The sequence below is a fragment of the Thalassophryne amazonica genome, chromosome 14, assembly GCF_902500255.1.
Source record: "Thalassophryne amazonica chromosome 14, fThaAma1.1, whole genome shotgun sequence".
Classification (NCBI taxonomy): Eukaryota; Metazoa; Chordata; class Actinopteri; order Batrachoidiformes; family Batrachoididae; genus Thalassophryne; species Thalassophryne amazonica.
The window spans coordinates 6612697-6684785 of NC_047116.1; the positions used below are offsets into that span (position 1 = coordinate 6612697).

At 41.8% G+C, this 72089-nt stretch overlaps 2 protein-coding genes across 2 annotated transcripts; both read left to right on the forward strand.

Moving 5' to 3' along the window:
• The first annotated feature begins 4577 nt into the window (after positions 1 to 4577).
• trappc10 (trafficking protein particle complex 10) lies at positions 4578 to 42574 on the forward strand. Its single transcript, XM_034186331.1, has 23 exons — positions 4578 to 4757; positions 7268 to 7349; positions 7796 to 7931; positions 14852 to 15051; positions 16478 to 16673; positions 17581 to 17692; positions 20227 to 20474; positions 21920 to 22066; positions 24875 to 24989; positions 25355 to 25431; positions 25517 to 25608; positions 25820 to 25960; positions 28996 to 29105; positions 30544 to 31070; positions 31153 to 31294; positions 31415 to 31573; positions 34134 to 34363; positions 35650 to 35750; positions 36439 to 36562; positions 36791 to 36955; positions 37042 to 37222; positions 37924 to 38118; positions 40475 to 42574. The coding sequence occupies exons 1-23, from the start codon at positions 4697 to 4699 to the stop codon at positions 40723 to 40725; spliced, it is 3792 nt and encodes a 1263-aa protein (XP_034042222.1). The 5' UTR covers positions 4578 to 4696; the 3' UTR covers positions 40726 to 42574.
• Positions 42575 to 43399: 825 nt separating this feature from the next.
• On the forward strand, positions 43400 to 47749 carry gdf3 (growth differentiation factor 3). The gene is made up of 2 exons (XM_034186332.1): positions 43400 to 43709; positions 46851 to 47749. The coding sequence occupies exons 1-2, from the start codon at positions 43436 to 43438 to the stop codon at positions 47690 to 47692; spliced, it is 1116 nt and encodes a 371-aa protein (XP_034042223.1). The 5' UTR covers positions 43400 to 43435; the 3' UTR covers positions 47693 to 47749.
• Positions 47750 to 72089: the final 24340 nt, after the last annotated feature.

Genomic DNA, 72089 nt, shown 5'->3' on the forward strand with positions numbered 1-72089 from the left:
AACTAGGAACTAATTTGACTAATCTACAAAGCGGGAAACTAGGAGATCAAAAATAAATGAAACTGGAACAGAACTCACACTCTCACGAGCGCCACTAGCTTAGCTTATGACAAGCTAAAAGTTATGGCCGAACAACTTTCCACAGTTTCTGGGGATTCTGTGTTAGTACGCGCCCACGGCTGATTTGCTTGATGAATTCCTGTGCAAAAAGTAGTTTCCAGATAATTGTGATATATTCCTGTGAAATAATGAGTATATCTCATCTAAATCAATTCTAAACTTTACCAGTAATAAAATTATAAAGATAACTGAAGTTTTAAGAGTGGCCATAATAAATATTTAAGAAACTTAAAGTTTATGAGCATTGTAAACACTGACACGATGGAGTTTGATGTGGAAGAGTTCAGAACGATACGATTGGAATGTTCTGATGACCATTTACAGTTGGCGATGAAAAACTTGGGTGTTAACTTGGTGTTAAAGTCAGAACAAGATCCTGCACTGGAAGAGATCAATCTGGGAAGAGATACATTCTGGGTGTTGTCGCTCCAACGAGAGCAGCACGCTGAGCAGGGTGGACAGAACTGACACTGAATAAAGTAGAAAAATAAATCCAAGAAGACGATACAAAATAACTAATAAACAGAAAATACAATAAATCACAAACAGAACACAATCAGATGTGAAACACAGAAGATAAATAATAAGCGAAACCTGTGACTAAAGCATAATGCAAAGAACGTGAAAAACTAAACTAAGACTGAACACAAAATGAATTGTAACAAAATAAAACTCATAACTACCAGAACATAACTAGAATAAAAAGGCAGAGAAGAAAAATAAGAAGCAAGACCAGAGAATGCATAACAATTGAAGTTAACCAACACATACATGACAAATCAAATAAAAGATAACCAAGAATGAAACTAGTGACTCAAACATACAGAAAGAAAAGCAATGAATGACTGAACCAAAAATATAATATCTTGTCTTTGTGGTGTATTCAATTGAATATAAGTTGAAGAGGATTTGAAAATAATTGTATTCTGTTTTTATTTACATTTTGCGCAACATCCCAACTTCACTGGAATTGGGGTTGTATTAAAAAACTGATTTATTCAATATTAAGAATAAATGCAGTGTTTAAAGTAGTAACTAGATTCTATTTATCAATAAATATTTTCTTTTTTTCAAATTGACAAGAACAAGTTAAAAGGACAAATATCAAATGAAATTTCAGTTTTTGTTAAAACAATAATCCAAGTGTGTATAAAATTTATATCAAATTTAAAATATTAGACTTTGGCTTATTTTAGGTCACATCCATTATTTGACTGCCGACACTGATATCCTAAAAATGATACTTGTTTTCTCATCAGAATCAAATATGGTTGTTGTTGTTATGTTGGAGGTCTCACCTGGTCCAGACTTGGTTTCCCATAACGTCAGGCGTGAACATTGTTCCCTGAGAGTGGCCCTGTCGTTTATTAATTTATCACTCCTCCTTACACTTCCTGTTTTAAAACACATTTATTGTTTATCAGGACAGTTTGACAGCTTCACACAGTGAATTCTGGGAGTATGTGCTTGTACTTTATTGTTTTATCCAGTCACAATGTTGTATCATTTTATTAGAACCTGACCGTTATCAGCATTTCACAAACATGTAGGTATTGGTGTTATTTTTGCTGATATGAAAACTTTTATTTAACTAATTAAACAATGCAGAAAAACCCCACTTTGGCTGTTGTAAAAGGTGTCATTATTTAGTTTGGCAGCATCGTTTACGATGCTATCAAGCATGGCTTGCACCCCCATCACCACTTGATCACATGAGCTGCAAAAGATAGAGGCAAAGCGACCAACTGCCCTTCGTTTTCAATCAGAGTGAGTGTTTTACAGCAACAAAGTACAAGTGGTCAGTAAACCGCCAACTCGGTGGTGTCAAAATAGACAAGAGGTCTAATTCATACAAATGTTGAGCGATATGATACTTTTCAGTATCATGTCGCTCTTATGTGATACTTTTATATGCCGATTATCGGCAAACTGTTTTAAGTCTGTGGTTAAGTATCACCTTTTTAATGAACTTATACATAAAGAATCAAATATTTTTATGTATGTACTTTTAATCTATTTTATCCTGATCTAGTTTTATTTTGTTATTCTCTAAAAGCTTTAGATACCTGTGACTTTTGTATGTATTTTATCTCTGGTATTTATTTACTTATTGCATTTGTAATTATAGGTTTATCTTATTGTTTTCCTAAGGATCATATGAGTGCTTTTATTCACTTCATGTATTATTCTAGGTTTTTAATGTTACTGTATATACATGTTTTGTGTGGATAATTCACAGAATAAACAACAGCCAAAAAAAAAATTGGGTTGTTTATATTTAATGGCCCAGCGATTCCTAAACAAAGGGAACAAAGTAAAAAAAAAATAAAAATCACAATTTGTTGCTCTTCATTAAGTGCCGTGTGACTGGGCCATAAAGTGATTTATGATGAAGTGTGCGTTTAAACTGTAAAACATCAAAGCTTACATTACATTTCTTTGTCATAAAGATTTGAATGTGAAATGTTCTGAATTACTGGCATTTTTTTACCAGTGTAAACACACACACACACACACACACACACACACACACACACACACACACACACACACACACACACACACACACATATACAGTAGTGTTCAGAATAATAGTAGTGCTATGTGACTAAAAAGATTAATCCAGGTTTTGAGTATATTTCTTATTGTTACATGGGAAACAAGGTACCAGTAGATTCAGTAGATTCTCACAAATCCAACAAGACCAAGTATTCATGATATGCACACTCTGAAGGCTATGAAATCGGGCTATTAGTAAAAAAAAAAGTAGAAAAGGGGGTGTTCACAATAATAGTAGTGTGGCATTCAGTCAGTGAGTTTGTCAGTTTTGTGGAACAAACAGGTGTGAATCAGGTGTCCCCTATTTAAGGATGAAGTCAGCACCTGGTGAACATGCTTTTCTCTTTGAAAGCCTGAGGAAAATGGGACGTTCAAGACATTGTTCAGAAGAACAGCGTAGTTTGATTACAAAGTTGATTGGAGAGGGGAAAACTTATACGCAGGTGCAAAAAATTATAGGTTGTTCATCTACAATGATCTCCAATGCTTTAAATGGACAAAAAAAAAAACAGAGACGCGTGGAAGAAAATGGAAAACAACGATCAAAATGGATAGAAGCATAACCAGAATGGCAAAGGCTCACCCATTGATCAGCTCCAGGATGATCAAAGACAGTCTGGAGTTACCTGTAAGTGCTGTGACAGTTAGAAGACGCCTGTGTGAAGCTAATTTATTTGCAAGAATCCCACGCAAAGTCCCTCTGTTAAATAAAAGACGTGCAGAAGAGGTTACAATTTGCCAAAGAACACATTGACTGGCCTAAAGAGAAATGGAGGAATATTTTGTGGACTAATGAGAGTAAAATTGTTCTTTTTGGGTCCAAGGGCCGCAGACAGTTTGCGAGACGACCCCCAAACGCTGAATTCAAGCCACAGTTCACAGTGAAGACAGTGAAGCATGGTGGTGCAAGCATCATGATATGGGCATGTTTCTCCTACTATGGTGGTGGGTCTATATATCACATACCAGGTATCATGGATCAGTTTGGATATGTCAAAATACTTGAAGAGGTCATGTTGCCTTATGCTGAAGAGGACATGCCCTTGAAATGGGTGTTTCAACAAGACAATGACCCCAAGCACACTAGTAAACCAGCAAAATCTTGGTTCCAAACCAACAAAATTAATGTTTTGGAGTGGCCTGCCCAATCCCCGGACCTAAATCCAATTGAGAACTTGTGGGGTGACACCAAAAAAGCTGTTTCTGAAGCAAAACCCTGAAATGTGAATGAATTGTGAAATGTTGTTAAAGAATTGAGTCTTAGAGGAATCTTAGAGTGGAATAACAGCTGAAAGGTGCCAGAAGTTGGTTGACTCCATGCCTCGCAGATGTGAAGAAATCATGAAAAACTGTGGTTATACAACTAAATACTAGTTTAGTGATTCACAGGATTGCTAAAAAAGCAGTTTGAACATAATAGTTTTGAGTTTGTAGCATCAACAGCAGATGCTACTATTATTGTGAACACCCCCTTTTCTACTTTTTTTTTTTTTTTTTACTAATAGCCTAATTTCATAGCCTTAAGAGTGTGCATATCATGAATACTTGGTCTTGTTGGATTTGTGTGAATCTACTGAATCTACTGGTACCTTGTTTCCCATGTAACAATAAGAAATATACTCAAAACCTGGATTAATCTTTTTAGTCACATAGCACTACTATTATTCTGAACACCACACTCCTGTACTCCTGATCAAAATATTAATAGTACATAGATGTCTTGACTATCTTAAATACAACTAGAGAATAAAAACTCTGACCTGTTTCTTTCTTACTCAGACTCTCTCATGGAAAACGGATATGACATCAGTATCGGCGCTTCGATTTACACAGCAGTCTTTCAAAATAAAATCCTCTCGGAAGTAGAACGCGGCTGGCCCTTTAATAACGCACAGCTGACGCACTTCCCGGAAGCGCAGTGGGGACACAGGCCCCGTCGCCGGAGTGGTGCAGAGTTACTAAGAATAAAGGTGTGTTTGTGTGTCACGTTCATGGGGCTGTTGAGACGTTGACACACATGGAGCGTCAGGAAGAGAAGCCCATCATCTACACCATGGAGAACAAGCCCATTGTCACCTGTGAGTGTCTGCCGCGCGCGGCGCTACCTTTCTTAGCTAGCTGCTAGCTGCGGCTGCTAGCTCCGCCGAACCTTCTCCCAACCTCGGATTAAATCTCGCAGCGCTGCTCGTTCGGTGCGGTCCTGCTGGAGGGTGTGTGTTTTTATGGGTCGTTAGTCACACCGGAACCACCTGTTGTCTGTCCGTTTTCGGGTCAGATCCACCTGTGCGCGCGCGTCTGTTTTTGGACTCATCTCCCTCCGGTTCGGCGGCTCAGTTCACCTTTCAGGAACCCCTGAAAGTCTGAATTTAGGGCTAATTTTAAGGAGTGACCCTGGCAGGCGGTTCCATTTTTAGCCCTGATGCACCGGATCAGTATCAGAGACCTCACTGGGTTTATTTCTGGGATTACTCCGGATCTGGATTAGGTGTGACGGCTCAGTGCTCCTGATTTCACATTCAGCGTGGTGACATTTAGACTGATGAGCTCGAACCTCAGCCAAGACTAATTGGATCCTGGATCCACGTCAACTTAGAACCAACTGCAACGATTCATCTATGATTAACTACTAAAATTGCTGCCAACTATTTTCATAATCGACTAGTGTAAAAAATTTTAAAATTGGCAAACATGTTTGATTTTAGCTTCTCAAATTTGAATGTTTTTGTGGTTACTTTTTTGAATATCTTTAAAGACGTCGTCTTGGGTTTTGAGAGACGCTGATTGGCAATATTCACCATTTCCTGGTGTTTTAAGGATCAAAGAATGAATCAAGAAAATAAGACAGATTAATCAAATACAGAAATAATCATTAGTTTCAACCACACTGTAAATGATATTTTATAGCTGTGACTAATCCTACAGTTTATGGATGATCCGTGCAGAGTGGGAATTTTGGACCAAATCCGACTTTTTGTGTCCTTCCGGTGTTGGATGCCACGTGGAAATGGCACTGTGTGCTTCTGAACTTAGAAGCCAGGGTTCACCAACCCTGCTCCTGTAGATTTCTTGCCCACCTCAACCAGGCTCCACCCACTTCCAATTAACTCAGCCCATCAAGAGCTTGGAAACACCACTTACTGATCAGCTGTGGTTACGACTGCAGAAAACATGTAGGGCAGGTGACCTCCAGGAACGAGCCTCAAGTCTGAAAAACACTACAAGCATCATGTGCACATCACATCAGACACGTGCATCACCGCGCAGCAGACGTCTGCGCGTGCTTGTGTGTGTGTGCGCGTGTGTACTTACAGCGGGCTGCAGTTTGTCGCTGTTAAATCTTTCCCTGTTGTTTGTCTTTGGTAACTTTTATTCTGCTTACTGTTTTTCGACAAGATTTTTACAGTGAGCATTCAGTTTGCGCTTTTGTATGCGTGTTTTTTTTTTTTAACTACCTTGTTTTCGGGTGCAGCTGTGGCCCGACAGCCTCTACCTAAAAGTGCACATCATCACGGATGGTTTATAATATATAAACTTAAAAGTAATAAATATATAAATACACATAAGCCTTGTTTCCACTGCACGTCTGGGTCGCTACGGTTTGGAGCGGTTAAGCTTAGCTTGCATTTCCACTGCCAGCAGTACCCTTAGTTTGGTAGGTAGCGCATGGTGGTCGTGCACATCATGGAGATGGGCAGCATGATGTCATATCTTTGTCCCTCTGCAGTGATCACCAGGAAAGTCTGCACGTCTATGTTTAATCAAGCTTGGCTGCGTTTTGCTGATATTCTTCGTTGTGTGGATCTTTAAAATGCAGCGTATACCTTCATCAGGATTCTGTATAGCGGGTAAGGTGTCTCAGGGTGATGACGTGTTTCTGTGAGCCAATCAGTGAACAGCAGTGGGTTGTCTCCTCCCTCTTGTGACAGTTTCATTATTTCCACCGCTCAGTGGAAATGAGACTATCAGTGTCTTATTTGTTTGATTTATTTTTATAATCCAGATTTTGTAAGTCACAGAGCTCCACGTAGGTTTAGTTGGAGAAGCATTTGGGAAAAGTGAAGAGCAGAAAGTGACTTTTTGTAATCGGACAGTAATCATGTGACTTTTCAATCACTGGATTGTTTTTATGAAATTGTCTTTCTATTTTTCATGTTCAAGTTTGTTCTGAGTCATAGAAAGTCTCGTTAAAGGTGTTAGTTACTTAATCTTGTTATGATGTCAAAATGACTGGAGAGATCATTTTTCAGTCTATTTTAGCTGCTCGCGGCACGCATGGGGGGAAAAAAATTGGCGCGGGTCTGTTCATTGGAGGGGTGTAGTACTCGAAACGCAGCAGACATGTGGGACGTGTCTCTGTTAACACAGCTAAACGAAAACTGACGTGCAATGCAGCTGTGATGCCTGCACGACTCTGGTGGTGTGTTTCAGGCCTCAGTGACACCTGCTGGATGTCAGGATCAAATCACCTCATTTGTCATGATTTTTTTTTTGTTTGTGTTTTTTTTTTTTTTTTTTTTTTTTTGGAGCTTCCCAAATAAGCAATGTTGCTGTCCTGTTTGATTTTTTTTTTTCCCCACTTTGATCACAGGTGCCGGTGATCAGGGCTTGTTTACATCTCTTTACACATCACTGGCCCAACAACTTCCCCGGGAGCCAATGGAATGGAGGAGGTGTGTGATATATGTGTGTGTGTGTATATATATATATATATATATATATAAATATAAATTTTTATGATCAAAGTAGGCTATGCGTTTTAATTTTGAATTTTTTTTTTTTGTGACGCGGTTGCAGGATGTGCACTGACCACATCTGGTCTCTTCACAGTTCCTTTGTGTCTCTCTCTCTGTTGAACTATTAAACAAACTGTAAAATGGGCCATTTTAAAAAAAGAATGCCCACAACTCCCATCTTTGTCGTAGAAGTTCTTGCCTGTACAACATGTAATGATTTCTGTTCTCAGCCAAAAACAAGTTTTGTCACAGTTTTTTGTGGATGGGACTTCTGCTTCAGTATTTCACAGTTGAAGTATTAAAATAAATAAATAGATGTTGATGATTAATCACTTTCTGAGCAGCATCTGCTAGCTTCTCTGTGTGCTCTGTTTTCCCTGTAGGACGTATGGAAGAGCACCAAAAATGATCCACCTTGAAGCTAATTTTGTCCAGTTTAAAGAGGAGCTTCTCCCTAAGGAGGGTAACAAGGCTCTGCTCACCTTCCCCTTCCTGCACATCTACTGGACTGACTGCTGTGTGAGTAACTTCAATCATTCAGCTCGCCCATGAGGCTGAGGATGATGAAGGTCACATTTTCAAAGTGGGCTTGTTTACGAGAAGATGAAAATTGGTGTCTCCTCCCCTCTTACGTGGGGGAATAAGGAGGAGTCAGTAGCTTCTTGGTCAGTGAAGAATGAACCTAACACATGGTGTTTGATGATGGGAGGGAACCAGTGCAAGCACAGGAAGAACAGGCAGTGAGGAACTGCACTGAGGTGGAAGGGAAACCTGTGACCTTCTTGCTGTGAGCCAAGAGTGCAAAGCAGTGCTGGGCTGTCATTATTTTCATAGGCGTCACTTCCTGCTGGATGGAATCTCATAAGAAAACAAAGGCGTGTTACTTCCAACAGGAGAGTAAAAAAATAATGAATGTACGAATGCACTAAATCCGACCACCACCAAAAAACTGCTGCTGTAGTATCTCGTACACCTCCCACCCACCTACTGGACTTGATAGGAATGTTTCAGGAAATAATCCTGGAATGTGGATGTTGAAAATTAGGAGCAGGTGTGGTTGAAGTGGTATGTATCTTGTAGTGAGCTTGTCAGGTTCTTTCACTTCCAAACCATCAGTCTGATGGCCTGTTCATAAACCTCTAAAGTGGAATAAAAGTTGTTTATCACAGCTGTAATTTGTGCTTGTCAGGAGTAATTCCATCCTTCCAGCAGACTTTCATATTTTAAAACTCAAACTTTTTTCCTGAATTTTTTTGTTTCAAGTAGGAAATTTACCAGAAGCCCTGAAATATTTACATCACCCGCTAGATGGCAACAAAAGGCGCTCAAATGTGCAGCAAGGTTTCGACTGTTTATTAATTTGAGACTAACTTTTTGGCGACAGTAAGATGGGCTCACAGCCAAAAATCAACTTACAGTTGTGTCCCTCACGCTTACTTGTTAGCCGATGTTTTTTAAAATGTTGTCTACGACGCAAAACCAGGAGGTTTGTATTAATATTTGTCATCCTGCTGATCGTCTGGAGTTCATCCAACCACATTAACTCCTGCTACGCTTTGTAGGTGTGATGCTTTCAGATGAGTCTATAAATTGAAACATTTTTTGGATTATGTATGAGACTCATGGGTAATGGAGTTATTTTGAATTTTAAAATACAGTGCATCTGGAAAGTATTCACAGTGCTTCACTTTTTCAACATTTTATGTTAAAGCCTTATTCCAAAATGGATGTAATTAATTTTTTTCCTCAATTCTACACACAATACCCATAATGACAATGTGAAAAAGATTTTTGCAAATTGATTAAAAAAAAAAAACGCCAACTAAGAAATCAGTTACATAAGTATTCACAGCCTTTGTCATGAAGCTCAAAGTTGAGCTCAGCTCATCCCGTTTCCACTGATCATCCTTGACATGTTTCTGCAGCTTAATTGGAGTCCACCTGGGGTAAATTCAGTTGATTGGACATAATTTGGAAAGACACACACCTGTCTACATATAAGGTCCCACAGTTGAGAGTCAGAGCACAAACCAAACATGAAGTCAAAAGAATTATCTGTAGACCTCTGAGACAGGATTGTCTTGAGGCACAAATCTGGGGAAGGTACAGAAACATTTCTGCTGCTTTAACGCCCCAGTGAGCACAGTGGTCTCCATCATCTGTAAATGGAAGAAGTTCAGATCCACCAGGACTCTTCCTGGAGCTGGCCGCCCATCTAAACTGAGCGATCGTGGGAGAAGAGCCTTAGTCAGGGAGGTGACCAAGAACCTGATGGCCACTCTGTCAGAGCTCCAGCATTCCTCTGTGGAGAGAGGAGAACCTTCCAGAAGGACAACCATCTCTGCAGCAATCCACCAATCAGGCCTGTATGGTAGAGTGACCAGACAGAAGCCACTCCTTAGTAAAAGGCACATGGCAGCCCACCTGTAGTTTGCCACATGGCACCTGAAGGACTCTCACTAGGAGAAACAAAATTCTTTAGTCTGAGACAAAGATTAAACTCTTTGGCATCATGTTTGGAGGAAACCAGGCACCATCCCTACAGTGAAGCGTGGTGGCAGCATCATGCTGTGGGGATGTTTTTCAGCAGTAGGAACTGGGAGACTAGTCAGGATTGAGGGAAAGATGAATGCAGCAATGTGCAGAGACATCCTGGATGAAAACCTGCTCCAGAGTGCTCTTGACCTCACCCTGGGACGACAGTTCATCTTTCAGCAGCACAATAAGCACACAGCCAAGATATCAAAGGAGTGGCTTCAGGACAACTCTGTGAATGTCTTTGAGTGACCCAGCCAGAGCCCAAACCTGAATCCGACTGAACATCTCTAGAGAGATCTGAAAATGGCTGTGCACCGACGCTCCCCATCCAACCTGATGGAGCTTGAGAGATGCTGTAAAGAGGAATGGACCAAACTGGCCAAAAATAGGTGCACCAAGCTTGTGGCATCATATTCAAGAAGACTTGAGGCTGTAATTGCTGCCAAAGGTGCATCAACAAAGTATTAAGCAAAGGCTGTGAATACGTATGGACACGTCATTGCTTAAGGTTTTTTGTTTTTGTTTTTTATAAATTTGCAAAAACGACAAACATTTTTCATGTTGTCATTATGGGGTGTTGAGTAGATTTTTGAGGGGAAAAAAATGAATTTACTCCATCTTGAAATAAGGCTGAAGTGGTGGTCAGTGTGCTTGGTTTCAGGTTCCCGGTTCAAACCCCATCCCTGCCACATCTTTCCATGTAATGTGGAGGTGCATCAGAAATGGCATCCGGCGTAAAACTTGTGCCATTTCAACATGCAAATCCACCTCGGATTTACTGTGAAAACTAGAGGCTGAAGGGACTTGGCTTTTTTTTTTTTTTTTTTTTTGAATAAGGCTGTAACATGACAAAATGTGGAAAAAGTGAAGCACTGTGAATATTTTTTGGATGCACTACATTTTTGCTTCAAATGTTTCCAAACCACTGGGGGGGCATGTTGTTGGTCCCTAACCTGTGTTCAGTTTCTGAACAGGAAACCTGGTTCAGTGTGGATGGAATAGGAGAAAGGAATGGATGTGGAAAGGTTGTGGATGTTTTTTTGTTTGTTTTTCTTGTGCTTGTGGGAGTCAACACACAATCTGGAGGCAGAATAATAAAAGAAGCAGGAACTCTGAGCTGCTGACGGAGCAGCAGCAGAGCAACAGAATTGCTGTCACCAGTTACTGACTCATGACATTTTCTACCAACGTGATCCCCTCTGTGTGTGCAGACAGGAGCGCGGTAAAGAAACGGTTATTACGTACCTTCATCATGATCAGTAAACCAGATCTGATGGTGTGGTTTGGAAAACAAATACACGTGATCTATTTTGGCTCCTCGTATGTATGAATAGAGAAAAGGTTTTATTCAGCTTAAATTTCATGCAGTTTGTTTATTTTTACAGTAGCAGAAACTTTCATATAAACCTCAAACTTGCTGCATAATTCACTTTTCCAGAGTCTGCCCGAGCTTGTGCCATGTTCCAAATAAAGTTTTTGAGAATATGATGAAATGTGGCCGTGCACATTGCTCTGTTTAACACGTGTGTTTGTGTTTTTTTTTTTGTGGAAGGCCTGTGGGTAGATGGGACAATCCTAAAATTCAAGCATCTGTAGAAGGCTCACTGTATTGAGGACTAAACTTCTTAACAGTTTAGCTTTTAGAAGTTCAAATTTCTCAGTGAACCAATGACAGCCAAGCTTCATTTTGATTGGTGTCAATCTGGGATGGGAGGAGTTCCATAAAATTAGAAAATATTGGCAGGCAGAAGTGACAGTTCTGAGATATTACTGGAAACCCCCCCCCCCCAACCAAAAAAGACATTCCAAAGTAGTTTATGCATGATATGATTCCATGAGAAAGTCCATTATTGTACTACTTGAAATTAATGTGGGACAGTGAAGACGCCCTCAACTGTCCACTGAAATTTAGCAATTTTTCTTGGAACATCTTCCATCAAAGAAACTCCAATCAATGTGTAACTGGGCAGACATTGGCTCGTTGAAGTTGTTAAACTTCACAACATTTTGCTTATTTTTAAGAAGCCTAATTTTTGGCCCTCAAGAATGAACCTTTTTATGCCCTGGGGGCTGTTTTGGGGACCCAGAAGTCTAAGATTTTCTGCCTGCCCATAAATCTTTCATTTAAGGGGAAAAGTAAAGAAAATTCAGGCAAATGTGAGACTGTTGTGTGTGTGTGTGTATGTATGTATACATTCATTCATTCATCTTCTACCGCTTAGTCCAATTAAGGGTCGCGGGGGGCTGGAGCCTATCCCAGCAGTCATAGGGCACAAGGCGTCCGTAGGTGTGTGTCTGTGTTTGTTTGTGGCCCTGCGACAGACTGGCATCCTGTCCTGGGTGTATGTATACATATAATGTAAAAACTCAATGCCCAATTCTTAAAATAAATTTAAAAAATTGTTTCTTAGCTAGAACCAATAGCTGTAACTATCAACAGAGCAGGTTGCTCAGTGGGATAGGAATTAGGCTTCTAATGTCTAGATCTGGGTTCAGTTCCGGGTGACACTACTGATTTGTGGGTTGTTCCAGTGCACCGTGCTATGAGTGAGTACCAGCCTTGGCTGGGGAGTAACCTGTGTAGGACTTTGGTCTCATCAAGGGGTTCATTGTGGACTTTCGTTCACTTGTCCCCCTGCAGAATCCAACAATAAGCAGCAGCGGGCATCAGGGCCTGTGTAGGACTTTCTGCTGCTTCTTCTCTTCACCTGACATTAATTCTGAGTTAGAGCAGCATTGTGCTCACCAGGAGTGTTATTAACATGGTAATTATGCAGGTGCAGACCAGAGGATTTTGCTGCAGGAGCGCTTTGAAGTTTTATTCACTTTGGAACTGGATATGTGGTCTTTTCTTCCTGTAGAGTTCAAACTGGGCAAAAACCCTCAGTGCAGCGTCAGTGAAATCTGTTTTAAAAAAGTTTATGCAGAATTTATTTGCAAGATTGTTTGCCTTTTTTATAATTATTGTTTTGAAGATAATCAGTTTGTCATTTGTGGTATGAATGTTTGTGTTTATTCACAAGTAATCAGTTATCAGTGTAAATTACTGAGACTGTGAATTACTTGAGTTATTAATTGTGCCACTGAGCAAAGTAAATGGGCTGTTGGTTTCAGTTGACTTTTAGACTCTTGTTTAACAGAACAGGATCTCAGAGCTTTTCTCTGGCTGTGATCAGTCTTGCATAATAACTGACTCATGGTTTATGATCCGCCTCCACTGAACCCCAGCGAGTTTGAAACCAATGCTGATCTGAAGCAAGGCAGCAGTGTTTTACAGCATCTCAATAAACTCAAACATGTTCAACTGTCAGGAAATACCCATTTAGCTCATCATCCTTTTTTCTCTCTCTCTCTACACTGAAATTTAGTTTTTGTGCTGCTTTTCAGATCCTGAATAATCCAAATTCAGTCATAATTCAGAACCCCACTGTTTGTCTTTTTGGAGATCTTGTCTCCAGTGGTTGAGTTACTATGAATGAAAACATGCTTCCCTCAGAGGTTATAGAGAATATATTTCTGAAAGGATTTGTTTAGATGCTGAAGCTCTGTTCACGGTGGAGTGTTGGCCAGACACCCCTCCTTAATTTAGCCATTGTTAAAGTCAAAGATCAGTTTATTTTTGTGCTGGAGACTCAAGCAGCTGTTTTCTCTTTGGTTTTCTGTTAAAGTTTGACTGTTTTGAAGAAATTCCCACAAATGGTTCCTTTTTAGGGTTGGTTGGTTTCTGTGCTGGTGACATTGGGTGATGCGAAGTGGTTTTGGTTCTTGTACCAAATTTCACTTTTTTTTTTAAATATATAAATATGGTGGTTGTTTGAACTAAACATTTTTGATTCCTATTGGGTTTGGGTCCATCTGTTTCTCACACTATGAAATCTCAGGATCCGCACCGGTACAACTGGGCCTCAGGCTCTATATCAGACTGACTTCTACCTCATCTTATAGATTAAACAATCAAAAAAGTAATGGAGGAGAATGACGTGGATATTATGGACCAATAATCATATCTCTGTATTTTTAGGCTGAAGGGTGATGATGGCCTGCTCAATATTTTCTATCAAATGGACTAAATGCTCACGTGCACAAGTCATGACCACTTTTATTAAAACAGATTGTAATGAAAATTCAAAGACAAGTTTCCTTCCACGTTTGAAAATATACAAAACTGGCAGAACAAGAAGAACGTCCTTGTTTTAGAGCTTATATATAATCTCCACATTTGTTAATTTCAACTATGTTGGCATAAGATTAATCATTTTGAGTTTGGATAAAAAAAAATTTGAATTCAGCATATTTTTAAATATGAATATTTTCTGGTTTATTTTATGAGCTTATTTATTTTTGTCATCTGGCAGTAAACTGAATCTGTGGGCTGTGGACAAAACAAGATATTTAAAGGCATCATCATGGGCTTTCGATAATATTGATTTTCACTTTTCTTTTTTTTTTTTTTTTACATTTTTATAGACCTACCAAATCTAATAATTGATTATGAGATTGTTGGTTGCAGCCAAGATGGGGCTGGTGTTATGCCTATTAAAAGGACAGCAGTGGAGTGGTTTGGGAAACTGCATGAAGCAGCATGAAAATTCAGTAAGGTATATCTTATATATTCCAGTTCTAAGGTGGAACTGTGCCAGTATACAAAGGTATATCTAAAAAGGAAGAGTAAAATAGGAGAGTAGAAAAGAGTAGAGTAGAGCCACTTAGGTGCCTGGTCTTGAGAAGGGTTCATGGCGACAAGATGCCAGATGTTTGCCGTTGGAAGAGTCGGTTGTGCGACAGAACGTCCAGTAGTGTCTGTGACTGTTTTCGCCTCATTGTAGATACAGTTTGAAAATCTCGATCGTATGGCTCTGGGCTTTTGTGAGTAGTAATTTTTGTATGTGTTTGTGTTGTAGGATACAGAGACGTACAAAAGCTCTGTGAAAGAGGACATGATTCGCTGGCAGAACAGCCTCCGGGCTCACGGCTCGGCCGACTGGGTCATTATTGTTGTGGAGACCAATGACACCAAGAAGAAGAACAAGACTAACATTCTGCCTCGGTCATCCATTGTAGACAAGATCCGCAGTGATTTCTGCAACAAGCAGAATGACAGGTGATTCTCTCTGATTCAGAGTCTAGACTCCTACACTCCTCGTTTGCAAGAGATCTGTAGCTTTGTAGTCATTAGCATCCTCTTAAGTTGTGCTTCTTAATTTTTTTTTTTTCTTCATTCTATCAGCACCACAACTGTGAGATTAAAGTTACTGATTTCTTCTCAGTTTTGTAACTTATATTTGAAAAGCAGCAGCAAAGTTTGGCGGGGCTAAAAATGGGCCAGATTGGTCCAAGAGGCCGGTCTCCAGTTGCTAACATGGTGCCTTGCTGGCCGCATTATTGGTACAAAAAACCTGACACCCAATTGTGGCCTGACATCTAGTCTAAGTGGTGGTAAAATTAGAACACTGAGCAATCAGGAAATTGTTGCTGTCTGGATACATCGTGGTCCAAAATTGTGAAAAGCCTAATATGGTTTGTTTGACGGGGGGTGAAATTAGGTGAATGTGGGCAATATACAGTAATCAGGACCTCCCTCCTTCTAATTCTTCTCAGCAACATGAATCCCATGAAAATGGCCTTCAAGAGAAGACCGTTTTGAGATGGAGATGAATACACTTAGTTTTAGTGGAAAAGTGTGGGCAATAATATGGTAGTGATGTGCACAAACTCTTTTACGTACGCAATCATGACTTGTTTGTAAGTAGACATATAATGTTAGGAAATGAGATTTATTTATTTATTCATGTTTTCCTGTTTTAATAAATCTGGTCTAAAATGTCCCGTAACATGCTATTATTTATATATGCACGCACCCCAGAGACTGTTGGGGATAATGTATTGCTGGCTGATATTGTTTCAGTTCTGTAGTTCAAACAGCACAAGTGCCCCCCCCCCCAACCCAAAAAACATAATTTGCACCATATGCTTATTGAGATAAAGGTCAGCTCTGTGTTTTTAATAAAACTGAAAGCTTGTCACATATTGCAGTGGATTTTGTCCCTCAGTAAACTTCACACATTGTTTTCTGCAAAATGGTTAATTAATTTTTGAGAAATGCAGCTGATGAAAATGTGATCTCTCGCAGAGGCTTAAAAAAAATTATTTACAGTCATTGTAATGAGTACAAGAAAATGTAAAAATGTATTTGTGAGGGGAAAAATTTGCTCATTATCAGAAAAGGAAAAGTTTTGACATTATGGCTTAAACACCAACTGCCATGAGAAGCTGTGACTTTGACTTAAAGTTGCTGATGATATTTGCTAACTTTAACTGACAAACCGATATGCACCATAACTAATGACAACACCAGGCTTAAAACTATAAACACCGTCTACCATGGAGATGAGTTCAGGCCTTTTCTCTCTTCACTGGATGGCTCCATTAACATGTTGCTCTCTCACAGTCTAAAGGTCACAGGCCGTGCATGGTGTAAAACCCGAGTCCTCAACCAGCTAATTAAAGGTTAACGTTTGGTTATTCAGGTGTGTGGTCCTGTTGGATCCTCTGAAGGATTCTTCTAGATCTCAGGAATCCTGGAACTCCTTACTGCTCAAGCTTCGAACTCTCCTCCTCATGTCCTTCACCAAGAACTTGGGCCGCTTCGAGGATGACATGCGCACGCTGCGAGAAAAACGCACTCAGCCTGGCTGGAGCTTCTGCGAATACTTCATGGTCCAAGTACGTGGAAAAATTAATAACAGCCAATTTGTGGTTCGATTATACCTGTGGAGGAAAGGAGATGCTTGTCACAACTAAAACATTATCCAACACAAATAGTGACTTTCATTCAGAGGGGAGACATTGAGAATACAGTCAGGTACACAAGTATTTGGACAGTAATGTAATTTTTGTAGTTTTACCACAGTGGGTTTGAAGTGAGGCTCAAATAGAAATATCAAGAGACATTTAGGAATTACAGCCATTTGCACAGTCGGAGGCCAAACTAACTGGACAGATTAAAGTAGTATGACTGAGTACTTGGGTGAAAATCCTTTGCAGTCAGTCACCGCCTAAATTCTGGAACCCATGAAGCCGTTTCCTCTCTGGAGAAGCGTTGCTCGGCCTTTCTGCAGCCTCCTTCAGGTTCTGCTTGTTTCTGGGTCTTTGTGCCCTCTGTCTGGTCTTTAGGAAGTAAACATATTGTTTCTTTGCCTTCAGAAGCTCTTGGGTTGCTTTGACAGGCTGTTTTGGTTCATTTTCCACTTCAGAATTCACGGTACTTCCATCAGTAGTCACACGGTCGTTCTGTTCCACCGAGGGAACAGGCTGCTCGAGTCAAGTCTGTGAGCATGCACGGGTGTGCGCCATGTGCCGCCACATCCACGGAACTAGCTTGCATGTGTACAGACTGTATATCAAAATGGCTGCAAATCCTAAATGGTTAAGGGATATTTTTTCTAAACTCCTGAATTAAACCTGAAAATCTACATGACATGCATGTTTTGTTTCAGTTCAACTCCATTGTTGTGGTGGACAGAGACAAAATTACAACAACAATGAAAAAACTGACCAAATACTTATGGACCCAAGTGCAAACTGAACTACTTTGTAGTTTTCTTTACAGTGTTTGTGCTTGTTTGTGCAGGAGGAGCTGGCCTTTGTTTTTGAGATGCTGCAGCAGTTTGAAGATGCTTTGGTCCAGTATGACGAACTCGATGCTCTTTTCACTCAGTACGTCCTGAACTTTGGAGCTGGAGGTGCGTGTCTGAGTGCCCTGAAAGTGCTCAGGAACACTGCTGAAGGGTGTCTGAGTGTCAAATTGATGGCTGTTGTTTGTACCACTGGTTAATAGTCTGTTAGAGCTGAAAAAAATATTAAAGGTGATAGAAAGAGGTTGAATGGGGCATTAATCCTTGTTCTGTGATGTGATATGTAGCCCCAAAAAAATTGGTTGGGTCTGTAATGGCTCAGAACCTTACTAAAAGGCTCTCTGAAACAGCTATGTTACTATGGTGGGTTTAGAATGCGTCGTTTGCCTTTAATGGCATCGTTTCGGAGCTTATTTGGCAACCTCATTATGAAATGCAAGTAGGTGGCGCTGATTGGCTGCCCTTGCTGAAAAGAAAGCATTATTTATTTTCATTGCTTTTATATTTTCTGTTTCTATTCAGGTTTTTTTTGCCTCTTTCTCTAAAATTGTATATAATAATCAATAGATTATTAATATATAAACAAAAATAAATTTAAGAAATATTACAATTTGAAAACAAATGCACCCGAACGTTATGAGAGCTGCAATGCTAACTTTTAACATTGAAAATGCCATAGACATGCTAACGTGTTAGCATCGCTCCCATTTTTAAGTTATAAAATACATCTATCAACTGTTTCAGAAGACCATAACAGGTCGGTTTAACATAGAAAAGGTAAATAATACTCACAGTCGTATGCTCTTTAGGGTTTTAGCAGGAGAAAATTAAGCAAAAGAAAGAATAATCGAAGCATTGCTTCAATCTGCGAAACACTGCTTCGATTGGTTCAAGGTTCAAAGCAAAGCCGCGCTGCAGAAAAGTTGTTTACGGACCCGCTGCAGGGTCTGTAATGAATACAGAAATGATCAGTTTCCTGACAAACACCCCCCAAAACAACGGCCACTCTGAAGGGCCGACAACATAATCGTTAAGCACAAAGCTTATTGATGTCGGTGGATCGAGTCATTTCTTAACGATACCCAAAAGGATCCGGTTCTCGATACACATCCCTAGCTGCTAAGGGGTTAGCTCATTCCCTTTAGAGGAACAAACCAGAGCTAACGTGCCATTCTAACGTGCAATTCTTACAACAGGAATATGGCGCAACACAAATTTAAAACAAAAGAAAATGTGATACTTACAGGCTGTACTGATTGCTGGGGTTGATTTTGTCGCGGAGTCGGAACTGACCCTTTACTGAGTATTAAATGCCGACTGAAGCCAGCTCGAAATTGTGCAAGGTTTGTGAAACAGTCCTCCGTGAAATGCACAGAGCAAAGAAATAGTCAGCGGTTGTATGTACTGGGGATGCGGTTAAAAATGAATAAAAGCCAGTGATCGCGTATATTGCTTTCCGTAGGAAGATCGTAGTCCGCTAAAACAGCCTGGGAAAGCACACCTGGAGCTCGACATTGCTTCTCTTCGAGTGTTACGAATGGGTGGGCACAACCTTATGAATAATTAATTTCGAAGGGGCGTGTGTGTGTGTGTGTGTGTGTGTGTGTGTGTGTGTGTGTGTGTGTGTGTGTGTTGGGGGGGGGGGGGTATTGGTGAAAAAGTGATGTAAGTTTTCTCTCAAAAACGGATTGGCCTGTTTTCTAGGGGCAATTCAAAAAAGGAGAAATACTTGAAACAGAGGTTCTGAAACTTGCTGGCACTTCGTGTGTTTTCCCCACAGCGGGGAGACTCTGAACTAACACCAAAAACATGAAACATTCTCTATCCCCTTTAAACTGTGTGTGTCAAGGGAACAAACAGCTGCTTTGGTGTGTTAACCAAACCGTATCAAAAACTGTTAAACAAAACCACATTTATAGTATCAGGTGATTAAAAATTCATAAACAGTCAGTTTGTGTGCATCCGAAGCGGCAGCTGGCGGGTATTATCTTCACTGGTGCGTGATGGATTTTTTTTTTTTCTTTTTGTATATCCTAACAATCAGCGAAATATGTATTTGATTGGTATGTATGATTTCATGATGAAGTCCTACATGTTTAAATGTGCCATGATGAACAGAACTTATTTTCCAGAGTGTCAGTTCTGACTTTTTACTAGTTTGGGAGGCCCTGTGACTTATTTACTGAAAAATCACACATTTGTTATTAATAAAAAATAATTACAATTTTTTTTTATGGGACTTTCACAGGAATTAAAACACAAAACAAAATAAACTCCAATAATAACAGAATAAATTGTCAAAATAAAAAACTATGGTTCAATAATGCACAAAAATACCAAATTAAGAAGCTGATAATACAAAAAAAGGGTGATGTGCTCTGGAAAATATGGTAATATATTGACTTGTACACTTTTTGTGTGTATGAGATGAGCAGGGTTTATGTATCAGCTGTCTCATTTTATTTATTATGATTATTTGTAATTACACATTTATTTCATAAATACCAAATGCAAAAAAAAAAAAAAAGTTTAAAGCACAGCATTCTTCAGATCTCTTCTTGAGCTGGGTTCTAAACCCAAAGACTTTCAGCTGTATTTGCAGAGTTGGAACGTGAGTCTGATCAGCTCGTTTCCTGCCACAGATACCGCCAACTGGCTGGGTTCCTTCTGCGCTCCAGTGCGCAGCTGGAGCGGTTTGCTGCTCCGGCGACCTATCGACATGGAGAAGAGGGACGGGATCCAGCGTGGTGAGGCCAGCCTGCTGGATCTGAGGAGCTACCTGTTCTCCCGTCAGTGTACGCTGCTCATCTTCCTCCAGAGGCCTTGGGAGGTGACGCAGAGAGCCCTGGAGCTGCTCCACAACTGTGTCCAGGAGCTGCGCCTGCTGGAGGTACCCAGACTCTCACCGACTGAGAGGACTTCCACTCTGGTTACGTTGGATGAATTTAGAAGTTGTTGCCAAAAGACTCTGCCTCGTAATGTTGAGCTCCAAACTTCAGAGGAGCAGAGCGACTCAAATGACTCAACTCTAATGTGTGACTTGATGAGATGTTTTTTTTTTTTTTTTTTTTTAATAAACCTGCCTCGCTGAAGGCAGAGCAGGTCAAGGAAGTGCTGAATGCGAGGTCAAAGTCTACGGGATATCTTGACACAGTGAAAGTTGGCACAAAAGTCGATGGCACAGTCACTTCTGTCTGCCGTTTTATTGTTGCACATTTTGCCCTCCGGGTTACAGGTCCAATGCTGTTTGTTTGCTTTTTTAATGGATTAAATTACATGTTTTCGGCACGGGTGCACAAAAAAGCAGTCTGCTCTGAAAAAAAGACACAATGCAGCTTTTTATCTGGAGGCGGCTGCACGCGGCCTCCAGATGAAATGCCTCTATTTTTTTTTGTTGTTGTATCTATGTTCTGCAGCACTTCTGCCCAATAAAAAACTTCCCTGCAGGGACCTTTGACGAATACAAACTTGGGTTTATTTATGTCCTAATTTTGCCGGCAGTAGTTTTGTGTTTACCTGATAACACCACAAGGTCTTCATGGTTTGTGATGAACCTTGCCACTGTAGATTATATCTTGCTAAGACCTTGTACAAGTTGAAGGATGGGCTTGTTGATTAAGGTCGCTGCTCCCTTGTTTTGTGCAGATAACACAATTGACCATAAGTGATACTGTTGCGATCACTGTCTGCTTTGGACAGGATGATTAACAACTGTAAAAGGCAGCAAAAGCATTGTTGGCTTCTTGACATTATAATTCGATTGCCCACGAGAGGTTGGTTTCCTGCATCCGGTGGGATTGAGACCTTTGACAATCGACTTATAATGTCTCAGTGGAGACCGCCTCTGCTGAATGTACAGGAAGCTAAGATAATGTTACTTTATGCTCACATTTACCTCTGTAGGGGTTGTTCATGCTGGCAGATGCATCTAATGGCATTTTCTCCTGCTCAGTGGGGACAAGAAGGACTTTACTATGTTTTTAGGTCGACCCATGCACTTTCTTTATGTAGCAGTTTAGTCCAGGACGGTGTTTGGGCTCAAAATCAGTATATTGTGCAGTTCGACTGCATGTCTTCTGTTCCCTGGTTAGATTAGCCAACATGACACAACATCTCTGGAGTTCTGAACTTTATAAAAAATGAAAAACTCAGCAACTAAACACGAATACCCATCGGGTCAGGCAGACGTGTATTCTCCTGACACATCGAACACCAAATTCATAAATCAGAATTCTTACCAGATCAGCATTATTTCTTGTTTGGGTCTCCCATGTGATGCTGGCTTAATTGATGACCCCTGATCCCTAAGATGATGTCTTTGCTGCTGCTGTTCAGGTGTCTGTCCTTGAGGGGGCGCTGGACTGCTGGGTGTTCCTCAGCTGCTTGGAGGTTCTCCACAGAATCGAGGGCTGCTGTGATCAGGCTCAGCTGGCTGCAAACTGCTCTCATACTGTCGGTCTGTGGGCCTACGCCACTGACAAGGTAAGAACCCTGACCCAGGACACACTAGGAACCACTTATAACCTGCAGTCCAGTCAAGGATGAGCTAGGATTTTGTCTCTCAGCCTGGTCACTCACAGTTGCACTGAGGAATCCAGAATTTTAAAGTAATTATTAATAAAAAAAAAGTTTAACAATTTTAATATTTCCAGAATTTTTTTTTATTTTTTTTTTTATGAGATGTAAAGTACACCATTTTTCATGACATGCCTTGTTTTACCTATGACCTATTTTACCTGACTGAAGCATCCGGTGCACACAGTCAGGAATTTTAAAATTCCAACATTAATTTCTACTGTAGGAGTTTCAAGCTGTGATGGTGTAATTTTTACTGATTGTTTAAAACATACCTTTCAGTACTGCCAGTGGGTTGTTGGGTTTAGAGTTTACAGCGTCATAACTCACAACCAAACTAAAACAGGACTTCATGGGGCATCCAGCGTACAAAAACCATGTCAGAATTTCACAGGAAATGAACAGAAGAGAATTAATACCATGTGAACTGCTGTATTCAACATGAATGTGACGGACCCTAATACGATCCTGATCCTGTTGCGAAAGCAAACGGGATCAGAGATCCTGCCTCCAGAGTAAACTGTGGGCCGGCCGACCGTCCGTTGGGTCGCCTGTTTAAACTGTGGGTCGGGCGGCCAGCCGTTTGCTGGACCCAACAGGATCATTTTATGGTGAAAGATCTCGGAGAGTCTGGCTCACATTCCATTTCTGAGGATTACACACAGGTTTTACTCTCCCCTCGTCCCAGAAGCGTGTCCTTGTCTCACCACCTGTCTGTCTGTCGCTCCACCTCATGTCTGTGGTGAAGGTTTGCTGAGTTACTACAACCCCTGGCAAAAATTATGGAATCACCGGCCTCGGAGGATGTTCATTCAGTTGTTTAATTTTGTAGAAAAAAAGCAGATCACAGACATGACACAAAACTAAGGTCATTTCAAATGGCAACTTTCTGGCTTTAAGAAACACTATAAGAAATCAGGGAAAAAAATTGTGGCAGTCAGTAACGGTTACTTTTTTAGACCAAGCAGAGGGAAAAAATATGGACTCACTCAATTCTGAGGAATAAATTATGGAATCACCCTGTAAATTTTCATCCCCAAAACTAACACCTGCATCAATTCAGATCTGCTCGTTAGTCTGCATCTAAAAAGGAGTGATCACACCTTGGAGAGCTGTTGCACCAAGTGGACTGACATGAATCATGGCTCCAACACGAGAGATGTCAGTTGAAACAAAGGAGAGGATTATCAAACTCTTAAAAGAGGGTAAATCATCACGCAATGTTGCAAAAGCTGTTTGTCAGCTGTGTCTAAACTCTGGACCAAATACAAACAACATGGGAAGGTTGTTAAAGGCAAACATACTGGTAGACCAAGGAAGACATCAAAGCGTCAAGACAGAAAACTTAAAGCAATATGTCTCAAAAATCAAAAATGCACAACAAAACAAATGAGGAACGAATGGGAGGAAACTGGAGTCAACGTCTGTGACCGAACTGTAAGAAACCGCCTAAAGGAAATGGGATTTACATACAGAAAAGCTAAACGAAAGCCATCATTAACACCTAAACAGAAAAAAACAAGGTTACAATGGGCTAAGGAAAAGCAATCATGGACTGTGGATGACTGGATGAAAGTCATATTCGGTGATGAATCTCGAATCTGCATTGGGCAAGGTGATGATGCTGGAACTTTTGTTTGGTGCCGTTCCAATGAGACTTATAAAGATGACTGCCTGAAGAGAACATGTAAATTTCCACAGTCATTGATGATATGGAGCTGCATGTCAGGTAAAGGCACTGGGGAGGTGACTGTCATTACATCATCAATAAATGCACAAGTTTACGTTGATATTTTGGACACTTTTCTTATCCCATCAATTGAAAGGATGTTTGGGGATGATGAAATCATTTTTCAAGATGATAATGCATCTTGCCATAGAGCAAAAACTGTAAAAACATTCCTTGCAAAAAGACATGTAGGGTCAATGTCATGGCCTGCAAATAGTCCGGATCTTAATCCAATTGAAAATCTTTGGTGGAAGTTGAAGAAAATGGTCCATGACAAGGCTCCAACCTGCAAAGCTGATCTGGCAACAGCAATCAGAGAAAGTTGGAGCCAGATTGATGAAGAGTACTGTTTGTCACTCATTAAGTCCATGCCTCAGAGACTGCAAGCTGTTATAAAAGCCAGAGGTGGTGCAACAAAATACTAGTGATGTGTTGGAGCGTTCTTTTGTTTTTCATGATTCCATAATTTTTTCCTCAGAATTGAGTGATTCCATATTTTTTTTTTTCCCCCCTCTGCTTGGTCTAAAAAAGTAACCGTTACTGACTGCCACAATTTTTTTTTTCCTGATTTCTTATAGTGTTTCTTAAAGCCAGAAAGTTGCCATTTGAAATGACTTTAGTTTTGTGTCATGTCTGTGATCTGCGTTTTTTTCTACAAAATTAAACAACTGAATAATGTTTTGCCAGGGGTTGTAGGTTATCTCTAAAGGGTACATGGACGTCCTGCTAATCAGCTCTTCGGATGAATTTGACCTCGCTATGACCTTTATAACCTTGTCCAAGCAGTCATTCAGTCACTGAACAGTGTTTTTAGAAAGTGCTGCTGTAGTCGTGTGCAAGAAGAGAAACTCATTCATTGTTCACTTCACCTCCTAAAACCTCGAACCTGAACAGGAAGCAGTTTTGGAAAAACATGATGTTTGTGTATCGAGCTGAAAATATTTAATAAATTGCTTTTGTCTCCTCCTTCCTGTCTGACGTCACAGCTGAAGTCTCTGGGGGACCTCTGTGGCCTTGTCTCAGAAAAAGGACCAACATCTGAGGACCTGAACAGGACAGTGGATCTGTTAGCTGGGTTGGGGGATGAGAGACCAGAGACTGGTAGGTTTTCTCTGATTCCTGTGCAATGAAGGATTTTATTTTCCTCAAATGTGAGGAAACAAGAACGGATTAAACGCAACACAAGTTTAATGTGAAGTGACTGCTTTTAGTTCAAAAGCAGTTTGACCACCAGAGTGCGCTGTGGTCACATCTTACTCAGCCCCCCCCACCTGTGAACTTATTTTTCTTTTTTGGCCTGAAAAGATGTTTTGTACCGTGTCAGTTTTCTTTTTTGTCTTGCTGATTGAATCGATGCACAAATGTTTGTATTCCAGACTGATGGACTTTGCTTGTTTATCCTTAATTTTGGAACGTTCTCTTTGTGATGTCATGATGTAACGCCTCCTGTTTGTCTTCTGTCACAGTCAACAGTTTGCAGAGTCCTTACAAGAAGCTAAAGGAAGCTCTGTCGTCTGTGGAGGCCTTCGAGCGCCACTATCTTGTACGTGATGGATTCAGCTCCCCCCAAGTCTTTTACTGGTTTGTCTTCTCTCTGGTCCTCGTTCATTGGCTCTTTCTTATCACAGGAGCTGTGTCACGCTGCCATGGAGATGTACAGAGCCATCGGCCGGCTCAGGTCTGCCAGACTGGTTGGGAAAAGCTTGGCTGAGTTCTACATGTAAGAAAACGTGAACTTGCAGTCTGCGGCTCTGAAGGTCCTTTGAGGACTTGAAAACTGATGCAGCGGCGTTTCCAATCTGCACACGCTCCTGTCCAGCGTGGTGCAAAAGTTTTACGCACCCTACAACATTTATTTAAAAACTTTTCTTAAATTTATTTTTGCAGTTACCTTTTGAGAATGTAAGTTGATGTATTTGTGTGTGTATCAGGAGGAAGGGTGAGCCTGAGAGGGCAGAATCCTTCCTGCAAGAAGCTCTGAAGTCATATGTATCGGAGGGGTGGAGCCTGCCTGTCACTCACACCAGGAAACAGATCGCAGAGTGCCAGAAACTGTTGGGCCGGACTGAAGAGTATCCTTCAAAATAAAACGCTGAAAGTAGACTCAGTTTCATGTGGAAACACTCAAACACCAAATATGTTAAATTTCTGCTAATGCCAAGAGAGGTGTCTGAGAGGAAATAACTCATTTAAAGTCACCTCCTCCCAGTTTGGTGACTGCTGATGCATTGCACACTTTCAGATGTAAGGAATACCTTCTTTTCCAGAATATATTTCACACTGGTGCATGAGTTGCATCGCTCCAAAAATGCTTCATAAAGAGAAGGGGGGGGGGGGGGGGGGGGGTGAAATGTGTCACTTTTATTTTCAAAATGTGCCGCTGTTTCATGCAACAAAAACAGTGAATTTAATCAGTGGTTTATTTTTAACACAAACACTGAATTGGCAAGCAGAAGCTAACAGGCTCATTAATGTTGTTGTATGAGGCACAAAGAACCTGAGTAAACTGCTTCGTGTTGCCACAGAACAAATGAAAATATCTTTTCAGAGATAAATGTGTGCACATTTCTCATTGTGTTAAAATGACAATACTTTTTTTAACAGGATAGTTAGCCTTACCTTAGCCTAATTGTCATCCAAGTTGCTGTGCTAGCTATCTCAAAGTTCAACCAAGTGGAGTTTTGAGTACTAAGGTTATTCCCTGTCTTTATTAAAGTGTGGTCTTTGAGTTTGAAAACATGAGTTATTGATTTCTCTTGCTTTGAGACCCAGTATTTATTCCTCATTCAGAGCTTGTTTTTCAGCAGTCGGTATCCAGGTTAATGCTGCATTAGCGCTGCCTTCTGCTCCGGAGTGTGAATCACAGTACCTCTTTCAGATCAGTGTACAAGAGCAACTTGGCATGCGTGTAGATGATAATGTTAATGTTTTTTAATGTATGTTGTCTCAAAAATATGTGACAGGAGCAGCAAAACAAGTGTAACTAACAAACAAAAAACCCAAACATGATTTATAGTTTGGAAAATACAGGAATGTGATTTGTCTGTATGTACAGGGTTGGTTTGGCTATGAATTACTGTATTTGCATGAACAGCTTTACACCTACTCTGCCAGTTTTTTTTTTTTTTTGTTTTTTTTTTGCTGTTTGTCTCTTCAGACAGGTGAAAAGTTTTGTTGTACCTTTGAGACTATCGATGATGGAATTTTGTGAGCACATAACAAAAATCAACTCAGCAGTCCATTTTTTTTTTTTTTTTTTAGACCCCAGTAACAAACTAATGCAGACTGTCTGAATAATCAGCTTCACTTTATTTACACCCAATAAAAACATGGAAAGTGGATTCCATATTTCTCTTTACAACCAAGAAATATAAGAATAAACGATAATAACATAAAAACACGCACTGCGTTTGGTACAAATATAACTGCATCACAATGATCTTGAGAAATAAAATCACAAAAGTTGACAGCAGGCCACGGAGCAGGTTATTAGAGACCCTACAAGGCTTATGATGAATGTGGGTGTGGAATCAATTGACTTAAGCCTGGTTCACATGGCAGGATTTTAAAATTGTCTGTAGGCTTCCAAAACCTGAGAGACCACACGTGGAGATTAAAAAAAAAAAAAAAAAAAAATCATAGCTCTAACAGGTTTGGTCGTACAGTGTGTGGTGTTCAGCCACACAGTAAGGACACCACCACCACACACACGAACATTCCCAGGTCAGACAGGAAATTTTGCAAAATCTTTCGAGATTAAACGTGACTTCGGAGTAAACAGAGATACTTTGTGGACTATTTACAACAGAGGGGAAAAAACAATACCAAAAGAAAAGGCGTTCTTTAAAAGGAGTGGAGACAGCACGACCACCAGACTTCTGATAAGTCAGAACAGCTGTTTTGATTCTATTTTCTCCTCTGTGTGTCCGTCACCTTGCTTTCTGATTGGCTGCACGTCACATTCAGCAGGATTTGTGATCGGAGGATGCCACATATGCTGCGATATCGGGCCAAGACAATCCAACATGTTAAATATCCCAGATTTACGATCGGAGCGCCCCTGACATCTCCTGATGTCCTTCCGTGCAGATCTAATTGTTGATCATCACTGAGATATGATTGGGTTACCTGGCTTAAACCTACAGCTGTCCTCCCCTTAAATGAGGCCTACCCACCGGTGTACACATTTAGTCACGTCCCTCGTGATGTGAAGCAAGGCGGGGGTGTTGCTCTTATTTATAAATCTCGCTTCAGTTTATTAGCTGTTGGGGGTCACAAATATAATTCGTTTGAACTTCTGATTCTCTGCTCTGCCCACGATGCTACATATTGCCGAAGTCAGAAGAATAAAAATCAGCCGTATTACTTTGTCACTGTATATAGGTCTCCTGGCCCATCCTCTGAATTCTTAGATGAATTTGGTGAGTTTATCTTTAACTTGTCAACAAGTGCAGGTAACATTCTGATTATTGGTGACTTCAGCATTCATATAAATAAGCCTTCTGATCCCCTCTGCAAATCATTTATGGAAATTATTCATGTATTAGGATTCCAGCAATACGTTCATGATTCGATGCACATTAGTGGGAGAACCGATTTTGGTTCTCGCATGTGGTATTGCTGTCACAAATACTGACATCATGCCTCTTACATCAGTGGTCTCTGATCACTCACTCATTAGGTTCACAGTTTCACTGCCGTGTTTAGTGGAACAGCAACCTTATTTATCACTACGGCGATGCATCAACTCCTCAACTACGACTGAACTTGAAGCTGGACTGCCTGATATCTTAGTACATGCTTGGCAAATACCCAGTCAGTAGACAGTCTTGTGGACAGTTTAAACTCAGCACTCAAAACTACACTTGACATGATTGCGCCACCTTTATTAAAACCACGATATCTACAATCCTTATTCAAACACACGCACGATGCCTCCATGGCTGTTCCCACACTGAACGGCAAACCTGACTCAGACTCAGTCAGCCTACTTACCTCGTTTGCTGAGCTGTGATCCAGGTCTGGTGGATCCTGGACACAGCCTAGTTCTGAGTGCTGCTCAAAATCTTTCTGTGCCCTCTTTGGTTTCCTTTACTCTGAACCACAGTTACCTGCAGACCAGTGCCTTGTTGGCTGGTGACATGAATCTGACCACAGATGACAGGAAACACTTTTGTCAAGAAATCCTCGTTTTTGCCGGCAAGTCGGTCGACAACAGTGAGTACACCTCAACGCCCTGTTTGTTTTTTGTTTTGTTTTTTTTGGGGGGGGGTGGGTGATGGTCTAGTGTTTAAGCGTTGGGCTTGAGACATTAGGATCCTCTGTTCAAATTCCAGCTTGACTGGAAAATCACTAAGGGCCCCTGTTCAAGGTCCTTAATCCCCTACTTGCTCTCAGTGTGTAGTGGGCACCTTGTATGGCAGCAGCCTGATATCAGGGTGAATATGAGGCATTGATGTGTAAAGCACTTTGAGCATCTGATGCAGATGGAGAAGTGCCATATAAATGCAGTCCATTTATTTCCCCTGTAAGTTCCACCGATCACTAAAGGGACCTCTGCTGTTCTGAAACGAATCAAGATCACTGTCCTTCAGATCAGAGGTGTCCTGGGAAAAAAAGAGAGACCATTTAATTCTCAAAAGGTTCCTATGGTCCATGGCACTCTGGATACAGTACCCAACCTTCCAGTACACAAGAAAGTGGCCGGTGAGTGCATGTCCATGTATAAATATACAACAAAAAGAAGCTTGTAATATAACATTAAACAATTCTAGCAAAGACGGAAGATTATATACCACATGAACAGTATTGTGAAAAAGTTCAATGGTATTTCAAAAGTAAAAATGTTATATATTCTACACCAGTGGTGGGCGCAGCTAACCAAAGAGATAGCTTTGATAACCGTTAATCAGATAACTGAAAAGTTATCTTTAATGACAAACCGATAAACTGCTAAAAAAAATTATCTTTATTACACATAACTGTTAGTATTGATTCAGACGCGGCCACATCAGATTACACTGTCAGCTTCTGATAAACCAGTTTCACTTTAAGCACTGCAGGGGCTGCTGGGTAAATTCAAAGATCACACGAAAAATTAATAAATAAAATAAAACCCCAAACACTGTCATCATCTTTCAAAATCAGTAAAACACAGTATTAGAAGTCAGTTTCTCGGTATTAGCTACACTGTCATTTACGAACTAAAAGCTGATGCTTTTTTCACACACTTTGAACCCTGCGGTTTAAACAACCGAAATACGTCCATTAATGCATTGATTGGCAGAGTAAAGTGCATGTAGTAAATATAAATTCTTACCTGTAATTTCAGTGGGATTTGTCGGAATAAATATTCCACTTTATTTAACTCTTTCACAATATTGACTTCCTTTTTTTTTTTTTGATGCGCTTGTTATATTGAATATTCAGCAGCATGACTGAGATCTAAACGTACGTTCAGACTCATCCTGAGTCATCTTGCTTACAGTTTTTTTGTGAACGCAGGCAGCGGTGATCATTGTCCTTTTTTCTCACTCTGAAAACATGATTTACGTCTTTGTGGAACTTTAAAAGCATTTTGAAGGTAAAACTTTGTCAGAGCATTTCTGCCTCTCTTCTTTGTTGCCCTGTTTAATTTCATGTTCCTCTTCTCCAGACCAGAAGGTGACTCTGAGCATGGCGGTTTTTGCTCACCTGACACGCCTGCGGTTCCATCCACCCACAGCCTCCGTGCACTCTGGCGCCGCCCTCCAGGTGGACCTCACTCTGCGATGTTTGATGCCTGTGGCTGTGCACATCCAGCAGCTAGCTGCTAGCATACACTTTGACCAGGAGCAGACAGGGACTCTTGGAAGGTCAAAGATCACTCAGAGACATCCTGGGACGATAGACTTCAGCCAGGTCAACTCGTTAGCGGGTTCTTTCTCCTCCTCGGCTTCTGGTCCTGCTTTAGACCTGGATGAGATTCTGGACAGGAGTCCTTCGGACAATTCTCTCAACTCTGCAGGAGTCGTGTGCAGAAACACTCACCTGTTCGTGCTTCGCCAGAGCAACGTCTCGCCGCCAGACACCCCCAACTGCTTGATTCCTCCCGCCATCGTCATGAAGGAAGGACCGCGGATGCTGAAGGTGCACGACGTGACGTTAGAGCCCGGGAATAACAGCGTCACCTTTACGGCACCCGTAAGAGCCGCGTTCTTTGCCAGAACACACATAAGCCGCATAGCTGTGGTTTTCTTCCTCTGAACATTGATCTCCGTTGCAGAGTGCTGATCCAGGAACTTACACGCTGCGCCAGCTGTGCGCCACAGTGGGTCAAGTGCAGTTTGTGCTGCCGCACATCTACCCCTTGGTGCACTACGAAGTCTACTCTCAGGAGCCCCAGCTGAGTGTGGAACCTCTCTCAGGTCTGACGTCATCCTCAGACATCCTGTCCAGAATCTGGAGTTGTTGTACCCATTTAATTTATTTTAATCTTTAATCAGTAGAGCTGCTTTGAGAAGTTTGTGGTTGTTTTGTGCCCACAGAGCCGCTGCTGGCTGGTTTGCCGCAGGTGGTGAAGTTCACTCTGCTGACGGGACGCTACGTCATGAAGAAGGGGGACGCCCTGCAGCTCAGCAACACAGACACCATGCCCATCCTGCCTTCCGCCAGCTGCATGGCCTGCATCCGCAACCCTGCTGCTGGTCCGTGCAAACACACAGCACCGTCAGGACCACAAGTATTTGGACACAGACACTCTGGAGCTAAAATCAGTTCAGCGTGAGCGTGTAGAGCAAGCACCAGTTTGAGGGGTTTTATTTCTAAATTGTGTGAAAGTCCAGTTCTTCAGAAACCAAAAGCTCAGACCCCCCCCCCCCCCCCCCCCCCCCCACCGAATAGTCCTGGTCAGAATTATTGGCACCCTTATATTTTAATTACAGATTTAAATTGTGTCCAGAAATAAATGCAAAATAACTTTTTTGCAGAATGAGGATGTTTTAAAAAATGTTCAGACAAAACAAAAAGTGTGTAGCCCAATTCCAATGACGTTAAGACGTTGTGTGAAATGTAAATAAAGACAGAATACAATGATTTTCAAATCCTCTTCAACCTATATTCAATTGAATACACCACAAACACAAGAAATTTAATGTTTAAACTGATAAATTTTAGTGATTTTGTGCAAATATTTGCTCATTTTTAAATGGATGCCTGCAACATGTTTCAAAAAAGCTGGGACAGTGGTATGTTTACCACTGTGTAACAACACTCAATAAGTGTTTGGGAACTGAGGACACTAATTGTTGAAGCTTTGTAGGTGGAATTCTTTCCCATTCTTGCTTGATGTACAACTTCAGTTGTTCAACAGTCCGGGGTCTCCGTTGTCATATTTTACGCTTCATAATGCGCCACACATTTTCAATGGGCGACAGGTCTGGACTGCAGGCCAGTCTAGTACCCGCACTCTTTTACTACGAAGCCACACTGTTGTAACATGTGCAGAATGTGTCTTTTCATTGTCTTGCTGAAATAAACAGGGACGTCCCTGAAAAAGACATTGCTTGGATGGCAGCATGTGTTGCTCCAAAACCTGGATGTACCTTTCAGCATTGATGGTGCCATCACAGATGTGTAAGTTGTCTATGCCATGGGCACTAACACACCCCCCATACCATCACAAATGCTGGCTTTTGAAATTTGCGCTGGTAACAATCTGGATGGTCTTTTTCCTCTTTTGTCCAGAGGACACGATGTCCATGATTTCCAAAAACAATATGAAATGTGGTCTCATCAGACCACAGCACGCTTTTCCGCTTTGTGTCTGTCCATTTCAAATGAGCTCAGGCCCAGAGAAGGCGGCGGAGTTTCTGGATGTTGTTGTTGTATGGCTTTCACTTTGCATTGTAGCGTTTTAACTTGCACTTGTAGATGTAGTGACGAACTGTAACTGACAATGGTTTTCTGAAGTGTTCCTGAGCCCATGTGGTATGATCCTTTACACAATGTCAGTTTTTAATGCCGTGCCACCTGAGGGATTGAAGGTCACGGGCATTCAATGTTGGTTTTCAGTCTTGCCGCTTACGTGTAGAAAGTTCTCCAGATTCTCTGAATCTTCTCATTATGGACTGTAGATGATGGAATCCCTAAATTCCTTGCAATTGAACGTTGAGAAACACTGTTCTTAAACTGTTGGACTATTTTTTTATTTTTTCACTCAGTTGTTCACAAAGTGGTGATCCTTGCCCCATCTCTGCTTGTGAACGGCTGAGCCTTTTGGGGATGCTCCTTTTATATCCAATCATGACACTCACCTGTTTCCAATTAACCTGTTCACCTGTGGAATGTTCCAAACAGGTGTTCTTTGAACATTCATCAACTTAGAAGGAAAGGTGATGTAACACAGTGGTAAACATACCACTGTCCCAGCTTTTTTGAAACATGTTGCAGGCATCCATTTCAAAATGAGCAAATATTTGCACAAAAACAAAGTTTATCAGTTTGAACATTAAATAGCTTGTCTTTGTGGTGTATTCAATTGAATATAGGTTGAAGAGGATTTGCAAATCATTGTATTCTGTTTTTATTTACATTTTACACTGTCCCAACTTCATTGGAATTGGGGTTGTAAATTAGAGGTGAACTGTTTGATATATTTTGGTCACCTATGTACAGGGACTTGAAAAAAATGTATCCCAAGGTGGTAGCTGCAGCCAGGTAGGGGTCAATGAAGGATTTCAAAAGAGATCAAAAACATTCTCCAATCACATTGAAAATTATGATCATAAAGCTCATATAGTTTGGACTATCTGTGACTGAATGTTATGGAGTAAAAACATCAAAAATGGTGACAATTTACCTTTGTACCAAGGTCAAAGGTTAATTTGCTCCAGTTTTGGTAAAACACATTTTCTTAGACTTGATTTCTATCAGTTATTAATACAAATGGTACAGCTTCTGTAGAGAGAGACTCTGCCAAGTGTGACTTTAACCTGAATGAAATCTTTGCTTTACTTTGCTTTACCTTGTCTTCTAGCAAACCTCTAACATATTCCTTAGTTTGCCAGATCAAGAACCCCCCTAAGTTTTCATCAGTACAAATACAGAGTTAAACATTTGTATTTAGAGTCTGTACACTTTTGGAAAAACATCCCCTGACCTGGTTAGACCAGAATGAGAGAGGTTTGAGTCTGGGACAGTTTGAAGCTGGGGTTTTAGTTATTTTGGATCTCATGTGAGTGGTGCGGTGGTTCTGTTTGTCTCCAGAGGTGGTGGGGGAAAGTCTTCTGTCCATCCAGTCATCTGAGAAAGTGACCAGCATCAGTCTGCCTGCCACCCCTCCCTACCACACCTTAGAGTTCCACCTGGAGGTTCTCTGCATCATCCCGTCCGGACCTGACAGACCCGTCAGTGAGCGGTTAACTAACGGGGAAGTCCGCCACCGACCACGTAGCTACAGTCACCCAAACACCCCCATGACCGCCATGGACCAGAGGGTGAGGAGCCAAAAAAACCACTGACTGCTTTTCTGGCACAAATAATGATCCACACCAACAGAAATGTCCACATTTCTTGAATTTAACCAATCAGCAGCTTCTTGAAACACCACACTTTGACAGTCACAATCCTTGTTGCAACCTGTTCATAGCTCAGCATGCAGGTGTGTTTGTGCTCATTTTTAGACATGCCCATGTCCTGTAGGGGGCGCTGTTTCATCAATGTATAAGCTATTAAAAGGAAAAAAAAAAATCTAATCTGTTCCTCATTGGCCTAAAAATAATTAAAATCTGTTGATGTCTGCCTTAGATAAATTCCTGTTAAACACACTGAGTTTAAAGTGCAGGACGTTCAGAGAGATGTTTTCTGACAACACTCAGACGTGGAACTCGAATCAGCTTTTCCCTCCAGTGAAGGACGACATCTCGTCTGCCTGTGGGTCCATCATAGATAGTTTAAGATGTGAATTCTAACTTTAGACTTGAACATCATCCGTCACTCAGCTTTTGTCACTGTCTCTGGAGCAGCACACAAATTACCTGGTTAAGAACTGTGTGGTCCAATTTCGGAACATCTCTAAGCTCCGTAAGATGGTGACTTTAAAAGCGCTTGAGATGATTGTTCATGCGTTCGTCTCATCGCATTTGGATTATTGTAACAGTCTCTTCACCTATCTGAATAAGGAGGAGTTGGCCCGCCTGCAGGTTGTGCAAAATTCTGCTGCGCGCCTGCTTACCCGCACCTGCAGGAGGGACCATATTACTCCTATTCTTAATACTTTGCATTGGCTGTCTGTCTCCTACAGGATTCATTACAAAATCCTGGTATTGACTTTTAGAGCTCTGCATGGACAGGCACCGGAGTACATCAGGGACCTGATCCAGCCTTATGCTTCCTCCAGGAGCCTCAGGTCGTCCAATCAGAACCTGTTGATGGTTCCTCGTACCCGTTTTAAAACTCGCTGGGACAGATCTTTTAAAGTGGTGGCACCTAGCCTCTGGAATGAGCTTCCCTGTGCCCTTCGTTCTCTGGATTGTATAGATACTTTTAGAAGGCAACTAAAGACGCATTTCTTTAAGTTAGCTTTTTAGCCTAATATTGTATTTTATTGTTTTCGTATGTTATTTTTAGAGTATTTTTGTACGCCATGTGTAGCGCTTTGTGACCCTGGTCTGTGAAAGGCGCTTTATAAATAAAGCTTACTTACTTACTTTACTACAACACAGATAATCTTACCCATGATGCTTTGAGAGATTGGACAGTTAAATCTCTGGTTTTTCTGCAGATGTCCATTGACTGTCCGTGGTCCATCTATTCCACGCTGCTGACGCTCACCTTCTACATCCCCTTCAAGACCAAACACTCACTGCTTTCTGCTGGCAACAGGTGAGACTCCACCCACCTGAGAGTGGCTGGGTTCCTATTAGCTTTTGAAGGTTCCTAATGGAAGGAAATGACCCGGAAATGTCTCATTGGCACCCAAGAAATAAACATGTCACCATAACAATCTGGAAAGACTCTTCAGCAACATACTGCCTCAAAGACCAGAGGCCAGAGATCTTTGTTTCCTGATTCCACGTACCGAAAATGTACCAAACTGGTTTTTGTGCATCATCCCACCTCTTTTTAGGTTAGGTTGCAGGAGTTCCCAAACTAGTACAACAATCCGCACCTTTTAGTCGGGGGAAATACGGTGTTTCGTTGACTAACTTGAATTTGTATCGATGAATACGAGTGGATGGAAGGGTGTGCGGGAACAATCAACTGGTTTCACTTTTGTACTAACTGATATTCCATGTTTTTTTTGTTTAGTTTTTAAAGCACATTCTGTAGTCTTTCAAAAAGTTAGAGTTTGACACAAGTGGACTAACGTCAGCAACAGTCGCTGTCCAGTTATCACCGTACCGTAGAACCGAAATTTTCTTTTCCTAAGTCCTCATGAAGTCTCATCATGTCAAGGAAGCGTGATTAGAGAAGGACACAGGAGGTATAGTCCAAACGCAGCTGATCTTTAGACGTGTCACCAACATTGACTGGGCATTTCCATTATTTGACCTTTGACCTGACCCTGTAGGAAGTACATCCAGGTGTGTGTGCAGAATGTGTCTGACATCAGCTTCACGTTAGCGGACATACAGCTGACAGAGAAACGACAGGCTTTGCTGCAGCTCCAGTCTCTCAACACGAAGACGCAGCAGGTGAGTAAATAAATATATGAAGGAAGATGATGTCAGAGGCAAAAAACCTGACACCTCACAAAACAGTGGATTAGAAAATATCTTAAGTTTTTCTGTTCTCAGAGAGCCTGAGCTGGTTTTCATCACAGCTGTGGTGGATGTTGATGTTAAGTCAGACTTTGGTGACTTTCCCGTGAAAGCTGAGTGTGTGTTTGTGTTGTTGTTGTTGTTTTTTTTTTTTTTTTGTAGCCATTGTGCAGTAAGCACAGTGTGTTTTGCCTGTGGGAGGTGAGGTGGGAGGAGGAGCTCCCCTCCTCTCTCCACTGCGTCTTCTCTGCTCACTTCTCTCCCACCAACCAGGACATCTCGGCCTTGAAACCTTTTCACTACCAGTTCCAGCTGGACCGAGTTGCTGTAAGTCCACCTCGTGTCCGCTCCGGTTCTGTTTGGACTTGTTGCTTCTGATTTTCATGTGCGTAAATGTGCCTGTTTGTGATCAGACGCTGTACAGCGTGAGAGCAGAGATCCTGCCTCCTGCTGGGGAGCAGCACTGTCGCTCTGGCTCCCTCTGCAGGCTGGAGGTGTGCATTACACGGCTGACGGAGGCTACAGAGGGAGAGATCGGGGAGGAGAGCCGAACTGAGAGCGACGGTCTCAGAACCACCAAGCTCATGTATGAAGGTACGTTTGCTGGATATAATCAAGAGGAAATGCTGAACTTTCTCTTCTCCAACCCTCTCACGTACGACAATATGCTGCTGTTCTCTGGTCTGTAAAAAGATCGATTCTTCCATGTCAGTCTCATTCTTTCATAAGTGCAGAGTGATAACAGAGGCTGTACAGGTGCGTAGCCAGAGAGGTGAGGGGTTGAAAGACCCCCTCACCCTGTTAGTTTTAGGGGTTATGGTGACTTTCCTCACTTGACTTTTTTGACCATCCTTCAGTTCTGCCCTACTCTTCTAAACTTGATTATTGAATCCCCCCCCCCCCCCCCCCCCCCCCTCAACTCGGTCACCACAGAAATTCCAAGGTGGATCTGCATGTTGATTTGGCACAAGTTTTACTCCAGATTCCCTTCCAACTCCACATTACATGGAGAAATGTGTCAGGAATGGGGTTTGAACCGGGAACCTTCTGCACTGAAACAAAGCGCGCTAGCCATTTGGCCACCACCCCTGCTCTAAACTTAATGATTGGCTTAACTCAAAGCGATATTTAGTGACTTATTTGTTTTTTAATCTCTTGGCTAAATTGTATCAAAGGCTGCACATTCCATTATTTTGTTTATGATTTTTTTTTTTTTTGTCAGGCCCGTTATTTACGCCGGTGTCCACTCTGAGCTGTATCACGACTGACCTTTAAAGGCTGTGTGTTCTCTGCAGTGGCTGACAGCAGCAGTAACTGGGCAGTGTGCGGGAAGAGTTCGGGAATGGTGTCCATGCCGCTAACCACCAGCGCCACTCACAAGCTGCAGATCGAGGTCATGCCTCTGTTCGCCGGCCATCTGCCCTTCCCCAAAATCAAAGTGCTGAAGTACCTGCCTCACAGCACAACGCTGCCCCTGCAGCCCGACCCTGGTAAGACCTCACCAGGTTTGTCCTTCAGCATTTTACTGAGTTAATATCCGTCCAGAAAAGGTGCATCCACACTGACCACACTGGACTCTTCACCTGTTTGCATCAGTTTGTGACTGCAAATAAAATGTTCATCCATTTTCAATATCTGCTTACTCCATTTAAGGGTCTCAGGGGGCTGGAGCCTATCCCAGCAGTCATAGGGTGTGAGGTGGTGTTCACCCTGGACAGGACACCAGTCTGTCACAGAGACACATATAGACAGACACACACACTCACACCTACGGACAATTTAAAGTTTCCAGTCCACCTAACCTGCATGCCTTTGGATGTGGGAGGAAGCCGGGAAGGACACACAAACTCCAGACAGAAAGGCCACAGTTGGGAATTGATCCCATGATCTTCTTGCTGTGAGGCAACAGTGCTAACCACTAAGCTACTGTGCTGCCCTGGAAATAAAATGTAAGCTTTGGATCTTTCATATGAATTCTAAACGAATGTGTACAAAAAGAGGCTGCTGAGGGAAGCCACCAAGATGCCTGACTAAGCTAAAGAAGCTTCAGTGGCTGGGACCAAAGCAGCTGTTCTGCTTCGTCATGGACGCTCACACGCCAGCAGCTCATAAGGCGCTTTGAGCTTCTGCATCAGATGGAAAAACATGATACAAATACAGTACAGTCTTATTACTGAACTTGGATCATGTTTGCTTTGCGCTTGTACAGTAGTGTTCAGAATAATAGTAGTGCTATGTGACTACAAAAGATTCATCCAGGTTTTGAGTATATTTCTTATTGTTACATGGGAAACAAGGTACCAGTAGATTCAGTAGATTCTCACAAATCCAACAAGACCAAGTATTCATGATATGCACACTCTTAAGGCTATGAAATCGGGCTATTAGTAAAAAAAAAAGTAGAAAAGGGGGTGTTCACAATAATAGTAGTGTGGCATTCAGTCAGTGAGTTTGTCAGTTTTGTGGAACAAACAGGTGTGAATCAGGTGTCCCCTATTTAAGGATGAAGCCAGCACCTGAACATGCTTTTCTCTTTGAAAGCCTGAGGAAAATGGGACGTTCAAGACATTGTTCAGAAGAACAGTGTAGTTTGATTAAAAAGTTGATTGGAGAGGGGAAAACTTATACGCAGGTGCAAAAAATTATAGGCTGTTCATCTACAATGATCTCCAATGCTTTAAAATGGACAAAAAACCAGAGACGTGTGGAAGAAAACAGAAAACAACCATCAAAATGGATAGAAGAATAACCAGAATGGCAAAGGCTCACCCTTTGATCAGCTCCAGGATGATCAAAGACAGTCTGGAGCTACCTGTAAATGGTGTGACAGTTAGACGCCTGTGTGAAGCTAATTTATTTGCAAGAATCCCCCACAAAGTCCCTCTGTTAAATAAGACATGTGCAGAAGACCCCAAGCACACTAGTAAATGAGCAAAATCTTGGTTCCAAACCAACAAAATTAATGCCTCGCAGACGTGAAGAAATCATGAAAAACTGTGGTTATACAACTAAATACTAGTTTAGTGATTCACAGGATTGCTAAAAAAGCAGTTTGAACATAATAGTTTTGAGTTTGTAGCGTCAACAGCAGATGCTACTATTATTGTGAACACCCCCTTTACTACTTTTTTTTAACTAATAGCCCAATTTCATAGCCTTAAGAGTGTGCATATCATGAATGCTTGGTCTTGTTGGATTTGTGAGAATCTACTAAATCTACTGGTACCTTGTTTCCCATGTAACAATAAGAAATATACTTAAAACCTGGATTAATCTTTTTAGTCACATAGCACTACTATTATACTGAACACTACTATACTCTGGATCAAAGGCATGATCCACCTCTTGATCCCAACTTATTTTTTATCTTGATTACAGAATCAAACTGACGTAGGCAAAGAACAGCAATGAAGACGACCTCTGTGGTGAGGTTCAGGGAACAGGATCAAAGATCAGGGTGAAAAGAATTGGAATCAAACATCAGGGTCAAAGCAATCCTGATCAAAGATTGGGCACCATAGTCAAAGTCTTCAGGATCAAAATTCAAGCGTCAGGTCCAAAGTAATCTGGGTCAAGGGTCACCATCATAAGGGATCTTAGTATGTTTGATAAGAGATCAAAGGAAGCTGTCAGCAGAGCTGTGAAGAGCACGGGTGGACCTCGGTGGAGATTATGGTCTCTCCTAGTTGGAACTTGCTGTGTGATGTCAAGATTTGATTTGATCTCAGATTATTGCCGTAACTATGAGATGAAATGTTTTGGGGTTTTTTGGGGGGGGTCTCCTCTTGGTGTCAGTGATCATGTTGCGTTCACTGTGGCCACACTCTCATGTGTCTCTCCTTGCAGACAGCTGTGTGGAGAATGACAGCTTGTCCCTGCTGGACAAGAACCTGGACGAGCAGGTGGACACGGCCAGCATCGGCAGCCGGAGCAGCGCCCACTCTGCCAGCAGTGGCGAACACCTGCAGCACAAAGTTCTCGCCATGCCGCGACTGGAACCCTTCAGCCCCGGCCAGGTTTTTAACCACACCCACGCCCGGCAGGTCTTAGTGCTGCCCACCACGGACGACCACATCATGGAGGTCAACGCCACATGACCCCTGTGGTTAAAGCGCTCGCCACCGCTTCGTGGACACCAGCAACGCCAAAGTCCTCCCGTACACCTGCACCCAGATCCCGGACGGACTCTGCTGGACTTTGGCTCCGTGGATCATTGGGTTTTCAGGTTTGTGTCAAAGGCCTCGGCGGGATGCCGGCGTGGACTCTGTCATCACTTCCCCTCGACACATGAACCATCACGGAAGAGACAATGAAGAGCCGACGATGTCCGCTGATGAGTTAAGATTTCCTCGCCATAATTTGTACAAAGCTCCGTGAAGGGATTTATAGTGAAATATGATTCTATCTGTCCAGACTCCCGAGTGTCCAGCTGTGCACCAAAGTCCTGCACATGCCCACATCTGTGCCTCTGTCACCTCATTCTGACCTCGGAGACCTTTGACCTGCTTCAGTGTCGGGTTTGTTGTTGGTCTGAACAACGCGTTTATTTCTTTCTGCTTTTGCATCTTGATGACTTTTAATTAACACTGAAATAAAGCTGCTGTTTTTGCCAAAAGTCGAAGAGCAGCAACATTTGGGGAAAACCCGTCTGGACGTCACAAACACAGTCCCGCAACCCCCCCCCCCCCCCCACCCTGCTGCTTTAAAAAAAAAAAAAAAAAAAACTTTTTGAATAATGTTCAAAGTTTTTGTGACGGTGGGTTCAATTAGATTAGGAACAGACTAAAACTCTACACTGAAATCAAGATTTTAAAAAAAGTTGTGGGGGGGGACATGAATCTCAAGATTTAAAAAAAAAAAAAAAAAAGCTATAATGTGCAGAATTTCTTCAAGGTGCTTCTTTGAAAACAAACAATTAAATTTTGTGTGGGTGGGTTAGGTTTGAAACAGACAAAAACTCTACACTGAAATAAAGAAAGCATTAAAAAAGACCAAATTGACAGTTTATAGAATTAAAACTCTACTTTTTGTTATTGTTGCTGCCACTAGGGGGCAGACACAAGGAAAGATTGCATTTCAATTCAATTTCAGTTGAATTAAAATGCATTTCTCAATGTGAGTGCTTTAAATGTCCGTAATCTTATTTTTGGTAATGAATGAGTGAACTACGTTAATCAGCCGAGCAGCACTCGTAGGTCCACCCACAACTTATAGTTACGTGAAAACCCTGATTGATTCTGATGATGAGTCTGATAAGGTGATTAAAAATGTTCCAACCCCGACCCAGCTTTGGAAATCTGATTACATCCTGACCACCCGGGAGCCGAAGCCAAACCACTCTGGAGCGAAAGTGAACCAAAACGCAACTTACGAAGCTGCTTTTTCTGGCTGTCTTTCTAAAATGTGACCTTATAGAATGTGGAGTTCACAAACGGCTGCGTCTTTAAAATTCTGTGTTTCAAATAATCACTGACACTCTGCCTCGGGCCATTCTGTCAACAACTCTGATTTTGTTGTTGTAACATCAAAGTCACACTGTGGCTCTTAAATGATATTTAACTTCTTGATGACATCAGAAAGAAAACTTTAATTTCCCATTGTCATTAAAAGAAAAAGTTGGTCTTTGAGGTGAAGGTGACGAGAGGCACAAACGGCCGTGCGCATACTGTGCATGTGAGTGTACTTTGGTGAGTCTGGTGTCTTGCATATCAGTGTACTGTGTGTTTATTTATTCTGAGTGTCTGTGTGCGTTGACAAATCTGCGTCTGAGCTATGCACACATACGCTTTGAGTAGCTGAATGAAAACACTCGTTGAATTTGAAAGAATGACTCTACACTGTAATTACAGCCTCCTGCTCCTCTTTGAACACTGTACATACCTATATGTAAATAATGATTCAAAGCAAAGTCATTGATTGCCAACTATATAAAAAAAAATCAACTGATTTCATGTTGCTGTGATTATTAGATATAACAATCTGAAGATTCTACGTTCAGAATTTGATATGGATGCACACTCCTGAACTGTCCAGCAGATGGCAGACAAGGCTTGTATTTTTACAGAAGCAACATAAAGTTGCTTCTGTTTATTTATTTAATTGATCTGATGAGTCAGCGTTAACCTCAGCGTACCACTGTCGTCGTCATTATGTGCTCCTCTACATTTTCTGCTTTTGGTCCTTTGAAAAGCTGCCTCCAAATATACAGCACAGACAAAAGTATCTAAGAAAGAGGACTACTTAAAGTTCACCTTTTTGGGGTGGACTACCAAACCTTTACTTTTTTTACTTTAGTTGGCAATGTTTTACTCATATTCATGACCAACCTTAAAAAAATTTTTTTTTTTTTTTTTTTTTTATGCAGAGGTGCCTGGGGATTGTCACATAGCATCATGGGTAATGATAAAACATCCAATTGAGTGTACTTATACAAAATCTGAAGTTTGAAACTGTTAACATTCACACCAAGTCATTTGTTCCAAATCCACTCAAAAATTTAGGATTCAACACATTTTGGATCTGCCCAGGGTGTGACCCCGCCTCACGCTCTGTGACGCCTGGGATAGGCTCCAGCCCCACGTGACCCTTAATTGGACTAAGCTGTTGAAGGTGAGTGAGTGAGAGCTGGAGTCCAAAACTGTGGCACCTGCGACACAGAACCACCCTCAGGAGTGTTTTTTTTAAAATAAATTAAGCCGTATCTCTAACCCTGGTCTCCCCCCCAGTAGCAGCTGGTTTGGCCCCGCCCCTTCGTTAAGGTTCACAACGTGACCTCCGCGGCGCGCGCAGGAGCGCCTTTGATCAAACATGACTCCTCTACTCCTCGTCGCCTCCTTTCTAGCCGCCTGGCCTCCGGCCTTCCCGGAGCACGTGAGGAGTCAGGAGCAGCTCCTGCTCAGCTCCCTGGGTTTGTCCGGGAGGCCCCGGTTCGCGGGGGGTTCCCGGAACCGGCACCGGGTCCCGCCTGCGCTCTGGAGGATGTTCCGGAGGTCCGAGGACCGTCCGGACGGAGACCGAGACTCCTGTTTGGTGTCGGAGTTCGGAGTCCGCGGCAACATCATCCGATACGTGCAGGACCAGGGTAAGTACCGGTACCAGAACCGGAACTTACCGTTATGACTTCATTTTACGCAGTTGTTTGGGGGGGAAAAGACAAATTATTTGACAAAATAAATGTGATGTTTGAGACGTTAAACTTTCAAATTTTTTTTTCGATTTTTTTTTTTTTTTCTTTTTGTAGCGTCATAAAGGATATGATGCACTATAAGGTCCAAAGTTTTGACTGTGTGAATAATGCACCTCTGACTAAATTAGTGTGTTTATAATACACAATACATTTTTGTTGTTTGTATTACAAAATTCGTTTTTGTAATATTAAACAGGAGAAATACGTTTTGTGTCAGTTTTTATATCTACGTCCAAAATCGCTTCTAAGACACGCCCACTATGAAAACGACTGATGTGGCAAAAAGACTTTTTTTTTTTTTTTTTTCTTTTTCTCTCTGAGAACATCGTAGATCTTTGGGTCATCAAACAACATAAATGGGTTTTTCTTTTTACAAGCACATCTTTAAAAAATGTTTTTAAAAAAAGCAACTTTTTGACATGAACTAAAAATCCTGTCTAGGCACTATAGTGTCATATCTGACAACTTTTATATCACACAAATGATTCATTGAAGATAATAAAATTTTACAAAACAGCAAAAAGTATTTATATAAAAAACACAATTATCACTATAATCCCATTGGTCTTCCTGATACCACCAAAAAACAAAATAATCCAAACTTTAAAAAATTAATCTTCCAGCATATGCAAATTAGACAGGAATGCATCATAATTGAGCAACTTTTAGAGACATTTCGGAGAGACAATAGCGACTGCTGCTGAGATATTTAGCAACATAGAGAGGGATACTAAGGTTCCGCGGTTAGCGTCCAGCCTGCTAACATCACGCTCAAAACATGAGCGTCTCCAGGAAGTTTGGATCTTGTTAAAGTGGGCGGTGTTTTTGTTTGGGAAGGTGGCCCAAATTGTTTTTGTTCTTCCAATGCTGGTGGCTACCTCTGCAATAACGCTGTGCGCTTCAGGAAGCGGAACGAGCTAAAGTCTTTGTACTGCACTGTTTTTGAATTATCAATATGTCAGAATTGAACCTGGACCATGTTGGAATTCTTCTACTGTGCAAGACCTCCAGAAGTGTGGAAGGCCTTGGTCCAGAAGAGGGACCACTGTTACTTCTGCATTTCAGAAAAAGTAAATCTGAATCCTGATCCTGATCCTGCACTTCAACCGTGTGAGCTAAATGAATAAACAACTGATTTCAGAGCCTGTTTGCAACTCTGGAAGAGTGCAGTACACTTCCAGAAGTGGTGATCCAATATGGAAAAGTTAAACAAGAAAGTTTGCAAAGGAGAGAGAGAGAGAGAGAATATATCAGATAAAGATACAAAAACGTGTTGTGGAAAACAGATTTTGCTGTCTCTCCACAACCAACAGGACTAGAGACAGTACGAGGTCTGTTAGAAAAGTATCCAAGCTTTTTATTTTTTTGCAAAAACCATATGGATTTGAATCATGTGAGCTTGCGTGAGTTTTTTCACACCTGTCGGTTGCGTCATTCGACTGTGAGCACGCTTTGAGTGAGCACTGGTCCTCCCCCCTCGTCAGATTTTCATTGTGAGGAAAATGTCTGAACGGCTGGAGCAGCGCTGCATCAAATTTTTCCAGAAACTGTGAGAGACAGCCAGGTGGACACCATTAGGAAAATTCAGACGGCTTTCAGGGACGATTTTATGGGCATCACGCAGATTAAGGAGTGGTACAGCCAGTTTAAAGACGGCGCACAATGGCGGAGGGTGCGTCGCGCTCCGAGCGGCCATCGACAGGCTGAAATGACCAGATCACTTCCAAACTGAATGCTATGTTGATCCGGGACGACATCTGACTACCAGAGAAATGGCAGAAAAGGTGGACATACCACTTTCCCGGCACATTCCACTGTTAAAGGAGATTTTGTCATGAAAACAGGAGCGGAGGAATTCGCCACGGAGCCACTAATGGCGCGGAACGAAAGCACTTCCGTGTTGGTCTCACAGGACATGTGACATGCCCAGATCTTCGACAATTTCTCGGATACTCACTCGACTGAAAAGCCACCCAAAGCTGTCTGAATCTTCCGAATGGTGGAAGAGCTGGGCATGTCCTGTGAAACTTCCAACACGGAGGTGCTTTTTGTTCTGCGCCATTAGCGGCTCCGTCCTGACGCGCAAAATCCGCCACACGTCTTTCATTACACAATCTCCTGTAACAGTGTAATGTGCCGAAAAAGTGCTATGTCCACCTCTCTTGCCATTTCTCTGGTAGTCAGACGACGTCCCGGATCAACACAGCCTTCACTTTGGAAATGATCTGGTCGTTTCAGCCTGTCGATGGCCGCTCGAAGTGCGGCGCACCCTCAGCCACTGTGGGCCGTCTTTAATCCAGTTGTAATGCTCCTTAATCTGTGTGATATCCATAAGATCTTCACCAAAAGCCATCTGAATTTTCCGAATGGTTTCCACCTGGCTGTCTTTCATAGTTTCTGAAAAAATTTTGATGCAGCAAAGCGGCAGTCGCTCAGCCATTTTCCTGACAATGAAAATCCGCCGAGAGGGCTGGACCACTCCTCCCACAAAGCGTGCTCACAGGCAAATGACGCAACCGACAAGCGTGAAAAAACTCACGCATGAGCGCGAAAGTTCAAGCTTGGCTGATGCAATCACACGTGATTCAAATCCATATGGTTTTTGCAAAAAATAAAAAGGTCGGATAGTTTTCTAACAGACCTCGTACATTCATATTGTTTCATGAAGTTCATATTGATCAGCATAATATTTGTGATTGATTAACGTAAGGGATGATGTCATGCTTGTTCGGCGTGTGCAGGATTTACATCGGCCCGCTGATGTCTTTCATTTTCTTTGAAATGGTTTTTGTGAGGCAGTGATTCATTTTTAAAAATAAATAAACTTTGCTTCAGAAATCCTGGTTTGCACTCTTCCAGATGTCTTCAGCAGTTGAGGAGGTCCGACATGGTCCAAGTTCACTTTCAGATGGTTCTCTTGGTACATGGAACAGTCCTGTGGTGGCTGTATGTAGGTTTAATTTGTGACGTCTGTGACACACCTCTGAACGTGGAGGTGGTGGGTGGCTGAAACCTGTCCGTGTTGGTGTCGTGCAGGCAGGCTGATGAGCGGCGGCTGTCGGACGTGTTTGGTGAAGCAGCTTTTTTTCAACGTCTCGGTCCTGCAGCCTGCGGAGCAGCTGTCTCTGGCTCAGCTGGACATCAAGCTCCACTGGACTTTGGGCTCAGCAGGAGTCCTGCAGAGGCCCCGGGCCCTCAGCGTGTCCCTCTACAGAGTGGTCCGAGCCACGCTGAGGGGAGCCGATCCCGAGGTCAACCGCAGGCTGGTGCTGTCGCAATCGGTGCAGCTGCAACCAGAACCCGCCTCCGTGATCATCAACATCACGTCTCTGGCAGAAAGCTGGAGGACGCCAGGCCGCAACTACGGCCTGGTTTTAGAGCTGCTGCCTGTCAACGAGAACCCAGAGGACCTTCTTTCTTTCCATCCCGGGGGCTCCTTCTCGTTGGACCCAGTCTTCACCCTGCCAGCGGTGGAGGCCTCGCTGGTGGTCGTGTCACTGAGCACCAGCCAGTGTCGGTCCAGACGAAGGAGGAGCGCGATTAAAGTCCCTGTGATCCCTACCCACGTGTGTAACGCCCGCCGCCTCTACATCGAGTTCAAGGAAGTGGGTTGGAACGACTGGGTCATTGCTCCGCAGGGCTACATGGCAAACTACTGCCACGGTGAGTGCCCCTTCCCCCTCAGCGAGACCCTGAACGGCACCAACCACGCCATCCTGCAGACCCTGGTCCATTCCTTGGACCCCCGCGGGACGCCTCAGCCCTGCTGTGTGCCCATCCGCCTCTCGCCCATCTCCATGCTTTACTACGACAACAACGACAACGTGGTGCTTCAGCACTACCAGGACATGGTGGTGGACGAGTGCGGCTGCCGCTGACGCCGTGTCTCCACATCAGCTCCACAGTCTGTGTCCTGCTTTTGGACTCGAGGAGAAAATTTTAATTCACTAAATGTGATTTTGGCATACAGTGTGTTATTTCTGATGACTTTTGTTTTTAACAATTAACAAGCTGTAATAAAGTCTCTTTGATGACTCTGATGTACAGATATTATTGGGTGTTTAAATTTGAGTGGAGCTTTACTCTCTGTCACTGATGCAGGGCTGCATCCACACTGAGACAAAGATTTTAAAAATGCAGAATTTCCTCCAGTTTTTTATGCCTACAATAAAGTGTCTGAAATTTTTGTGTTTGACTAGAAATAGGAAAAAAAAATGCATCATGTTCTGTATGTGGACGCACACAAGCTTACACACACACACAGTTTCTCACAGCTGAAGCTGGAAATTAGTCAAGTAATTGATTGATTGCTCCTCATTAGAGCCTGACTGATATATCAGCTGATATGACTCTGTCATGAACATATAATTGTCACTGTCACTTTTGCGCATATGAAAACTTTTATTTTACCAGTTGATGTAGGAAAGCACCATGGGTGTTAAACAGGATCATTACGTTGTTTGTTGAGCAATGATGCACCAACATCACTGTTTTTACAAAGCTGTCAAGCATGGCTGGGACCCCGTCACCCCATTGACCACAAGAGACAAGTGGCTGCTATGCCGCTGCCTAGGCGGGGCCAAAGTAGAGAAGTCTATTTTATGCAAATGCAGAGCAAGGCAACACTTTGACTGCCAGTCTTTGAGACGGCAGCCTGATGTGCATTTGTTGGTTATATTTTATACTTATAAAGTTCACGTTTGAACTGTAAATATCAAAACTCAATGACATTACTTTGTCCGAAGGGTTTGATAACAAAATGTGAGGAATCGTTGACATTTTTATAAATAATAATTACTTTATTTGCTCCCACTATCTAGTCATCTTGGCCTTAAAAATATATACTCCAGTCGGGCTTTACTGAACATTAGCTCCTTTGATAAACTATCATGAAGAATGTCGATGTTCAGCTTCAGGTGGTTCATTTTAAAGTTTTCAAACTCAAAACATGTTTGAAAACATTTTAAAACTGCTCTTTTTTTTTTTCTTTTTTTTGTAGAACTAAACTGAAATGTTTGGTTTCTGCAGCTTCACAGCAGAGTTTCTACTTGAAGGTTTATTAATTTATATATATATATATATATATATATATACATGTTTTCTGAGACTGTGATCTTTCCTTTTGTCTTTATCTTTCAGTATGTTATATCAACTACACATGGATTATTAATTACAAATAGCGGTTGTAGATTTGGTCATGATGTTGGGACTAGAACGCTTCCTTTTTTTCTTGAAAAATTTGTAAACTCTTCCTTTCAACTTAAACGGTTTTTATGAACATACCCAGAATTTGGACAGTTTGAGTTTTTCATAGTTATTTTCCTTGATGGAAATTCATAAACTTGTGTTGAATTGTCTATTCTAAAAACCTTTCTTGTGAATCTTTAAAGTTTTGCTTTCAGAGCTGATTTTTAAGATTTGCTTCTTGTGTAAATGTCACTTAATTAATTTATTTTTTTTGTGGATTGAATAATTCTTCCTGAATTCTTTACAGTTATGAAAATAGTAAAATTAAGTCTCTTACACTGAAACAAAATAATCTTGAATTTTGAAAATATAGTCTGTAGTTTTAATATAATTCAAATATCTACTGAGAATTTATTTGATGCCTCTTTAAAAATAAAAAAAACCCTGCACCAGAGATTTTGCAAATTCTAAAACCCACTTTTTAAGGTTTTTTGTTGCCAAGGCAACTCCAGTCTACGGGAAATGCCAGTTTCTTGTGTTAAACTTTGTTTGTCCCCAACGCCATCCCATAAACCTTCCACATGTCTCTATTCTTTAGAGGTTCTGGAGTTTGTCTGACTGAATCCAGTTCTTTTATCTCTTACAACACTAACTCTTATCTCACATCCTTTTGTCTTTTCTCTCAGCCAGACCACTGCGGTTGCCATGGTGACGGCCACAGCGGTCTGGATGTAGTAAAAGGAGTCATGAGACCAGCGCTTTTTGGATACGTGAACATTCCCGGTTTAAGTTTCTGAGCAAACTTAAAATTCGCATAAAATATGAAATTACAGATGTTGACTTTAAAAAATAAAATAAAATGTACCACTCGGCAGGTTTGATTTTCTTTGGAAGATAGAGTTTTACATGGGTTTCCATGAATCTGGGTCCCAACATAAGTCTAGTCTGTATAGTCTATTTAAAAAGTCAAGAGACTATTCAACAATTTCTCTGATTTATTATGATGCTGTTGAACTGTTGTTGAAATTATTATTTTAAAGTTTGCCTTAAGTGATAAACTTTTTATATATATACAGTGCATCCGGAAAGTATTCAATGCTTCACTTTTTCCAAATTTTGTTAGGTTACAGCTATTCCACAATGGAGTAAATTCATTTTTTTCCCTCAAAATTCTACACACAACACCCTATCAATCAATCAGTCAACTTAATTAATTTAAAAGGACCATGTGCAATTAAAACATAAATGTTACCATTTGATGCATTGTACCAGAGTTAGCCTTAGGCTAATTTGTATCTGCAGTCCCTAGATACAGATAAATATACCACATATAAATACATCAAACATCACAAATAAATACAACACACACAAAGCACATCACTCATTAGGTAAAGACATATAGCAGCACTACACACACACACACTACATAATCAAAGGGTGTAGCAGCATGCACAGCACACAACACTACACCCAGTCGCACACACCCCTTGTCTTACATGTTAGTGGGTGCATTGTTGTGAGAGTTTGAAATGTTTTTTGGTTTTAGCTTTAAATTCACCAAATGAATCACAGTTTGTTATGTTGTCTGGAGCAGAGTTCCACTGTGTGAGCGCTTTAACAGAAAAGGCTGCCTGTACAAATGCTGAGCTTCGGAAGGGTGGAACGCAGTCATGTATGGAAGCTATTCTAGTGGACCTCACAAAGCCACAACAACACATGAACTTACACAAACAGGTGAGAGACAAGCCTTTTAAGATTTTGTAAACAGCACATAGATTTGAAAATATCCTAAACTTTTCAAAAGTTAGTAGATTGTGCTTTATGCAGTATGTTACAGTGATGATACCTTTTTTCAAAAATTTTCAGAGCCTGTTTGCACGGGGATTCTAAGGGCCTGATTGTTATCTGGCTCGCCTGGCCCCAGCAAGTGATACAATATGAGATATGTGGAAAAACTAAAACATGCAAAATATCATGGCAGCCTCTGTAGATAGAAAGGATCTAATTTGTCTAAATAGAGTCAGCTTTTGTCTTTTTTTTTTTTTATACGTTTCTTATAGCTCAAATTTGGATCCACTAACACCTCAAGATATTTTAATTGAGTGACAATCTGTCTGTTCACCCCCAATGCAGACTTTTACATCTGGGATGTTCAGCTTCGTTTTGGAAAAGAACAAACCTTTAGTTTTGCCTACATTTAAAGTGAGAAAAGTGCGGTCTAACCGCTCAGCCATTCCAATCAAAGCATTGGTTAATTTTTCAGCTGTTTGTTGAGCTGACTTTGCGTGGGTATATGAAACAGGGTCATCAGCATAGAGTTGCATCTCTACATCATGACAAAACTGTGGGTCATTAATGTGAAGACTAAAACATAGTGGGCCTAACACAGATCCTTGTGATACACCCATTGTGCACTTCATAATAATGACAATGTGAAAAAAACTTTTTTTATTTTTGCAAATTTATTAAAAATAAATAAAACTAAGAAATGACCTGTACGTAAGTATTCACAGCCTTTGCTTAATACTTTGTTGATGCACCTTTGGCAGCAGTTACAGCTTCAAGTCTTCTTGAATATGACAAGTTTGGTGCACCTATCTTTGGGTTGTTTTGTCCTCTCCTCTTTGCAGCTCCTCTCAAGCTCCATCAGGTTGGATGGGGAGTGTCGGTGCACAGACATTTTCAGATCTCTCCAGAGATGTTCAGTCGGATTCAGGTCTGGGCTCTGGCTGGGCCACTCAAGGACATTCACAGAGTTGTCCTGAAGCCACTCCTTTGAAATCTTGGCTGTGTACCTGGTTTCCTCCAAACATGACGCCTGACATTCACACCAAAGAGTTCAATCTTTGTCTCATCAGACCAGAGAATTTTGTTTCTCCTGGTCTGAGAGTCCTTCAGGTGCCTTTTAGCAAACTCCAGGTGGGCTGCCATGTGCCTTTTACTAAGGAGTGGCTTCAGTCTGACCACTCTACCATACAGGCCTGATTGGTGGATTGCTGCAGAGATGGTTGTCCTTCTGGAAGGTTCTCCTCTCCACAGAGAAATGCTGGAGCTGGAGCTCTGACAGAGTGACCATCAGGTTCTTGGTCACCTCCCTGACTAAGGTCCTTCTCCCCCAATCGCTCAGTTTAGACGGGCGCTCAACTCTAGGAAGAGTCCTGGTGGATCTGAAGTTGTTCTATTTACAGGTGATGGAAGCCGCTGTGCTCATTGGGACCTTCAAAGCAGCAGAAATGTTTCTGTAACCTTCCCCAGATTTATGCCTCCACACAATCCTGTCTCTGAGGTCTACAGACAATTCCTTTGACTTCATGCTTGGTTTGTGCTCTGACTCAACTGTGGGATCTTATATGTAGACAGGTGTGTGTCTTTCCAGATCATGTCCAATCAACTGAATTTACCCCAGGTGAACTCCAATTAAGCTGTAGGACCATCTCAACGATGATCAGTGGAAACAGGAGGCACCTGAGCTCAGTTTGTAACTTCACGGCAAAGGCTATGAATACTTATGTAACTGATTTCTTAGTTTTGTTTTATTATTGTTTTTTGTTATATATATATATATATATATATATATATATATATATATATATATATATATATATATATATATATATATATATATATATTAGCAAAAATCTAAAACTTTTTCATGTTGTCATTTTAGGGTGTTGTGAGTAGAATTTTGAGGGGAAAAATGAATTAGATCTATTTTGGAATAAGGTTGTAACATAAAATATGGAAAAAGTGAAGCGTTGTGAATACTTTCTGGATGCAGTGTGTGTGTGTGTATGTGTGTATATATATATATATATATATATATATATATATATATATATATATATATATATATATATATATATATATATATATATATATATATATATATATATATATATATATATATATAAAAAACCCACACAGTTCAGGTCCAGTTTGGACTGTTGAAGCCTGAAGTCAAAACTAAATGACCCTCTGATTTAAACTATTAATCTAGTTTATCAATAATTACCTTGTCCATGAAGGATTTTTTTTTTTTTGTCTACAGGATTACACAAGAAACAAAAACACAAAACCCTACTAAACTGTTTTTAATCCAGTTTAGACAAAGAAAAATTATATTTTGGTGAAGTGAATATGCATAACTTAAAATCTTTGTATGACTTTTAAAACAAAATGCTTCACAATATTAAGTGAAATAAATTGAAACACAAGTGGAATAAAGTTTAATTAAACCCTTAAAATGTAAATGGCACACTAGTAAATATAGACACTAAGAACATGTTTTTTTTCCTCTAAAACAGCAAAATGGGCATTAAAAACATTAATGCTTATTTATAATTTGTGAATATGTAGCAGCTGGTATGGATCAGGTCTTAATTCAGTTACTTTTATTATCCACAGCTTGTGTACTTTTTTCACATTTTAGACATTTTTAAGCAACCAGCAGGGGGCAGTGTTAATTCACCTGCAGGTGTGTGTGTGTGTGTTGTACGTGCATGCGCACTTCTAATTTTGTTTAGGTGCATGTTGGATTTTAAATAAAATTTTCAGAGCACATTTAAAAACCGCAGCATCTGTTTAACCTCTGCTGTGTTTCACTGAGAATCCTGCAGGTTCTGAACAAGATTTTAGTAAACAAAAAAAAATCAACAACAAAAAGAACCTGTTTCCAGGTCGAGCTGACCTGAGACACTGTCCAGTTCTTTCATCCAAATTTGAAATCTGCTGCTGTCTGTCTAAAATTACATTTTCAATTATGAAATCTAAATTCTGTCTTCTGACACCACAGAATAAAACATTTTGATTGACACGTCTCGTAGTCTCGGGCGTAGGTGTGCAGTTTCCTGAGGTGCTTCAGTTCTGGTCTGAATTGGATGAATACAACCCCTGGCAATAATTATGGAATCACCAGCCTCGGAGGATGTTCATTCAGTTGTTTAATTTTGTAGAAAAAAAAGCAGATCACAGACATGACACAAAACTAAAGTCATTTCAAATGGCAACTTTCTGGCTTTAAGAAACACTATAAGAAATCAGGAAAAAAAAATTGTGGCAGTCAGTAACGGTTACTTTTTTAGACCAAGCAGAGGGGGAAAAATATGGAATCACTCAATTCTGAGGAAAAAATTATGGAATCGGCCTGTAAATTTTCATCCCCAAAACTAACACCTGCATCAAATCAGATCTGCTCGTTAGTCTGCATCTAAAAAGGAGTGATCACACCTTGGAGAGCTGTTGCACCAAGTGGACTGACATGAATCATGGCTCCAATGTCAATGATGTCAATTGAAACAAAGGAGAGGATTATCAAACTCTTAAGAGGGTAAATCATCACGCAATGTTGCAAAAGATGTTGGTTGTTCAGTCATCTGTGTCTAAACTCTGGACCAAATACAAACAACATGGGAAGGTTGTTAAAGGCAAACATACTGGTAGACCAAGGAAGACATCAAAGCGTCAAGACAGAAAACTTAAAGCAATATGTCTCAAAAAATCGAAAATGCACAACAAAACAAATGAGGAACGAATGGGAGGAAACTGGAGTCAACGTCTGTGACCGAACTGTAAGAAACCACCTAAAGGAAATGGGATTTACATACAGAAAAGCTAAACGAAAGCCATCATTAACACCTGAAGAGAAAAAAACAAGGTTACAATGGGCTAAGGAAAAGCAATTGTGGACTGTGGATGACTGGATGAAAGTCATATTCAGTGATGAATCTCGAATCTGCATTGGGCAAGGTGATGATGCTGGAACTTTTGTTTGGTGCCGTTCCAATGAGATTTATAAAGATGACTGCCTGAAGAGAACATGTAAATTTCCACAGTCATTGATATGGGGCTGCATGTCAGGTAAAGGCACTGGGGAGATGGCTGTCATTACATCATCAATAAATGCACAAGTTTACGTTGATATTTTGGACACTTTTCTTATCCTATCAATTGAAAGGATGTTTGGGGATGATATCATTTTTCAAGATGATAATGCATCTTGCCATAGAGCAAAAACTGAAAACATTCCTTGCAAAAAGACACATAGGGTCAATGTCATGGCCTGCAAATAGTCCGGATCTTAATCCAATTGAAAATCTTTGGTGGAATTTGAAGAAAATGGTCCATGACAAGGCTCCAACCTGCAAAGCTGATCTGGCAACAGCAATCAGAGAAAGTTGGAGCCAGATTGATGAAGAGTACTGTTTGTCACTCATTAAGTCCATGCCTCAGAGACTGCAAGCTGTTATAAAAGCCAGAGGTGGTGCAACAAAATACTAGTGATGTGTTGGAGCGTTCTTTTGTTTTTCATGATTCCATAATTTTTTCCTCAGAATTGAGTCCATATTTTTTCCCTCTGCTTGGTCTAAAAAAGTAACCGTTACTGACTGCCACAATTTTTTTTTCTTGATTTCTTATAGTGTTTCTTAAAGCCAGAAAGTTGCCATTTGAAATGACTTTAGTTTTGTGTCATGTCTGTGATCTGCTTTTTTTCTACAAAATTAAACAACTGAATGAACATCCTCCGAGGCCGGTGATTCCATAATTTTTGCCAGGGGTTGTATATGTTTGATCTGGAGCGGTTCGGTCCAGTAACGGATGAAAATCGTGTCTCCTCCGTTTCTGTGAGTGGTCATTAAGTCCCACCCACTTTTCAAACAGTCCAATCAAATCAGTACAGTCATGATGTTTAAGGACTTTAAATAACCAGGAAGGGCTGTTACCTATTATGTTCTTTGCGTGACCTGCTGGGGGCAGTAGTTGACTTCCGTTTTTTGACATAATGTTTAAAATGAAAAAGTTGTCCATCCCCTATTACAAACATTAACATCTTAAACTAAACAGAGTGCTGATTGGCTGAGAACTCAATTATTTTGGTTATTGAACAAAGCAAGATGTCAACAGATGACATGATTTAAACAGCTAAACAGCTTCTGCCGACGCTTTTGTTATGCAACAACTGAGTCACTGTTCCTGGTAGATCGCAGCGCCCTCTGATGGCCACACCAGAAAGGTGCGCATGTCACCTGTCTCTGTCCCACTTCTGTGCAGGACGTCTCACAGAATGGAGGCGGGGTCTAGTGGTGAAATTAAAAATTAAATCCAAATTAAGAGATGTAGGTGCTGTTTCCAAAAACTGCCACTGGATTCTAAAAGTACTTTTTAATTTGACAAGACGTCACCAGACAGTGATGGTAAGATGTTGAGTCAGACGTGCACGGACTTGTGGTTTTTATGACCTCCACAGTGTGGATGTCATGCTACACACACGCTTGTCTTGCTAATCCTTTTACCGTCCGTGTCACCTGATCAATGATAATGGAATCGGTGATTACTGTCAACACGGTGTCACATCATGTCGGTCATACTGTGTGAAGACAATAACAGCGCAGGAAACCAATGTTCAACGACACTCCCAACGAGAGCAGAAAGTACAGACCCTCAGCCAGCACCAATCCCACACTTCAACATTTTACAAAATATGACTGACTGTGTTTTTAGAACATTTTTGCTCTCATCCCAATGAGCAGGTACTTGGAGACACTCTACCGTACTGTTGTGACAAAAAGGGAGTTGAGGCGAAAGGCGAAGATCTCGATCTACCAGTCAGTCTGTTCCTACTCTCACTTACGGTCAGGATAGGGTCATGACTGAAAGAACTAGATCGCAGGTACAAGCAGCCAAAATGTGTTTCCTCAGGAGGGTGACTGGTGTCTCCCTTAAAGATAAGGTGAGAAGCTCAGTCAATGGTGAGGAGCTCGGAGTAGAGCCGCTGCTCCTTTGTGTTGAGAGGAGCCAGCTGAGGTGATTTGGGCATCTGGTAAGGATGCCGCCTGGACATCTCCCTAGGGAGGTGTACCAGGCACATTCAGCTCAGGAGACCTGAAGGAACATCCAGGACTAGGGAGAGAAATTATATATCTACACTGGCCTGGGAACACCTGGGGGCCCCCAGTCAGAGCTGGTAAATGTGGACCAGGAAAGGGAAGTTTGGGGTCCCCTAGTAGAACTGTTGTCCCCGCAACCCCATACTGGATAAGCGGTTAAAGGTCAGCGAGTGAGTGAGTCAACAGGTTGACGGATGAGATCAGACAGGAGTCAGCATGGACTGTGATGGTTGCAGATGACATTGTGATTTGCAGTGAAAGTAGAAAGCAGGTTGAGACAAGTCTGGAGAGATGGAGATATGCTCTGGAGAGCAGGGGAATGAAAGTCAGGTGAAGCAAGACTGAGAACGTGAATGATAGGGAGCCCAGTGGAATAGTGCAGTTACAAGGAGTAGAAGTGGTGAAAGTAGATGAGTTTAAATACTTGAGGTCAACTGTCCGAAGTAATGGAGACTGTGGTAGAGAGGTGAAGAAGAGAGTGCAGGTAGGGTGGAGTGGGTGGAGAAAGGTGGCAGGAGTGATTTGTGACCAAAGAATATCAGCAAGAGTGAAGGGGAAAGTTTACAAGACAGTAGTGAGACCAGCTATGTTGGACGGCTTAGAGACGATGGCACTAACAAAAAGACAGGAGGCAGAGCTGAAGATGTTGAAATTCTCTTTGGGAGTAACGAGGATGGAAAGGATTAGGAATGAACATATCAGAGGGACAGCTCAGGTGGGACGGTTTGGAGACAAAGTCAGAGAGGCGAGATTGAGATGGTTTGGACATATGCAGAGGAGGGACCCAGGGTATATAGGGAGAAGGATGCTGAGGATGGAGCCACCAGGCAGGAGGAGAAGAGGGAGGACAAAGAGGAGAAGATGATGCAGAGGACAGGGTGAGACTGAGATGTATGATTTTGATGTGGTGCCCCCTAATGGGTGGAGGGGAAGGAAGAAGATGACTTGCATTGTGAGGAAATATCAGCTATATGTTGCTCACGACCCCTTTTAGTGTTGTTAGCCATCGAGAAAACACACACACAGAGTTAAAGCTCAGATCTGGTAAATGTGGTGTGAGCTGGAGTCTTGTGGATCAGGCGGTGGCCCACAGTGAACAGCTTCAGACGTTCATCCCCTGCTGGGACTTTCAGAGCAGCATGAGTAAGCAAGCCGTTGGATTTATAGCATATTGATTAAATTAGCATTTGTTCTGAGGCCAGAATATGAACTCATCCAACACACACACACAGAGCTGTGCTTTTATCACTTCACACATTTGGACTCACACACAACTGTGGTGACTAAAAAGTAAATTTTCATTTGACAAGTAAAATAATAAATTTGTCTGGAGGACTGTGTCTGTTTTGTCGGCTGCTGAAAAACAGGGGTGACACACCCCCCCCCCCCCCCCCCCACGCCTGGAGGAAGAAAAGTGTTATTTTTTTAGTGTTTCTCTGTAGATTATTTGACGTTTCTCACGCTTTTCGTGGAGGATCATCATGCAGTTAGTCATTCTAATTGTTTTTTGTTTTTGTTACTATTCTTACTAATGTTAAACATAATAATGACACACACCCTCAGAAATGAGTTTTGACACTGAGTCACAAACCCAAACCAAACCAATCTGTCAACACTGCACTGATAATTTGTTCTGCCGGTCCTTAAAGTGTGCAGTACAGATGATGATCTTCTTCTGCTCCTCCTTTCTTCTCTTGTTCTTCTTTTCCTTCTTGGTAGTCTTTTGGGTCGCGGTGCGTCCTGTCTCACTGTGTGGCTGGATGTTTTTATGACCACGTCTCTCTGAAACATCCTTGAGTATCGTTGGAATGACTTCGTGTCAAACGAAGGGTAACTTCAGGAGACTCAGATGAGGCATACTGCTTAGACTGGAACTGCTTCTTCTTTATGGTGGTTTTCTTTTACATCTGCCCTCTAGCTCCGCCCTCCAGTCCCGACCTCTCCACCGAAAGTCTGGTCAGTGACCAAGCTGCTGATTTCTAAACGTAAACATCAGGCACAAGCACGGCAGACCTGTAGGACATTATTTTGGAGTCGACTTCCTCAAAGTGGACCACTGGGGGTCCACTAGTGGAACCACCCTGGGTCATGATCTGTGATCACCCAGGAAGGACACGCGTCTGTTCCCATTTCCTGAAGGCAGCCGTCTTTCTGCCAGGATCAGATGACAGGTGGGCGTGTCCTCTGCCATGACACGATGGCCGTCTGCCTTGGTGTGGAGGATCCCATCACATGGAAAAAGCTGACCTTTTCTCAGGACCACGACACCCCTCAGCTGACTCTCCTTAAGTCACCCTTTGTTTTTATGCAAAGTAATTCCAGCGGTACTCAAGGATGCTCCAAAGAGATGTGGTACCAAAGACATCCAACTATCACCGCAGGCCACTAGTTGGCATCCAAGTCTCACAACCTCACAGGAAGCACCAGGACCACAAAGACTTGGATCTTCATTTTCCTGCCCAGATATCTGCTCCACTAAACTCCTCATGACTGCTGCCATCTACAGACAAAATAAGACTCGCTTGTATCGTCAATGTGCAGTTTAAAAGATGAATTTAAAAACAGCTCATCTGGACTGAGTGCCACATTAAAAAAAATACCTTTAGAAATAAAGCGTACAAGGTCTGTCCGTAAAGTATAGGTCCTTTTTATTTTTTTCAAAAACTATATGGATTTCATTCATATGTTTTTACGTCAGACATGCTTGAACCCTCGTGCGCATGCGTGAGTTTTTCCACGCCTGTCGGTGACGTCATTCGCCTGTGAGCACTCCTTGTGGGAGGAGTCGTCCAGCCCCTCATCGGAATTCTTTTGTCTGAGAAGTTGCTGAGAGACTGGCGCTTTGTTTGATCAAAATTTTTTCTAAACCTGTGAGACACATCGAAGTGGACATAGTTCGAAAAATTAAGCTGGTCTTCAGTGAAAATTTTAACAGCTGATGAGAGATTTTGAGGTGATTCTGTCGCTTTAAGGACTTTTCACGGTGCGAGACGTCGCGCAGCGCTCTCAGGTGGCGTCATCAGCCTGTTTCAAGCTTAAAACCTCCACATTTCAGGCTTTATTGATCCAGGACGTCGTGAGAGAACAGAGAAGTTTCAGAAGAAGTCGGTTTCAGCATTTTATCCGGATATTCCACTGTTAAAGGAGATTTTTTTAATGAAAGACGTGCGGGCGGATTGCAGCGTCGGCTCGCAGCCGCCGCGACGCTCCGCCACAGGAAAAACACCTCTGTTGGAAGCCTTGAGGACAAGTTGGAACATCTCCAGCTGATAAACAATTTCTCATATACTCACTCCACTGAAAGCCATCAAAAGCCGCCTGGATTTTACAAATGGTTATCAACACGGAGGTGTTTTTCCTGTGCCGCCGCGTCGGGACACGTCTTTCATTAAAAAAATCTCCTTTAACAGTGGAATATCCGGATAAAATGCTGAAACCGACTTCTTCTGAAACGTCTCTGTTCTCTCACGACGTCCTGGATCAATAGAGCCTGAAATGTGGAGGTTTTAAGCTTGAACAGGCTGATGACGCTGCCTGAGAGCGCTGAGCGATGTCTCGCACCGTGACAAGTCCTTAAAGCGACAGAATCACCTCAAAATCTCTCATCAGCTGTTAAAATTTTCACTGAAAACCAGCTTAATTTTTCGAACCGTGTCCACTTCGATGTGTCTCACAGGTTTAGAAAAAAGTTTGATCAAACAAAGCGCCAGTCTCTCAGCAACTTCTCAGACAAAGGAATTCCGACAAGGGGCTGGACGACTCCTCCCACAAGGAGTGCTCACAGGCGAATGACGTCACCGACAGGCATGGAAAAACTCACGCATGCGCACGAGGGTGCAAGCATGTCTGACGTAAAAACATATGAATGAAATCCATATAGTTTTTGAAAAAAATAAAAAGGACCTATACTTTACGGACAGACCTCGTATATGTAATTTTTAGTGCTGGGGGCTCGTCTCTTTTTTTCATTTGCTTCACAGTCAGAATTCCAGTGAAGGTGCTTAAGCTGACCAGAGAACTGATGACCTGCACCGCAGAAATTAGAACACTTTCCACCTCATTAATTTGTTGTGGAAACATAATTAATTTGGCAGAAAAATGAGGTGCTGCTCGGCCTGATTTTTCTCTTGCTGTCACTTATTATTTTTTTCCCCAGTAAGTTGTCCTGTGGGACAAATGTTGACATCAACCCCTTTGACTATATCCTGGATGAATGTTGCATTTAATCAGAAATATTTCTTTGCAAGCTGAGACTGTTGTTACATCACAATAAAAATAAAAAGTGTGCCGTCACCACCATTAGGGTGTCGCCTGTTGGTCTTCTCTCATTCTTGAAGTTGTTCCACTTTCACCTGATCAGTTCATTGTTATCACTGTTGAGAAGGAAATACTCTATCATTAACAAATGTAAGAGAGAAGTTTGTGTACATTTGACAGAGCTGTTGTCAACAGTTGAACACTCTGGGGGCCAAACACACCACCCTGAGGAACCCCAGTGAGCAGCGTGATGCTATCAGAACACTGGCTGTAATCTTTCTTATGGTCTGGTTGCAGAGGTGGTGAGACTCTCTCAGCAAGATCGCATTCAGGGTTGAACTGAAGTCAATGTTTTGGTGGGATTGTTCTTGATGTCCAAATTTAAGTAAAATGGTGTAATGACTGTGGCCCAAATAGAACAGTATGCAAATTTGACTTGGTCCAGTGAGAGGGGAACTTATCTTAATGTGACTCAACATTAGCTGTTGGGCATATGAGGCTGTATCCACAGGATGGTAGACGAGGGTACAACAACTTGAGCTTCTTCGTGTTAGCTCTTTGTTAAAGGGAACTGTCAAGAAATAGCTTCCCTAAAGCTCACTGCTGTAGGGATGGGGACAACACCACCTACACTCAACAAAAATATAAACGCAACACTTTTGGTTTTGCTCCCATTTTGTATGAGATGAACTCAAAGATCTAAAACTTTTTCCACATACACAATATCACCATTTCCCCCGAGTCACACTAACTGTCAGAACGCTCGTAGCATGGGCCGAGGGGGAGGATTAGCAGCAATCTTCCACTCCAGCTTATTAATTAATCAAAAACCCAGACAGAACTTTAATTCATTTGAAAGCTTGACTCTTAGTCTTGTCCATCCAAATTGGAAGTCCCAAAAACCAGTTTTATTTATTATCTATCATCCACCTGGTCGTTACTGTGAGTTTCTCTGTGAATTTTCAGACCTTTTGTCTGACTTAGTGCTTAGCTCAGATAAGATAATTATAGTGGGCGATTTTAACGTCCACACAGATGCTGAGAATGACAGCCTCAATACTGCATTTAATCTATTGTTAGACTCGATTGGCTTCGCTCAAAATGTAAATGAGTCCACCCACCACTTTAATCATACCTTAGATCTTGTTCTGACTTATGGTATGGAAATTGAAGACTTAACAGTATTCCCTGAAAACCGACTTCTGTCTGATCATTTCTTAATAACATTTACATTTACTCTGATGGACTACCCAGCAGTGGGGAATAAGTTTCATTACAGTAGAAGTCTTTCAGAAAGCGCTGTAACTAGGTTTAAGGATATGATTCCTTCTTTATGTTCTCCAATGCCATATACCAACACAGGGCAGAGTAGCTACCTAAACTCTGTGAGTGAGATAGATTATCTCGTCAATAGTTTTACATCCTCATTGAGCACAACTTTGGATGCTGTAGCTCCTCTGAAAAAGACAGCCTTAAATCAGAAGTGCCTGACTCCGTGGTATAACTCACAAACTCGCAGCTTAAAGCAGATAAACAGTAAGTTGGAGAGGAAATGGCATCTCACTAATTTAGAAGATCTTCACTTAGCCTGGAAAAAGAGTCTGTTGCTCTTTAAAAAAAAGCCCTCCGTAAAGCTAGGACATCTTACTACTCATCACTAATTGAAGAAAATAAGAACAACCTCAGGTTTCTTTTCAGCATTGTAGCCAGGCTGACAAAGAGTCAGAGCTCTATTGAGCCGAGTATTCCTTTAACTAGTAATGACTTCATGACTTTCTTTGCTAATAAAATTTTAACTATTAGAGAAAAAGTTACTCATAACCATCCCAAAGGCATATCGTTATCTTTGGCTGCTTTCAGTGATGCCGGTATTTGGTTAGACTCTTTCTTTCCGATTGTTTTCTGAGTTATTTTCATTAGTTACTTCCTCCAAACCATCAACATGTCTATTAGACCCCATTCCTACCAGGCTGCTCAAGGAAGCCCTACCATTAATTAATGCTTCGATCTTAAATATGATCAGTCTATCTTTATTAGTTGGCTATGTACCACAGGCTTTTAAGGTGGCAGTAATTAAACCATTACTTAAAAAGCCATCACTTGACCCAGCTATCTTAGCTAATTATAGGCCAATCTCCAACCTTCCTTTTCTCTCAAAAATTCTTGAAAGGGTAGTTGTAAAACAGCTAACTGATCATCTGCAGAGGAATGGTGTATTTGAAGAGTTTCAGTCAGGTTTTAGAATTCATCATAGTACAGAAACAGCATTAGTGAAGGTTACAAATGATCTTCTTATGGCCTCAGACAGTGGACTCATCTCTGTGCTTGTTCTGTTAGACCTCAGTGCTGCTTTTGATACTGTTGACCATAAAATTTTATTACAGAGATTAGAGCATGCCGTAGGTATTAAAGTCACTGCGCTGCGGTGGTTTGAATCATATTTATCTAATAGATTACAATTTGTTCATGTAAATGGGGAGTCTTCTTCACAGACTAAGGTTAACTATGGAGTTCCACAAGGTTCTGTGCTAGGACCAATTTTATTCACTTTATACATGCTTCCCTTAGGCAGTATTATTAGACAGCATTGCTTAAATTTTCATTGTTACGCAGATGATACCCAGCTTTATCTATCCATGAAGTCAGAGGACACACACCAATTAGCTAAACTGCAGGATTGTCTTACAGACATAAAGATATGGATGACCTCTAATTTCCTGCTTTTAAACTCGGATAAAACTGAAGTTATTGTACTTGGCCCCACAAATCTTAGAAACATGGTGTCTAACCAGATCCTTACTCTGGATGGCATTACCCTGACTTCTAGTAATACTGTGAGAAATCTTGGAGTCATTTTTGATCAGGATATGTCATTCAATGCGCATATTAAACAAATATGTAGGACTGCTTTTTTGCATTTGCGCAATATCTCTAAAATTAGAAAGGTCTTGTCTCAGAGTGATGCTGAAAACTAATTCATGCATTTATTTCCTCTAGGCTGGACTATTGTAATTCATTATTATCAGGTTGTCCTAAAAGTTCTTTGAAAAGCCTTCAGTTAATTCAAAATGCTGCAGCTGGAGTACTGACAGGGACTAGAAGGAGAGAGCATATCTCACCCATATTGGCCTCTCTTCATTGGCTTCCTGTTAATTCTAGAATAGAATCTAAAATTCTTCTTCTTACTTATAAGGTTTTGAATAATCAGGTCCCATCTTATCTTAGGGACCTCATAGTACCATATCACCCCAATAGAGTGCTTCGCTCTCAGACTGCAGGCTTACTTGTAGTTCCTAGGGTTTGTAAGAGTAGAATGGGAGGCAGAGCCTTCAGCTTTCAGGCTCCTCTTCTGTGGAACCAGCTCCCAATTCGGATTAGGGAGACAGACACCCTCTCTACTTTTAAGATTAGGCTTAAAACTTTCCTTTTTGCTCAAGCTTATAGTTAGGGCTGGATCAGGTGACCCTGAACCATCCCTTAGTTATGCTGCTATAGACTTAGACTGCTGGGGGGTTCCCATGATGCACTGAGTGTTTTTTTTTCTCTTTTTGCTCTGTATGCACCACTCTGCATTTAATCATTAGTGATTGATCTCTGCTCTCTTCCACAGCATGTCTTTTTCCTGGTTCTCTCCCTCAGCCCCAACCAGTCCCAGCAGAGGACTGCCCCTCCCTGGGCCTGGTTCTGCTGGAGGTTTCTTCCTGTTAAAAGGGAGTTTTTCCTTCCCACTGTCGCCAAGTGCTTGCTCACAGGGGGTCGTTTTGACCGTTGGGGTTTTTCCGTAACTATTGTATGGCTTTGCCTTACAATATAAAGCGCCTAGGGGCAACTGTTTATTGTGATTTGGCACTATATAAATAAAATTGATTTGATTTGAAATATTGTTCAAAAACCAGTCTAAATCTGTGATAGTGAGCACTTCTCCTTTGCTGAGATAATCCATCCCACCTCACAGGTGTGCCATATCAAGATGCTGATTAGACACCATGATTAGTGCACAGGTGTGCCTTAGACTGTCCACAATAAAAGGCCACTCTGAAAGGTGCAGTTTTGTTTTATTGGGGGGGATACCAGTCAGTATCTCGTGTGACCACCATTTGCCTCATGCAGTGCAACACATCTCCTTCGCATAGAGTTGATCAGGTTGTCACTTGTGGCCTGTGGAATGTTGGTCCACTCCTCTTCAATGGCTGTGCGAAGTTGCTGGATATTGTCAGGAACTGGTACACGCTGTCGTATATGCCGGTCCAGAGCATCCCAAACATGCTCAATGGGTGACATGTCCGGTGAGTATGCCGGCCATGCAAGAACTGGGACATTTTCAGCTTCCAAGAATTGTGTACAGATCCTTGCAACATGGGGCCGTGCATTATCCTGCTGCAACATGAGGTGATGTTCTTGGATGTATGGCACAACAATGGGCCTCAGGATCTCGTCACGGTATCTCTGTGCATTCAAAATGCCATTGATAAAATGCACCTGTGTTCCTCGTCCATAACAGACGCATACCATAACCCCACCGCCACCATGGGCCACTCAATCCACAACATTGACATCAGAACACCACTCACCCACACGATACCACACACGCTGTCTGCCATCTGCCCTGGACAGTAAGAACCGGGATTCATCCGTGAAGAGAACACCTCTCCAATGTGCTAAACGCCAGCGAATGTGAGCATTTGCCCACTAAAGTCGGTTACGACGACGAACTGGAGTCAGGTCGAGACCCCGATGAGGACGACGAGCATGCAGATGAGCTTCCCTGAGACGGTTTCTGACAGTTTGTGCAGAAATTCTTTGGTTATACAAACCGATTGTTTCAGCAGCTGTCCGAGTGGCTGGTCTCAGACGATCTCGGAGGTGAACATGCTGGATGTGGAGGTCCTGGGCTGGTGTGGTTACACATGGTCTGCGGTTGTGAGGCTGGTTGGATGTACTGCCAAATTCTCTGAAACGCCTTTGGAGACGGCTTATGGTAGAGAAATGAACATTCAATACACGAGCAACAGCTCTGGTTGACATTCCTGCTGTCAGCATGCAAATTGCACGCTCCCTCAAATCTTGCGACATCTGTGGCATTGTGCCGTGTGATAAAACTGCACCTTTCAGAGTGGCCTTTTATTGTGTGCAGTCTAAGGCACACCTGTGCACTAATCATGTTGTCTAATCAGCATCTTGATATGGCACACCTGTGAGGTGGGATGGATTATCTCAGCAAAGGAGAAGTGCTCACTATCACAGATTTAGACTGGTTTGTGAACAATATTTGAGGGAAATGGTGATATTGTGTATGTGGAAAAAGTTTTAGATCTTTGAGTTCATCTCATACAAAATGGGAGTAAAACCAAAAGTGTTGCGTTTATATATTTGTTGAGTGTATGTTGAGTGTGAGTGAAGACCAAGATTTTAGAGTTTAAATGTGGTTTTGAGACCAAGATGGGACTTGAGTACTGCAAACTGCCTTACAGTAAGTCTCTAATCAGACAGTGAGAACCTGAATGCCTTTATACATGTAGACACTGTCAAGAGGATCTGGTGAAGTTAAAACCATACATCACAATGGAGAAGATACGTAGATGCCTGAAAAGACTTTGACTGAAGCATGTTTGGTGGTACTAGATGAGCTGTCACTAGGATCAGGAACTATTTGGAATGGTCTGAACAAGAACAAACATCCAGTGAGTAATGGCACTCTGGGCAAAAAGGCCTTGTTGTTGGCAGAAGTTAGAGAAGCCAGACTGATTTTAGCTGGTAGAAAGGCACCAGGAACACAAATACCCAAAGTCTACAGATCATCTCTGAATGCACATTTACAGCCTTTAAGCAGCAGACGACCACACCTAGTGCCATTTCCTGAGAGATATCAGCAGGAAATGGCAGCAAGCACTGGATCACCAAAACTGGACTATGGAAAACTTAAATCCACTGGCTGGTCTGATGAGCCTGGATTTGTGCTGCCACATGTAGATGGCCAGAATTTGAAAGCATCGATGCATCCCAACATGCATCAGCAGTTCAGCCTGTTGGGGATGTTAATGGTGTGGAAAGTGAGTGATGTCAATATGGAACAAACTCTCAGGAATGTTTCCAGCATCATCCATACCACCAAGAGTAGAGATTTCTGAAGACAAAAGGGGTCCAACCTGGGAAGAAAGGTATCAGACCCTTGTCCATATTGTGACACCTGGGTAACTGAGTAAGTTGGGGATCGCCTGTTGGAGTGAAATACAGTGAGGACCTGGTGTGCCCCATGATCACTACAGTAACCATGAAGACCCAACAGGAACCTTGAACATGAGACACCTAATGGGGGCGGGGTGAGAGGGGGGCTCTGGTGAAGCAAGAAGTCCTCTATGGTGGATCAGGTGGATGAGGTGATGGCTTGTAATCAAACAGCTGTGAAGGCAGATGAAGACTGCAGCAGGTCTTCAGACCATGACTGTCTGTGATTTCCAAGCCATTGGACCAGGCTAAGGATTAGGGTCGGGACGACTAATGAAAATCATGAGTTGTCTAGTCCGATCCAGAGGTGGGTAACCTCAGCTTCACTGTGTAAAAGCCCTACCACACGTTTGGTCCATCTACCTACAAAACCACCTGGTTCTAATGAATTCCGCTCTTCAGGCAGGTTGATGAGCTAATCAGTGAAATCGCCTGTTTCAGGCGCCCAGGTACAAACATATTCGGACTTTTACTGACTGATGTCGTGGTTACCCACCTCTGGTCCCAGATGTTCCCCAGGAAACCTAAACGCCTGCATCAGCAGATGACTTTCAAAAGTCACATTGAAGGGTGGCGTTTTGGGCAACGTGTTTTATAGGAGTGATCAATACCAAAAGCTTTGGCCTGGCTTCACTGTTTTGTGTGATCAGTTGATGTGAGCAGTGATTGACGGCTCTCCTTTGCCCGGCATTTAAAGACGAGTGCTAACTCGCAGCTGCAGCATTAATCAGGATGAAATGTTTTTGGCTGGCGGCTACGATGGTTAATAAATATCAAGTGTAGTGACACCAGGCCAGCAACAAGACGGGGAAAAAACAAGTAAGATTCAAAAATGACAGAGAGCAGTCTGTGCCGCACCTGATGCTATGTGCACGACTTCACGTGCATGCTCACTGACAGGGACCAGAACTTTATATAATGTAATGGGACCTGAATGACATAAACGGAGAAAACTGGTTCAAGGGCCACTTTCTGTCTGCACAAATCTTTTTCATAATGGAAACTTATAACGACTGTATTTTCCAGAGTATATACCTTGTTTTGTTGTTTTTTTTTTTTTACTAGTTTGGTGATGTCCTGCAACTTTTACTCTGGTGTGACTTGTAGAATCCTTTGCGCACTGGGGAGTGAGGTTTGATAATGGCTCAGCATAATGCTAACTTTAACATTGAAACTGCCATAGACATGCTAACACGTTAGCATCAGTCCTGTTTTTAAGTTATAAAATACATCTGTCTACTGTTTCAAAAGACCTTAACAGGTTGCTTTAACATAAAAAAGATAAATATTACTGTGAGTAATATTACCTATTACTAAATAGTAATATTTAGTAATATTTGTGCTATTTAGGGTTTTAGCGGGGAAAAATTAAGATAAAGCGAAATAAAACAAAGAACCAACGAAGCAGCAGATCGAAGATCGAATCACTGCTTCATTGCTTCAAGGTTCAAAGCAAAGCCGCGCTGCAGAAATGGTTGATTATACAGACCCGCTGCAGGGGCTGTAATCAATGTAGAGAAATGATCATTTTCCTGACAAACGCCCCAAAAACAACGGCCACTCTGAAGGACCGATAAGGGAATCGTTAAGCAAAAAGGCTATTGTGTTGGGAAAGTGTAGTGACACGGACCCACAACAGGGGGCGTAAATGAACGGTCAGTAGATGAGCCAAAAGGTAACAATTTAATGTTGTGAATGTGCACAACGAAATACAGACAATCACAGAATTTGATATCAGGCGATATACAGAGGTGACGTGTGGGCAGGCTCGAGGATAGAAGACGTCTGTCCAGAAAAGAGTCGGGCCCCACACGATTTCCACCGGCACCGAATCTGGAACACACCGGAGTCACCAAGTCCCGAATCCCAAGGTGGCCACCGTCTCCGGCTGTCGGATCTGGTACTGCTGGCAGGAGGCAGAAAAACAGTCAAGGGTGAGTGTGAGACAACACACCCAGTAAACAGTCAACAAACCAGCAGTTCTTCTCCAGGTGGGAAAAACACCTCCACCTAAAACACAGTAACACAGTTGTGCAGAACCTGAGAGCTATTTATCCATTTTGGCGTGAGGGGTGAAGAGCGTCACTCCTACACAGTCCACAAAACCCAGCACCCAGCTGAAAGTAGCTACAGAAAACTCCTGCAAACACTCAGAGCACAAACACAAGTGCATTTGGTACCGAACAGAACGGCTGAGAGTTTACCTATAGGGTAGACGATATCTCGGCAGGGAGGTGGAGTTGCTGCCCGGCTTTTATGGAGATGGTGGTTTGTGGTTGATGAGTGACAGCTGGTGATGAGTGACAGCTGTCACTTCCTTTGAGCGTCTGATGCAGATGGAAAAGCGCTATATAAATGCAGTCCATTTACTTCCGGCTGCTCCTGCAAGGTGGCTGCGCCCTCTCGTGCCTGAAGCCCGCACTTCAGGCAGGTCGCCCTCTGGTGGTGGGCCAGCAGTACCTCCTCTTCAGCGGCCCACACAACATATTGATGTTGATGGATCGAATCATTTCTTAAGGATACCCGAAAAGAACCGGTTCCCGACACGCAAGCCTAACAGCAAAACACTTTTTAACTTTTTTTTATAAAACTCAGAGTCACAATTATCTTAGTTAAACACCTAAATACATATTTTGGTTGAACTCACCTCCATAACAATGCAGTGTTGCAAACAAGTTGCCGCAAACACTTGTTTACACTGACAACGAAATCTCAGCCTCCCCCAGCAAGAACGTGATTACACGTGAGATTTGATTTGTAAAGGCGTCAATAGCACAGAAGAGCTAAGCTGACATTAAATGAAATTGTCAGATGTTTATTTGCTGATGTGAGGTCCTGATAACTTCAGCAATTGTGCACAAAATGTGAATATATCACATATAGCAGTAATAGCTTGTTAAAAAATTTATTTAAAGATGCATTTTCAACATTAATAACGTTGTCTCAGCAGTCAAACAGGGGCCACCACATCTGTAATGAGTTTCTGAGTGAAAATTTCGGTCCAGTGTAGTGTTCAAGACATTTTTCCCAGAGCTAGAGGTCCAAATCTCCAAACGTCCAGGGGTTGTGAACACAGTGATATAGAACGTATGTCTTTAGCGTAGCACTGCATGGCATTGTCAAAGTTGTAAGCAACTTCTCCAAGTACCTTACATGCATGTGTTTACTTTCTGCAACAAGACAACGTGAAGCGGTGATGATATAAATGGAGGTTTTCTGTGAACGTTTATTACCGTTCCAGGTGCGAGTTAAAATAAGTCCATAGGTTAAAGAATGGCACTGATGGAGAAGAAAGTGGTGGAGACTTCAATAGCGCCAAGCATGGCAAACATTATTAGCATCTGAAGTGAATCACGTCAAAATGTCACACTGACGCACTTCGTGGTGTTTTGGTATAAACAATAATAGACAGAATCTCACATTATCTTACAATTTGTTTCTTTATTTGCTCTGTGTTTAATTTGTGATTTGCTGGAGTTTGATTATTTTGTTTGTTTAATGTTAAATAAGTTCTATTAACAGACGTACATGAGATAACGGAGCTCGATGAGCAGAATCCTCAGCGAGTGTGTTCTTGTAGCTGGAGGAAAACAGAGATGGAGACAGAGATTGAAAGAGAGACGAGAATGAGAAGGAAATAAGGTCCAGTGCATCCTAGAATAGAAAAAGAAAATCCATTTATTCTGAGCAGCCCACGGGTTTGGAGGCAGCAGGAGTCCACACACACACACACACACACACACACACACACACACACACACACACACACACACACACACACACACACACACACAGAGGAATCCAAGTGAACAAAATCAATTCCTTTCCTCTCAACCTTTATGATGTGTTGGTTTGCATGAATTATCCCGATCCAGAACTGTTAATCTCAATTTTTCCCTGAAGGTAATCTCATACTTCAGTGTCGGGAAACAACAAAATACTCAAACGTCTTTATGTATATACTTGCCTGCAAAACATGCATGAAGACTGATTTAGTGGTTTGGCCACTAGGTGGCAGATTAAGGCAAAGACTAGATGTCTTTGGTACTAGGTCCTTTGGTACCACTGGAACAACTTTACGCTAAATGGAGGGATAACTAGCTCTTTGTTCACATTAGCTACCAGCGACGGAGGCAAAACAACCAGGTGCCATTCATTTTTCATCAGCGTGGACGTTTTACAGCGACAAGAGACGACAGGTCACTACACCGCCACACAGGCGTGGCCAGAATAGACAAGAAGTCTATTATACGCAAATACTGAGCGATGCAGCATGGCGATTTGCCAGTCAGAGTGAAGGCGGTGTGACGTCCAGCGGCTTCGCTCAAACAAAATAACCCAAGATGGCAGAATATACAAAACAAAAGGGCTGTATTTATGTATAAATCTGTCTGGTGTTGTTTTCCCCTCAATTTTGTAAAAGGTAGTGAGAAATTAACACTTTTAAATCTTAAAATGCTGTTTTTGTTGCCAGATAACATCTCTGAAGTGATTAACAAGACATCTTATGGAGATGTTAGTGTTAGATATACAGTATTTCTGTGTTCAATTATGGTTTTCTTTATTAGTTTTCTGTACTTGTTTTGGTATTAAGGTAGTTATTTCATTTAGGGTTACACTTTTAGTTTCACTCTTATTCTCATTTTCCTTTGTTCTCTGTTGGTATGTGCATGTAGAACTGGATTTAACCAGTTTGTACCACTTAGGATAAAGAGAGTTGGGT

What these genes read in the sequence shown, in the direction of transcription:
- trappc10 (XM_034186331.1), top strand. Translation starts at nt 4,697, where the DNA reads ATGGAGCGTCAGGAAGAGAAGCCCATCATCTACACCATGGAGAACAAG. An exon ending in AGGAGCTGCGCCTGCTGGAG is followed by an intron (nt 20,475 to 21,919) that starts GTACCCAGACTC and finishes GCTGCTGTTCAG; the next exon opens with GTGTCTGTCCTTGAGGGGGC. An exon ending in CGGCAAGTCGGTCGACAACA is followed by an intron (nt 29,106 to 30,543) that starts GTGAGTACACCT and finishes CCTCTTCTCCAG; the next exon opens with ACCAGAAGGTGACTCTGAGC.
- gdf3 (XM_034186332.1), top strand. Translation starts at nt 43,436, where the DNA reads ATGACTCCTCTACTCCTCGTCGCCTCCTTTCTAGCCGCCTGGCCTCCG. An exon ending in CCGATACGTGCAGGACCAGG is followed by an intron (nt 43,710 to 46,850) that starts GTAAGTACCGGT and finishes GGTGTCGTGCAG; the next exon opens with GCAGGCTGATGAGCGGCGGC.